A 72089-nucleotide genomic window follows, 5' to 3' on the forward strand; every position below is an offset into this window, starting at 1 on the left:
AAAAAAAAAGTAGTTATGTCTGATGTAAGTTTTGTTTATGACTAATGTAAATTTTGTTACGGCGATGAATTTTTTTTACACCTAATGTAAATTTTTGCATGCGACATTTTTTTTGTTAGAACAAGTGATTTTTTTTTTTAAGATTTTTGAGAATTTTTTTTTTCAAAAACATTTTGGAAGACCTAGTTCTAATGGTTCTCACAACTCAAATTTTACCCTTTCCCTATATATATAATTACTAGGTTATAGATCTATGTATTAAACGAGTTGAATAAAAATATTAAATAATTAGTAATAATATTTATAAATTATAATATGATGTTTTAAAATAAGATATAATTAAAATTATATATTATTTAGGTTAAATACGTGTGTATTGTAAAAATATTAAAAAACAAAATTATTAATGAACATGTATGTAAAATAATAAATAAACCACGTGAAAAAAAAAAGTAGTTTGCAATCAATTAACTAAACTAAATGATATAATATTAATTAAATTGCAGAATATGGCTTTTCATTCCCAATGCTATATTAGTTTATTATATTAATAATATAAGTTCATCTTCTTCTTCAAGAAGTGCCGCCTGCAACTCCAAGTCCTGCACCGGAAATTTTCGTTTCCGTCAAATCTAAAATTTCATTTCTTTCTATTTTCCATTTATACTTAGGGGTATCCTAACATTTGTCTAGAGGTATCCCAGATAAATAAAACGGATAATAAAAGAAAATTTGCACTTCGCAAAGAAAGTTGAGGGGTATCCCGGGCAACCCCTCATCACCCTATAGATCCGCCCCTGATCATGAGATGTATCACACGTAAATGGTGGGAAATACTACCACATTGGAATGTAACCGTTGCTTGAAAAAATGGGCATCTTGGTTGCTTCAGCCTGACCTGCTGCTCCATTTTTGCCTTTTTCGCCTTCAAAACAAGCTCATTTTCATGAAGCTCGTTCTTCTCTGCCTGTCAGTTTTGGCAAGTCATAAGAGAAGAGAAGCATTTGTAGGGATTTCTCTATAAGTTTATTAAAAAAAAAGAAAGAAAGCCATTAAGCAACTTCATTTATTATCAATTATGAGTATATATACCGTGATTCAGATTTGAGGATGCAGAAGCATCTCCAAGTATAGCCAATTAATCAGTGCTGGCATTTGCCCAAAGGGTGCCCTATAGACAGTCACTCCACCAGAATGTAGTATAAAAATATAGGGTAAATTACAATTTTCGTCCTTTATGTTTGTATCAGATTGCAATGGATAGCCTTTAACTTCAATAATTATAGTCACAGTCCTTTATTTGTAAAACTTATTACAATTTAAGTCCTTTAACCCTAACCAAGTTAATTTTTGTAGTTAGATCAAGTCACATGAATCGCACATGAGGGCAAATTAGTCCTTTCACCTTTTTAATAGAAAAATTAAAAAATAAAATAATATAACACCTAACTTCTCAGATCTGTACCCATCACCTTCACCCCCCTATCTCTTGACCTTTGACCTAACCACCACCACCAAGATCTGCTGCCATCAGCACCCCATCACCTTCACCTTCACCCTCTCCATCTCTTGACCCGTGCCTAACCACCACCACCACCGGATCTGCCGCCATCACCACCCCATCACATTCACCCTCTCTCTCTTGACCTGCGACCCAACCACTATCACCATAGTATTGTAATTTAATCCGTTGCTGCCTCGGTGTAATGTTGAGCACTTTTAAAGCTACGTATCTCTATAAAACAGGCCAACACAATTTACCCTAATAATGCTTGTTTCGTCCACCATAATCATATATCAAACTCATCAGATATACTAAAAAAGCTTAAAAACTATTATTTCTAAGTGTTTGATCTCATGTAGTTTAAATGTGATCACATTTCAAATGATTCAAGTTTAGAGGAAATTGTTTAACTGAACTATCAATTCGCCTGTATCTACACAATATCATAGATGTCCCCAACTCAAGAAACTTGATACCGGTGAGGATTCAGTGCTGGAAGCTAAGGGCTTGTTCTATGGAATCAGTCATACCCCAAACAACCAGTTGTTACAAGGTCAAATTGACCTTGATAGCGCCGGTTATATATTGGTTAAAGATGGAAATGCAGAGACTTCGTTAGAAGGTGTGTTTGCTGCTGGAGACTCCGATCTCCACCGTCACCGCCACCAGTTCTTCTATCGGAATCATTACACTCTTCCGCCATCGATAATTTGAAACTTCTGATGATTTGAAATTCAAATTCGATCGATCTGGGGAGTGGTGGTGGTAGAGGTTGGTTGGAAAGAGATGAAGATGAGAAATTCTAGGGTTAGAGTTGTGGAATTGGGGAAGATGTGTTTATTTATTAATGAATATTTTAAATAAAAACATGAATGACCATAATACCCTTAATAGGATAGATATAACTGAAAATTTTAACTTGGTTAGTGATAAAGGACAAAAGGTGTAACGCGATTTCCAAATAAAGGACTGTGACTGTAATTATTGAAGTTAAAGGTTATCCATTGCAACCCGCTACAAACATAAAGGACGAAAAGTGTAATTTATCCAAAAATATATCCATGACCTTATCTGAACTGGAGACAAAACAAACAGGTTAACGAACTCTACATCTGATATGGTTAGCAACCATCGATTTAGATCAATGTTTACCAGTGTCAAGTATCCCACCCAACCAGACCTAAGATGTGGTACCCACAGACAATATTAACAAAAAAAAAAAAAAAAAAGAAAATAGTTCTGTTGAGGAAATGTGGATACCGATTACTGTACCGTATTTATAGAATCAGTACCGGTACCATACCGGTATTTTGGTACTTTACCACATTGGTACCGCTTTGGTGTCATCCATTATTTTACCTAAAAATATCATGTGAAACTCATCAATCCATTATTAATTGAACTATAGTAATATATTGAGGAATGTATACAAATGTAAGTAAACATATTAAGTAGTCAAAAAAGTCAAAAGGTAAATAAAGGTTTTTTTTTTTTTTTTTTGTCGATTGAATCTTGCTAATTATATATATTATAGACAGCGTAAAACGTAACCACTCCCAGGAAGCATCATCACCGTTAGATCTTCTCAACTTTAAATCCTATCCATTTAAACTCCAAAAAATAACCGCAAATTGGGCGGTTTATGGTAGTTGAGACTCTCTTCTAAATTGCTAAAAACCAGTTTCAAATTGGGGGGTTTAGAGCATTCACATCCATGCCATCAAATTACGTGTGTAGAGTTTTTATAATATAAGGTCATCCGTAGTCATAAAGCCCCTTTGTGAGCGTTATATCACTAGAGCCCGTAGTCATAAAACCCCTAGCCATCATTACCTAATTATTAATTTTCATTTATATTAATTAATTAAAAAAACACTAACTAATTTATGATTGGTCATACTTTTTAAAAGCCCCTCCACATCACGCCGTGAAGGAGATGGCGCTCCCCCCCCCCCCCTTTTTGGCCTCATAACGCCCTTCATCGTGGTGTTCCAGGCGCCATTGGGGCTTTCTAGGCACACATGGCGCCCCACTACACACAACCTAAAGAGTATAAAAAGTGGTTGTGAGTAGAGCAGAGAGAAAATGTTACTCTTCCTCTGTATATTTGAGGGACACTGTTCATCCTCTATAATTTTTTAATATATTTTGAAAGTGGTTTTGAGAGGAGGAGAGAGAAAAAAGAATGATAAAGGTATAAAAAATATTATTTAATTGAAAAGGAGAGAGAAAATATAGTGTTTTTTAGTGTAATTTAGGGTGAAAATATAATGAAATGGATGTGAATGCTCTTAGACCATGGGGTGTGGGGTCCCCCCCCGATCTCCGGCTCGTCCCCCACGTCCCACACCGCCCCCTCTGGGGTCGTCGCGTCGCAAACGGCGGATGGAAGACGGAAGCGACGAGGTGTTTGGTTGGGGGATTGTATGAAAAGGTGGGCCCCTCAAGTTGTTCTCTCTCTCTATCCTTTATTATATACTAGTTTTTTTATTAAATTTGGGTAGTCCCTCACACCCTTGGATAGTCCCCAAAGGGATGGTCCTCCACCGAATGTGACGTGGCGGACAGGGGCGGACCCACATGGTGTGGGTCGGGGTCCCCGGACCATAATGTTTTTTAAAATTTTAATAGAACCGGTATGTTAAATTTTTTAAGGACCCCATAAAAATAATTAGTTAGATCCCATATTGTTAACTGTGGCTGGCGCAGTGGAAAATTCCTTATTTTCTAACAAGCAGGTCACGAGTTCGACTCCTTCTCACTTTATTTTGTATTTTTTTAACAATCCCAAGAGATTTAATGCTGCCATAATTGCTTATGGTATTGGGAACCCACATATATAGTAATACTATTTAATCCTTGTTTAAGACTGGAAGGTATGGTTTGGCTCATCCCCACGGGGATGAGCCTCCACGTAGGCGGCTAGCATGGGATGAGCCAATTTGAAGATGGAGGGGGATGGAGGATGGGGCCCCACCACATATTATTTTATTGCTTAATTCATTTTAATTGTTTAACTTTTATTTGTTTAAGTTTTATTGTTTATTTTTTATTTGTTTAACTTTATAAAAAGTATTCAACATTTAAATAAAAATACTACATAAAGGAAGATAATAAAATCCATTACATAACATAAATAAAAATTACATAACCTAAAAAATAAAAAATTACCCTACCTACAATTTGAAAAAAAAAAGACTAGATTTAAAAATTTAAAACAAACACACTACTCGTCTTCGTCTTCGGCTCCGTCACCGTCCACCATGTTAACGTTGTTCCAAATATGTTCTACCAAATCTTGTTGAAGGTTTGCATGCGTGAAGTCGTTTGTTAGCGAGAACGAGTTTAAATCCTGTTGTGGGGGATCAACCGGGACAGTGTTCCCCCAAGATGCATTCTCATCATACTCACAAATCGCCCGACCTTCGTCTTCAATAATCATGTTATGGAGCAAAATGCAAGCGTACATACAAAGACACAACCTTTTTGGTGTGAACGCACGTGCCGGTTGTGCAACGATGGCCCATTTTTTTTGTAAGACACCAAAAGCACGTTCGATGTCTTTTCTTGCAGCTTCTTGACGCTTGGCGAATTTTTTCCTTTTTTCGTCCTCGGGATACGGAATAGTCTTTACAATTGTAGACCAAGACGGATATATCCCGTCAGCAAGATAATACCCACGTCTATACTCAACCCCAGAAACTGTAAAACGTGTGTCCGGACCGGTTCCATTAACGACATCGGTAAAGATGGCCGATTGGTATAACACGTTGAGGTCGTTGAGTGAACCAGGGAGACCAAAGAAAGAATGCCATATCCACAAATCTTGTGATGCCACGGCTTCAAGTATCACGGTTGGATAGCCGTGATCACCTCGCGTATATTGGCCGCGCCACGCAGTCGGGCAATTATGCCACCCCCAATGCATACAATCAATGCTACCAAGCATTCCCGGAAACCCGTGCCTTGCTTCATGAGCTTGGTACAACTGTTGAACATCATACGCGTTTGGTTTCCGCAAATATTTTTTGCTATACAGTTTCACCACATTATGGCAAAACCGATACAAACATTCCCGCGTAGTTCTTGCCGACATCTGTAAGTACTCGTCCAAAGCGTCGGCCACTGTCCCGTACGCCAGTTGGCGAATGGCCGCAGTACACTTTTGTAACGTTGTAAACCCTTCATAATTTCTAGCATCAGGACGTTGCGTGAAAAACGGGTCTAGCCCCGCCAAATCATTGGCAATCCTTGTGAATAAGCGGCGACTCATTCGGAACCTGCGTCTAAAAATGTCGGCGTTGTAAAGTGGCTCATCCGAAAAATAATCGTTCACCAATTTCTCGTGCGCTCCTGTCGTATAAAATATATAAGTACGAGTTAAAAAAAATAAGGACAATGAAATTTTGTAATGAAAACCTTAGCGGTCTCTGTTAATCCGTATTCGTCTGGTGATAACATTTTCAGACGAGAAGTCTTCCTCTTCCTCTTCCTCTTCCTCTTCCTCTTCGATTAGAATCTGTCCCGCCCGTAGTACAGCGTTTGCGAAAAACATCTCCTCTTCGTCATCCGAAGACGAGGGCCACCAAGGATTAGAAGCCATTGTGGGTGAAAAGATATTTTTTTTATAAAAGTAGGGAGAAATTGGTATAAAAGTGAGAGGGTTTTGGGTTGAAAGTGGGGAAATAATGGTGAAAATAGGTGATTTTATAGAAAAGGGGAATTTTTTTTTATTAATTAATGCCGTTTGTAACGGCTATATTTCAAATCAATGGACCGGCTGACCCGGCTGTGGGTCGCCGGGTGTGATGGGTCGAGCCCCAGGGGGGCGGTGTGGGGGTCCGGCGCCGGGCCTAGCCGGGCATCAGCCGGCCCCCATACCTTCCAGTCTAACTTATACTTGTTATTTGTTAAAATTCATACCTTGGAAAATGGTAATTCTAATTTATTTACTTAGTTATAAGATGTGGTATCATTTTGTGATAAAAAAGATTGAAATTCTGGACATGAAATATGAATACCATAACTTAAATATAGAAGAAGAAAGAACTAATATTATATGCTGTCATTATTATGAGGTTAAAAATTTTAACACAATGTTAGATATACAACTTTGAATATTTGTAATCTTTTTCATTTGGTATGACATCACATTTTTATTGTGTGTTTTCTAATGAGTAATGATCATATAGTTTTATTTGATATTGTATTTTATTGTGTTTCTCGCCCGCCCCGCCCCGAATGACGACCGACCCAAAAATTAGTAAATGTGCTGATTAGGATAAGATCATGTAAACTGATAGAATTCTCAGGCAATTAAGGAGCTATTTCAGCCTTACGCTGGATAGAAAAGACTGAAGCAGTCTTAAAATTAGTAAATGTGCTGATTAGGATAAGATCATGTATGCTTCTAATCTTTTCAAATATGAAGAATTAGAATGGTGGAATACCATTCTACAATCAAGAGGAAGTGACATGGTCTATAACATGGAATGGCATAACTTTAAAGAAATAGTTGAAAGGAACACCACAGGCCTAGAAACACAACAAGGCTACCCTAAGTTTCATGGGCTGCGGTCGCAACACGCTACGGGGGAGGGGGTACGGGGCGCGACACGTGGGGCCAGTTCAGATAGGCTATAAGTAGCCTAGCTTGGGACTGAAGTTTTCTCACAGTTTCGCTCGAATTTTGACAAAAGCTCTGAATTTTGTCTCTGTTTCTTTCAAATATTACACCCCCTAATTCGCGAAGCTCTGCCGCGTTGTAAGTGTTTTAACCCTTAATCACTACCCGATACCCTACCGATCGATCCTAAACCCAGCAACGGATGTCAACGTGTTGCCTGAATAAGGCTACACTTTGATAACTACGTTGGGGTTTTGATCTCGTGATGTATCGATAATGTTGAATTGGGTTATTATACTAACATGTGTGCATTGTATATTTTATTAGGAACTCAGGAAAATTCACCAGGAAATATTATCAGGAAGCTTATAGTAAAACCCTAAGTTTGCAACATGAGTCGTTCTCTCTTTTTATCAAACTGTTTGCAAAACCCTAAATGTTATTCAGTTATAATTACAGTGATTGAGTATTTATATTTTACAATTACTGCCGGTGTGTGGGGTTTTGTATACACTACTATTCAATCGTTGCTATTGGACGAAAGTTAGCCAATAGTAATATGACCATCGTCATTGTAACTGCCAACGTGACAAATACTGAATAAGTTCTTGGTAGATATAAACATTGTAATCTCCATCTTGTTACTATACAGTTATAGCAATATGTCTTTTCATAAATTGGAATGAACTCGTTAGTATTTCTTGCTGATAAAATGTTTTCAAAACGCGTTTCAGGTAATCTGCTGTAAAGGTGATAAAACAGCTATGGAGCACTGAAGGCTTAAATAAAGTGAATATAGTTACCTGAATAAAAGAAAAAATATTTGTTTTCAACAATTCAGGGTTTATCCCTACAAATACATTTGAAATGGAATATGGGTTTTAGCCCATTTGTTTAATATAAAAAGTTTGGTGTTTTTACAAACTCTGAAATTATTTTCCAATTACGATCCTGATGATTTATTCCGCTGCAAATTTAATAAACACCGATACCACCAGTTAGGCTCACGGCACCCGCTCCCAGGCTGGGGTCGGGGGCCGCGAGACATGTTTTATAAACTAAGATAGCGTTCGTTTCATGGAATGGAATTAGGAAGTTTTTCTTTGTAAAATTGATCTTGGCTGGGGGAGGGAGGAATTTGAAATCCCATGAATTTCTTTAATCAATGAAATTTGTGACTATTTCAACATTCCTTAGAAATCCTTCACTCTAATGAAGGAATGGAATGAAATGTTGAAATAGTCACAAATTTCATTGATTAAAGAAATTCATGGGATTTTAAATTCCTCCCTCCCCCAACCAAGATCAATTTTACAAAGAAAAACTTCCTAATTCCATTCCATTCCATTCCATGAAACGAACGCTACCTAAGTATTTAAACAAACTTGTTTTTGTAACAACACCGAAAACTATGAGCTCGCCAACTTTATTTTGACACGCTACTGCAAGTTTTGCAGGTTGTTAGGTACAGCTATGGACGGGCGTTGCAATTGGTTGGAGTGTGTGTGGTTTGTAAGCTTCATGTTACATATATATAATGAACTTGTGGTTTTACGTTATAATGGATTTATCTTATATTTCCGCTGCTAACTTCAATTGTATTTTGGACTTTTAAACATTGATCACTAATCGTGTTGATTGTGATGATTTATAACTTACATAAATGGTTCAATGTGATTAGTGGATAGATCCTGGTCAGTCACACACCTCGCGATAAAACCTCGCATGTGGAATTTGAGATTGTTACATACACAACAATTTCAAGGTCAATCTTACTTTTTCTACTTTTGGTATTTTGTTTTCAAGTGAGGTTTCTTTGTTCATTTTTATAAAAAAAAAATATATTATAGTCTAATTTCGGATGTTAATTTTAATGTTAAGTTATTATGCATTGAGATGTGTAAAGTTTATGATATTGATAGATCACACTAATACTACTAACTCAAAATTTTTATGAATATTAACACATCGCAATTTGTCACGGTCGCAACATTATACGGGTTTCCTATTAGTTCTTATTAAGTGAAAAAATATATTATATTATTCAACTTGTATGTATGTTTTAATATTTAAACTTTTATTTTGAATACAATCATTTAATAGGGTGGAGATACAATAGAAAGTTCATTTGGCTAGGAAGGCTAGGAAGTGATCTTGACCATCCATTAACTTAATCAAGGGGCTAAGATTAAATCAGGGAAATTGAAAGGAAGAAAAGAGGCATGAGTTTGTTCAAGGGCATTCTCGTCAATCCAAGCCAATAGTTTCTCTCTCCTCCAATTCCTCCCATTTTTTAAACGTTAATAACTCTTTCATACGACATTATTTTTTTATAAAAATTGCACCAAAAAAATGAGCGTTTTTTTATCTTTAAAACGAGTATACTATTGCTATATTTAAAAAAAAAAATTTAAAACCCAGTTGCGTAAAAAGCAATTGAAAAACCACCAGTTACGTAAAACGCAATGAAAAAAAAACCTAAAAAATGACATTTTTCTAAAACGCAATGCACCCAAAACACAAAGAAATGACTTATTTGTAAAACGCAATGGCCAGAAAACACATAAAAATGTGTTTTACCTAAAACGCAATGCACCAAAAAACACAAAGAAATGTCTTATTTGTAAAACGCAATGGCCAGAAAACACTTAAAATGTTTGTTTTCTAAAACGCAATGGACTGAAAACACATAAAAAAGTGTTTTACCTAAAACGCAATGCACCAAAAACACGAAGAAATGTCTTATATGTAAAACGCAATGGCCAGAAAACACTTAAAAATGACTCATTCTAAAACGCAATAGCCAGAAACCACATAAAACTCTCTTATTTCTAAAACGCAATGGACACATAAAACTGTCTGTCACTGTGAACTGTCTGAATTGTCTACGAATTACTGTCTTCGAAATGAGCCAAGTTCTGGAAAATTAATTTTTCTGATGCGTTTTTAGTACAACAATTTAATCGAAAAAATTGTCTACGAATTACTGTCTTCGAAATGAGCCAAGTTCTGGAAAAATTTCTGATGCGTTTTTAGCTCAACCCCAGCCAGGGGCTCTGCCCCTTGGACCCCGCCAGGGGCTGCCGCCCCTGGGACCCTGCTACCAGGGGCTGCCGCCCCCGAACCCCCGCAAAGATCGTAAAACGCAATGACTGAATCAAAAACCCAGATCGTGAAAATGAAACTTAAGAATTTCTTACATGGATCGAAGCCGATTTCTTCATCAATTGACGAAATTTGAATGATAGAAACACTTATCAACGCTCGAACCGAACGAATCGAGTGATTATTTCCAAAATCACCGGAAAAAACGAGATTTTTTTATGAAATTAAACTGGGTTTTTTTCAAAAAAAAGCTGAAGAACACGTTGATCGGGTTTTGAATCATTGATTGGTGATGAAAATCGCACTATAATGTAGTGATTATTGAGATAGAAAGTGAAGAAATAGTTGAAGATGGTGGGTTTTGAAAATGGTGAGTTTTGAAGTTACTGAGTTTTGAAAAAGGAAGAAGAAGGAGTTGGATTGACTAAAATACCCTTTCTCTTTATTTTAAAGTTTGTCACATGTCATAATCCTCTGGCTTCCTATCATTCCTAGCGAAAATTAACTTCCTATTTTCCCTCATTTAATATGTATAAAACTCAACCATGAATTCTCAACCATTTTTCCACGTGATTTTATATTAAATGTAAAAATGCAATGTAACTTTCAATAGTTAATGTCAATGAGCTAGTGGTGGAGTGGTAAGGGAGAGACCTTGTGTTCCAAGTGACCCAAGTTCAATTCCTGCCCCTAGCATTTAGTTTCTGCGGCACCTGGTGATGATGGGAGACTAGGCGAGTAGGCGGCGATCGCTAGTTCGATCCTTGAACTGAGCGGGTTTTACCTCACCGCACTGTCGTGCCTTCGGGCGAGTGTTCACGGGCTTCGGCCCTAGGTGAGGGTTTTCCCCGGTTCGGAAGGCGAGTGTATCCCGATGTGGTGAATTTCGCCAGTAGCCCATTTGGAGGATTCGTTGGCCGTTAAAAAAAAAACTTTCAATAGTTAATGCTACATTAAATAAATTCAAACGTGCCAAAACTATTGAATAGTTAAAAAAATGGAAATTCCTATAATTTGTTTTTTCTTGAAAAATCAGCTTCAATAGAAATTCCTATATATAGGGGAGTGAATCCAATTGTATGATTGTACAGTACCCTTCAAAGTTGAAAGTAGTTGAGTTCTCGTATCATGGAGACCAGTTACAAAACACTACTTTCCTTTTTCTTCATGTTTATGCATCTGACATCTTTATCAAACTCCAAGTCTATCATCAAGAATCTCCCTGGTTTTCATGGTGATCTCCCATTCACTCTTGAAACTGGGTATGTATTTCTGTATTTGTATTTTCAAAACTTTATATAATGGAAACCTGTTTTTGTTTTGTGTTCATTTATTTACTTTTTCTTATTTGTTAAATTGATTGATGAAAGATATGTGGGAATTGGAGAAGACGATGCGGTTCAGGTCTTCTACTACTTTGTTGAATCACAAAGAGACCCATTGCACGACCCTCTTCTTCTTTATATTCCTGGTGGCCCTGGTGCTTCCGGACTATATCCTCTCCTCTATCAAATCGGTAAGTTTATTATATTTATGAATTATAATAGGTCCATGTGCTTTAAAAACTAAATATTAAAACCATCAAATTTAAGTGAATCAGCAACATCAATTAAGCAATTAAAGATACTCAAATGTACAATAATCAATACTCAATACGTAATTTTTTTTTTTTTTTTTTTTTTGAACCGCCAACTAAAACACTGGATAAGCATCCTGTGATGCCCTTAATCGAGCAAATGCATCCCCTCCTCCATAACGGTCAGAGTTGGATGCATACCGGAGCCACCAGTTCCGGGGAAAACCCGCCGCCCGAAGGCCCGCTGCGGTAAAATCTGGTTCGGTTCAGTTTCAAACTGGCGAAAATTCATTGCCACCAGGCTCACCACCAATGTCCTTCAAAGTGATGCTAGTGGAAGTTGAACTTGAGACCTCAAGGAGAGAAAACGAAGTGACTAACCACTAGACCAACTTGTCAGGACGAATACGTAGTTGTTATTAACACTTTGTCGATTTTGAACTTGTAAAGTCTGTATGAACGAAAAAGAGATTAAGAGAGTGCAAAAATTGATACCGAATCCACGGTAATACTAAAATGGCTCAAAGAACAACGGGTTGAAACAAAGGCTTGATTTGGAAGGTTCCAACCAGTTGGTTGTTATCACAGTCTCAACCACCTGATTTCAATAATCAACAAAAACTGAAAAACAATAAACTGTAGATGCTCTATTTATACTAAACAATTAAAAGATAAATATGGAAATTAGAATACAAATAACAAATAAAAGATTTCATCACGAATTCTTCCACATAAGTAGCCACTTTCCATTAGCTTCCATGCAGGTCACCAGTTGGGTTAGATCGGTGTATTGGATGGATGCTTCCGCATCAAAAATCTTTCATGGAAAAATATTTCGAACCCTTTGTTTGATTTTAAACCTGTGCAGATAAATATATAATAAGCAGCATTAAAATATTGCATTGTTAGAAATATATATTTTTTTTAGAAATGTATCTTGAGTTTACATGGTTTTTTTACAAAGGTTTTCTGAGTTTTCTCAACTCAAGTGGGTTTTCGATTTATCCTTCCCCTATATAATAAGGGGAAAGATAAATCGAAAACCCATGTGAGTTGAGAAAACCCAAATAAACCCTATGTGACATTTTTATTTTTTTTAAAAAAAAATAGGAAATGTAATATAAATGTACACGGACCTATTTATGAAAAAAAATGAAAAAAACGCTTACTATTTTTTTTTTTTAAATGTTGAAAATTCATATGTTACATTTTTTTTGGACATACACATTATGTAACCTGAAATTTTGTAACATTTTTTTAAAAAAAAACTACTTGGTGTTTTTTTGTGTTTCTTTTTTTAAAATGTTCAAATATATGTATATTACATTTCCTATTTTTTTTAGAAATGTATCTTGAGTTTACATGGTTTTTTTACAAAGGTTTTCTGAGTTTTCTCAACTCAAGTGGGTTTTCGATTTATCCTTCCCCTATATATATATATATATATATATATATATATATATATATATATATATATATATATATATATATATATATATATATATATATAGGGTCAGGATTTAGAGAAAACGGTGAAAAGTGTGAGAACGGTGAAAATGATTTTAGTGGTGACATGTGGCATTGATGCTAAATTATGCTAAGGGGTAATATTGTCAAAAAACCCACTCACGTGAACTGGGTGTTCAAATAAAACGCCATAAAAACACCCAATTCAGAAAAACGTCATAAAAAATACCCAATTAAAAACGCCATAAAACACCCGGTTCAGAAAAACGCCATGAAAAAACTCAGTTGAAAACGCCATAAAACACTCAGTTCAGAAAAACGCCATGAAAATACCTAGTTAAAACGCCATAAAAACACCTAGTTCAGATGCTCTAGTAGATGCTCTAGTACTAAATGCTCTAATCAGATACTCTACCTAGTTAAAAACGCCATAAAAACACCTAGTTCAGATGCTCTAGTAGATGCTCTAGTACTAGATGCTCTAATCAGATGCTCTAACAGATGCTCTAGTACTAGATGCTCTTAGATGCTCTAATCAGATGGGATGCGCTATTATGGAGCAAGTTCAGAAAAACGCCATGAAAATATCTAGTCTAAAATGCCATAAAACACTCAGTTCAGAAAAACGCCGTAAAACCCAATTAAGTTTTTTCGAAAAGTATATCAATAGTATACTCGTTGGAAAGATAAAAAACGCTGAGTTTTATGGTGTATTTTTTTTTCAAAAAATAATCACGTATAAAAAAGTTATTGTCGTTTAAATATGATGGGGGAAAATGACATGTGATTAGCATGCGCGCATTTGCTTAGATCTTCCTATTTTACCCCTGCTAGTAGTTCCAAGACCCCTATTATTTACAAAAATGTCACCCCATCAATCTAAGCCACAAACCACTAAGATCTTGTGGCTGAGAATCGTTCTCACCGTTCTCACACTTTGAGGCGTTCTCTCCTGATCCTGTTCTTATATATATACTTAGACCCCGGGGTGCGGGGGGTTTGGGTCGGTGACATTGCTCGACACGTAGTGAGTGTGGGCTCTACCAGACCACCCCCAAAAAAGTGGGTGTGGAAATGACGTGGCCAGGACGGGGTGACATGTAGATTTTTTTATAAATTTTTTTATATAGTTGACATTTACATAATAAAACAGAAACTTATATTAATTTTAAAATAATTACATAAAATCCTAAAAGTAAAAAAAACGTACTTATTAAATACTAAAAGATTAAAAAAAGTAGTTAATAAATTTAAAAAAAAAAAAGAAAAAAAATTATAAAGTTCGGTAAAAATTAAAGTGGGGAACCCACTTAAAATCCGAATTCCCATCGTGCCGATACTCGATCTTCGCGATCTCCACTCGATCGTCGTGGGTCAAGTCGCCCACAGGGATACGGTCGAAGCAAAATTTAAACTGATCCATGAGCTCACGCAACTTGTGTTGGCACGCGTTTAAATTGTGACGCGTGTTCCCAACTTGTTGTTGGTATTGCTGAAACGCTCGTCCCCAATACGTTGTTTGAGCGCGTTGTAGAGTACGTTGTGGATCGACAATCGATGTCACAAGTGCGATTTCCTCCTCCTCTGTCCAATGTACCATGTTCAGTTTTTTTGGTGTGGGTTTGGTGAAGATTTGTTATTTGGTGTGGGTTTGGTTGAAGAAGATTTGTTATTTGATGTGGAAAAAATGAAGTTTGGGGTAGGTATTTGAAGGGGTATGGTCCCAGATCTCGCGTCAGCATGACCGCGAGTGACCATTACCCTTATCAAAACCCCCACTAGCTAAAGACTTATCTGTGTCCGTGCGGGAAACGCACGAACACAGAGGTCAAATCCAATCTGCCCAATGATGGAGGAGGACTTACCTAGAATATGAGAACGGTACCACATCTAGTGTATGAAAACGGTAGACGCATAGCGATGCGGCCTAGCACCGCATCCTGTGAACACTTCTATCAATACAAGGGATCTGGACAACAGCAACAGTCACCACAAGTGGTGATGCGGCCTGGCACCGCATCTCGCAAATCTTAGCCAGAGTGAGAATGCGGAGACAACAGTAGTTATCGCAGGCAGCGATACGGCGCGGCACCGCATCCTGCCCACGAGGCAAGTGGGACTGACACCACAGAGCAAGTGGCATCAATGACAGTCGTCTGTCAGGCCATACGTAAGCGACAGACTGACACTGCAGTAAGACATGGCTTCACCTCCACAACCGACAAGCCTGACACACCTGCATAAGGGCAGCACGTCGTCAGTCTGTCCATTCAACTTCTCCTTCACTCCTCGGCTATAAATATCAACCCCAAACCAGGTTTGAGGTATCTTCTTCACAACCCTCTCGTTACTACTACTATCACACTTTGCTTCCCAAGTAAACAACTGATTCTCACGTCGGAGAGTGGTAACAAGGAGCACCCCCACCCCTTTCTCCTTGTTACGAGTCACGGTGTGTTTTCCTTATGCAGGAGACAGCCCAGCTGACGGTCAAGTCACCGATCCTCGGAAAGAAGGGATTAACCCTGCTTGACAAGACCAGTGAGTTAACCCTGCCCGGTTAACAATTGTTTCATCAGTATTTATAGGTAAAAAATTGTAAATTTTTTTTAAATTTGATTTTTACTTAGCAAAACCGCTATCCCCAACGGCTAGACCAAAAGGTCATCTCTCACCAGCCAATCCAAGCCAGCCACCTTACCTCTCCTCCCGCCCAATGCCAGGCTTCAAAGCCACGCCAGTAGAGCTACGTCGTGGCCAACACTAACCTGATGTGATTTAGCCAGTGTTGCCTGGTATCCCCACCTCAACCAACGCCCCACCCCCACTATTCTTAAATGCTATAAACTACCTCAAACATGTGCCACACGAATCGTTTTGTATTGGTCCATGTTGCAAAGTGGCACTTATCTATTGGTCCACGTTACTTGACCCCAAGACATCATATTTAAATCTTTTAAAAGCATTGAACCATTATTTGTCTATTAAATCACTTGTCTTACCTATTAATTATTTTATTTTTGATATTATACAAACTAGTGTTTAATGCACGCGTTGCGGGGCAGCTGGGTTGTAAAACTGCGCTAAATAGTAAGTAAACGACAACCAAAATCTGAAAAAAACGTAGAAAAAGCGCTAATTTATAATGCCCCATTAGGGATGAGCATCTAGTACTGGGTACCGGTATCGAACCGTACCGGGTATATTCGGTACCCGTTCCCATTGTCCCTGTTTTTAGGTACCGGTATTTACGGGTAAAATACCGGTATCAATTTTCCTCATTATTCGGTACCGGTACGGGTTCGGTGCCGAATGAGTACCGAGTTCATCGCTATCCCTCATAACATAAAACGTAATAAAAATGCATGTTATAGAACTTGTATATATAAATTAGAATTGATGGGGTGATGGTCCATTGGAAAAACGAAAGCTTTTTAGCACCTTAAGGCTAGAGGGTATGAGGTTCGTCCCCACCCCCGTCGAGCTCCAACCATCCTGCTCCCCTCCCGACCCGTCCTCACCGGCTTCATCTTGACGTTGGGGACGATCCATGTAAAGACAAAAAATGGTGGGCTCTCTTTCCTTTTATGACTGTTAAATATAAAATGGTGGGCTCTCTTTTCTTTTATGACTGTTAAATAAAAAAATAATAATATAAAAGTGGTGGAATAGAATTATCTAGAACCATCCTCCCATACCCTCTAGTTTTGTGGGATGGACCATCCTTGAGAGGACTATGATGTGATGCCTACGTGGCGGATCATCCTTCAAGGGAGAACTATCACCATACCCTCTAGCCTAATAGGAGAAAATCTTGGGTAATTCACCTTGTTGCTTACTAACCAACTTTTTAAGCTATTATGACACGTGTCGTTAGATTAGAAGCTCATATGGTGATTTCCCCCCTACCCGTAAACAATAAATGAAACAATTAAAACAAATTAAGATATGAATGTTGAATTTATTTTCCGGTCATAATTCACGATTTTCCTACTTAAATATAACCAGTTGTTTTAATTTAAGATGTCCTTTCCATATATTATAACCTTTCTTTAATTTTCCAAAATAAAGTTGACTAATAGTTATTAAAATTCATTCGTTTAAATACCAAAATTTAATGCCTATGGCTTTATAACCTAGTGACAACTTGAGGATAGGATAAGCCTTTGGGACCAATAGGTCCTGTGTTCGATTCCCACAAAAGGGGTTTTTCCATATTTATTGAGTTTACTCTTGAACTGGTGTATAGGCATTATGCCTAGTGGAGATGTATATGATCTGATGGTTCTGCTGGTGACACGGTGATACTTCAGTGGTCCGTCAGTGCAGGGGCGGCCCTGAGGATGGGCGGGGAGGACCACCGGCCAGGCCCGTGATTTCGAGGGGCACATTCACAAAAAAAAATCCGATGTGTGTGTGTGTATATATATTCAGGGGCGGAACTGTAGAGAGAAAGATTAAAGAAATGTAGATCTGATTTCGTTTTCCGACCTGGACTTGTTTCCGGCGAGGCTGATGAAAGGTTGCAGGTGTAAAGACGATATGGAGAAGACGACGGGAAAAGTATGCTGAAAGTTCTTTTAGTAATTATAGTTTAGGTTTAACGGGCCCAATTTAATCAAGCCCATCATAAAATTTCTTTTTTTCTTCCACAAGTTTCTTATAATTGTTTAATCAACTTTAACATAAAGTTTATTTTTTTCTTTTACAACTTTCTTATAATTGTTTATCGAAGGGCTAAACACTCTAAATGTAGGCAGCATTGCATTTCTTTTAAAACTTTAAATCATTGTTATTTCATAGTTTTTTTTTTTTTAATTTAACACACAATTCTTCTTTTAAAATTTTAAATCATTGTTACTTCTTAGTTTTTTTTTTATTTTAATTTAACATATGATTCTTTAATCTAAACTATTTTTATTTAAACTTTATCAGGTTACAACTTTATTTTACATCAATTGCTAACCAAAACTATAATACATTAATGAATTTAGAATATGAATTTATAGTGACCCTCCGGTTGAATACTTTTGGTTCCGCCACAATATATATTTTATAATTTTGTTAAGATAGTATACCCTTGCAAAAGGTAAGATAGGACTATTTACAAAACAATTTTTAAGTATTAGAAGTTAACTTATTAGATTTAGTTAGCCTAAGGGCTAAGGGCACATTTTTTTTAACTCGGACAGGGCACGTAAATTCTTAGGGCCGGCCTTGCGTCAGTGATCCAAAATTTGTCGTTCAAAAAAAAAAAAAAAAACCAAAATTTAATTTTATACCAATCCATATACCTATATCTATTCTATATCTATATCTATATCTTCTACACTTCTAAGAGGATTCACATTTTATGAATCAAAATTTCCTCATTCTTTAACATTGAAAAAAGAATATATTGAAAACTCACTGCTCTATCATTAAAATTGAAAAAAAATTATTGACAACTCACTACATCTCATCCACCATTTCTCTACATCACCCCTATATTTATAAAAATTGTTATAGTAATTTTTCATATATAGAAAAAGCTATTGTTCACCCCATCAAATTATTATAACTGCATGAAAACGAAATATAATAAAATAAATGTTTATTTTATGATAGAAAACAAAAATGGTGGATGGGACGGGAGAAATGAGAGATAAAATTTGAAAAGTACATATTTTTTAAATTATAGGGTTCAAAATAATGAAGGGATTGTGAATGCTCTAATAAAACAAAGAGTGAATTTCAAGGATTGTTCTTTATCTTTATACCCATTTTCAGGCGCTGTCCTTTATGTTCAAATTTGACAAGTTTTGTCCTTTATGTTTTCATATCATACACGTTTTGTCCTTTAGGCCTAACCCAGTTAGTTTTTTCAGTTAAATTTGGTCATGTGCTTTGCACATGAGGGCATTTTTGTCAATTCAAAGGTTGCAGAAGCTTTGAGCTGTAAATCTGTCGTTGAACTTACCTTTGAATTGACAAAAATGTCCTCATGTGTAAAGCATATGACCAAATTTAACTGAAAAGACTAACTGGGTTAGCCCTAAAGGACAAAACGTGTATGATATGAAAACATAAAGGACAAAACTCGTCAATTTTAAACATAAAGGACAGCGTCTGAAAATGGGTATATAAAGGACAATTCTTGAAATTCACTCTAAAACAAATCATGAGGGATACATGTTAATACGTCATTCATTAGATCTATCTATTTTTTGATACCTGTCTCTCTCTACTATTTAGTTATAAATACTTACTTTTCATCATTTTACATTGAAGATAGTTATTATAAAATTAACTAAATAAATATAATACAAAATTAATCGATAAGTTTTAAATAAACTTATACTTTTGTACTTAAAATCATCTTCAGTTTCAAAACTATATTGGTTATTCTTTTAGTATAATACATGAGTTTATTCAACCGTTCAATGCGTATGTTTTTTAAAACATAATTTTTTATATTAATTATATAACATTACATTTATCAACCCGTGTAATACAATAGACTATAACCTAGTATATATTTAAAATAAACTTGTTGTCTTGTTTTATTTAACAACTAGTGATATTCTCCCACGCTTTGCGTGCGGAAATTCGATCGACATCAATTTGGTTTGTTACAGTACCGATACTCACTATTATAATCGAAAGAGAAAAGTTTACCTCAAATGAAAACCACAAAAACGAATATTGATACCGATACTGATGTGTTCAGTTGATATTGGTTTCGTTGGTTTGTGTTCTATATTTCATTTTTTTCAGCGTTGAAAGTTATACTTCAATTTGCTCTGACATGTTGCTACATTTGTCACCATTAATTTTTTTGAAAGTTATACTTCAATTTGCCACCATTAATGCAAGCAACTCTGTGGCTCTTTCACATTTTCGCTGCATTAATCGAATCGTAACCGTAAAAACCAAAATGAAATAACCGAATGGTCGGTTATTAATCGATTGTTACGGTCCGGTTATGGTTATGATTATTCTTATTTTAATAACCGAACCAAACCGAATGTTTTAAATATGGACGAATCCATAGGGCCATAAGTTTTTACGTTAGTGCTTAATTGTTTAACCATGGCCAAATCCATTTGTTTTTTGATGAAATGTTTAAGCTTTTTAAGCATGGCTCAACCTCATTGAATTTAAAACTCTAGACACTTTGTGTTTGTATGCTTCGAAATAACACGTGTTACTTTTGCTTTTCGAATCTAGTATGCATGTAATAGTAAAATATAATTGATATTCTATGAACTTTACCTATGTATATTTATTGTTTGCGTATTTATTTTGTCTAACCCACACATTTAAAACCTAACTTTAGAAACAATGAAAAAACCGACTTTTAACCGAATCAAAATCGAACAGATATGATTTTTTAATACCGAAATGTGCAGTTATTGTTTCGATTTTAGGCAATAAATGAACCGCATCGCACCAAAGATATTATCACCACGTCGTTTTTATTTATTGTAGATGCAAAAAGTCAAAGACATTAATAACACGTCCTTTTCATTTCTTTTAATTATATAAGGCTAGAGGGTATGGTGCCCATCCTCCTTTGGAGGATGATCCGCCACGTAGGCGCCACATCATAGTCCTCCTAAGGATGATCCATCCCACAAAACTAGAGGGTATGGAAGGATGGTCCTAGATGACCCTACCCCACCATTTTTATATATATATATTTTTTTTTATCAAATGGTCACATTTTTATACATGACACACTTTTGACCCATTCACTTCTGAGTGAAACCATTCGGGTTATTGTTATCACATGGATGAAAAAAGAAACTTTAATGACAAAATGCAAAAGGCCAAAATCAATGACTCAAAAGAAACTTTAGCATCTGGGCACATTTTGTAAACCTTATCGTAACAAGCTCTATTATATCTAGATCTTCTGGTTCAAAATCAATGACTCAAAAGAACGAAATTATAAAAATAATATAAAATTTTGTAAATATAAAGAACTGAAAACAGGTTCCGGTCAAAAGAAACGATGGTGGTTGATCAAACTTGATCCACGAGGTTCAATTGCTCATCCCTGTTGCGTTCTTCACTGCCTCGGTTGCTACTTGTGCCTTTTCCTTAATCTGCTGGCCAGCCTGCAAATAAATTCAATCTCAATAAAGAAAAATATATAAAAATAATTATAATAATCAGTATAAAAATCATAAAACGATTCAAAAAAACGAACCTACTGCATCGACTCTTGGGTGGACTGTGCAGCATTGCTGGCTTGCTCATTCAGCTGATTGGTCTTTTCCTGACAGCAAAAGATGCTTAACATCAGTGACGGATTCATGAAATAATTCCACCATATGCGCAAAATAATTACCGTAATGTAAATTAAATTTAAAAAGGGTGTAAATTTATTCCAAGCAACTAGATTCGACTAGCCAAAGTAGATTGGCATCATAATTTCCAAGTGATAAGGATGGATGATCAAAATATGTACTTCTTCCAAGCAAAGGAGATACCTGCATCCTGTTGCATGATTTAAATAAATATGACCAACACCTCAAAAACTTCACACACCATTGCTTGCATATCACATTTTGAAGCACTGAATGCCTTCACCAACTACGATTCGCAGACAAGGATATTAACTGCACAAATTAGAAATGTAATCGTTAAGTTTAGTTTAAATTTGAAATGAAAAAAAAAAACTTCTATTGACAAGTTAGATGGAAATCACACCCGTTGGCAATCAGAGGACAAGACTTGAGGCCTGCTGAACGTATACGTCACGACCAAAGCGAGAAAGTTTGTGGCTTGATTGCACATACCCAACACTCTTTGGAAGTCTTTTAACAGTTTGATCTTTGGAAACATCAATTCCAGTAGAACACGCAACCTAAATTAAGCTTCATTTCCACTCGCATAAACAATCAAACAATGAAACACATCATAATCGCGTTCACAAACACAAATCTCGGTACAACACTGAACCTAAATCTCTGTTTTCGGATCAGAAACAAACAATTAAGCTTCATTACGCTCGATTCACCTTCAAAAACAGAAACTACAGCACAACATGTAACCCTAGCTTGTGTTTTCTAACCAGAAACAAACAATTGAGCTTCAATTACTGCTTTCATACTCGATTATTACAAAAGATAAAAATAAACAAACTACTCACATAAACAATCAAAACAAAGAATCATCACAAATTTACGTACAATTCACCTTCAAAAACAGAAATCCCAGTACAACACGTAAGCCTAACTTGTGTTTTCTAACCAAAAGCAAACAATTGAGCATCAACTAGTGCTTATCACACTCGATTATTACAAAAAAAGTAAACAAATCAAAGATTAACGGAGAAAAACCTGTCGACGAGAGGAGATAAGGACTGAAGCACCTTCTAAACCTAACCGGTGAGCGATACTGAAACCTATACCTTGAGTTGAAGCTGTAACGACCGCAATTTTGCCTTTGAATCGTCTTCCGATCTTCGATTTGTCCATTGATTGTTCTGATTCTAAATAAGATTTGGTCGTTGATCCATGTTTATTTGACACAAGCAAAGGGGGCCCACCAGATTTGCTTCATCGCCAACGTCCAGATGCTGCCGCTGAGGACGGGACGGGAGGGGGGCGGCGTGGTGTGCCGGCGTCGCCGGAGCTCGACGGGGTGGGGGACGTTCCCCATACCCTACAGCCTAAATACCAACTATAGTTGGTCTCACCTACCTAAAGTTAGTAATTGTACTAGATTTACAAGTGTATACGTTAAGTACGGGATATTAGATTTTAATAATCCTAGTTTCACCTGTTGGTCAATAATAATATCAACTTTAAAAATTCCCTTCAATAATCCTAACTTGTAAAAGTTTGGCCGCCATTGATCCCTTTCTAACACAGGTGCACTTAAATCAATTAAGGAGTCTATAGGTGTAATTAAATCTATTGAGGAGATCAAATTGTTATATGTTTGAAAATGATCAACGGCGGCCAAACTTTTACAAATTAGGATTATTGCAGGGAATTTTTAAAGTTGGGATTATTATCGGCCAACAAGTGAAACTTAGGATTATTAAAATCCAATAACCCCATTATGTACTCACCTATATAGTTAGTTTTTTTTTAAATTGACTTTCATTTAATCACCAAACCAAGGCCAACTATTTCCAAGACGGAAATAGCAAGCCGGAAACCACAAAAGAAATAACTACATCAGATCAAAAGAATACCACGATCTCAATCAACAACACCACCTTTAAACTTATATTTATACCACAAAAAAAAACCTAATGTCGTGATATCCGCGATCATCTCCACAACATTTGGATCCTTACTCGAAAAAGCTTTTTCATTCCTCGCCCTTCACAACCGCCAACAGGCAATAATAATAATTCCTTGAATCACCATCTTCTTATTCCCCGACATGGCACAGTGATCGTGCATTTCCACCAAGTCATTAACATGAAACACAAACATACCTGGAATCCTGCACCATCTAGATATCCCGTTCCCAATTCCCACTGATATACGACAACGTGTAAGAATATGCTTGACCGTTTCATCGTTGCTCTCGCACCACACACATAAATGGTTATCCACCATAATATTTCGTCTCATCAAGGCCATCTTAGTGGGAAGACGATCCAGAAAAGCACGCCACATGAAGATGTTACACTTCATAGGAACCCATTTACTCCAAGTAAAACCACTACGAACATCACCGATCTCCGATCTCCGCAACCATTTTTTGACCGATGCGACAGTGAAGCCATCTTCCTTACCATCGTTCCAAACCCAAGCATCTTGAGTAACTCCTAATCTTACCTGTTGTAATAATACCTCCAATTGGTGTTTATTGTTTACCTCATCGACAGTAGTAGGTGACCGACTCCAGTCCCATGAAAAAATCCGACTAGTCCCCTGTAAACTCATCCGACCAAAAACAAGAACCCGTTTATTCCTTTCTAGAGTGAATAAGTTCGGGTATTTATCCTTTAACGGCTCCTAGCACAACCACATATCTAACCAAAACCGAACATTATCTCTATTGCCAATTTTCCCCCGAATCATCCTATTAAAACCAACACCTTGCACCTTGTATTTGTTCCAAAATGTAACACAATTTTTCCATACTCCCGTGATAGAGTTATTAACCGGCGCGACACCCCAACTACGGCTAGAACCATGAATAGAGACAATCACTCTCATCCACAATGCCTGTTGTTCATTATAAAACCTCCAAATTCATTTACCAATCAGCGCTATATTATTCATCTCCAATCTAGCTATCCCCAAACCTCCATCCCGTATAGATTTTGTAACAACATCCCACGAAACCCAACTCATCTTCCTAACCTCATCCGAACCACCCCGTAGGAAACGTCTAATTAAACCTTCCAATGTGTTAATGATCTTTAAAGGTGCCTTGAAAAGAGAGAAGTAATATGTAGGCAAGCTATCAAGAACCGATTTGAATAGCGTCACCCGGCCACCCATAGACAATGTGTTAGCTTTCCATTTCGACAACCTCCTCTTGAAAGTGTTCACAACCGGATCCCAATTCGAAATCCTATTCATGTTCGCCCCGACCTTGATGCCCAGGTAGACAAATGGAATATCCCCGGCTTTATAACCCAACGAATCAGCTTCATTCTTCAATATCAACACCAACTCCGAACAATACTGATTTATGTAAATTAATTTTCAATCCGGAACATAAAAAAAATATCCGAAGTATCCTTTTCATGTTCACGAAATTGAAATTAGACAATTCCCCCATCAACATCGCATCATTCGCATATAACAAATGCGATAAAACCGGACCATCGTTAGGAAGCCGAACACCATCAAAAGCTCCTATGCCACACGCCTTATTCATCAAACCCGAAAACGCCTCCATCAAAATAATAAAAAGAAAAGGTGATATATGATCACTCTGACGAATACCTTTTTGGCAACCAAACTCAAAAGTTGGCGACCCATTCGCCAAGAACGAAGATCTTGTCGAAACCAAAATCCCGCGAATCCACTCACACCAAACTGAAGGGAAATCCATTTGATGCAGCACCGACAACAAAAACTCCCAATTCACGTTGTCATACACTTTGTCAAAATCGATTTTGAACAAAAACATTTCTTTCCTCCGTTTTTTAGCCCACCCCAGAACCTCATTTGCCATTAACGGCCCATCAAGAATGTACCTTCCTGTCAAAAACGCAGATTGATTTTCTGAAACAATTTTACTCATAATCATCTTTAACCGATTCGCCAACACCTTTGACACCACCTTGCTAATACACCCTGTAAGGTTAATCGATCTAAACTCCCCTAAATCAGACGGGTCTCCCACCTTCGGAATAAGAGTAATGAACGATGATCCAACCCCCATACTAAACCTCCTAAAGTTAGTTATTGTACTAGATTTACAAGTGTATGCATTATGTACAAGCATGTAATCAACAGAAACGACTGCATAACCGATTTATTGTACCGTTTGTACAACTGCTTCATGCTAAGATCGAATACAACAAGACCATTGCTCTTATTCATGTGGTGTTGATGGTAACTTTTTCTTGGTGATATATACGTATATGAGATTTTTTTATTTTTTTTTATTTTTTTATTTTGCTTTGGAGTCTGATTTCTGAAGGAGATAAAGTGGACAAGAAAGGGTTTATAAACTAAATTGCATGGCCACCTTTGAGGGTGGGCGGGGAGGACCACCGGCCAGGGCCCGATATTTCGAAGGGCATGTTATTTAAAAAAAATTTGATATGTATATGTAAATAAAATAAATTAATAGGGAATACCCATACAAACATCAACATAGGCCCACTTACAAAACTATTTTTAAGGTTTAGATTAGTTATTAGCCCATTGTCATTAGGTTTAGACCTCCCAACACCCAATTTCGTTAATACCTAAGGGCATGTTTTTTCGAGCTCGAACAGGGTATACGAATTCTCAGAACCGGCCCTGCTAAATCGAATTAAAATTTGGAATATACACACCCACACGAACACAACTTTTAAATTCGGGCCAACTATCAAATTTGGACCTGTGTTTCTAATTTACCAGTTTTTCAATTTCTGTTTCTATATTTTTACTATGATTTTATTCATGAAATATATCAAAACAATTATGATTAGTCTTGTTCACTTAGAAACCAAATTACTATTACTATTACTATATAATACAATTAGCAACACACGCCGGTTGACAACAAATACACATGCAAATACCGACCGTCACGTCGGTAAAAAAATCGATGTTTCGGTTCACGTCTTCAACCGTCTTCTCCAGAAAATTAACCACCACAATTTATCAACTCACGTCGATTAACCAACCAGATAAATGCTAAACAACGTGTCAATTTATAAAACACCATCGGGACCTTACAGTAGTAGTATATTTTCTGCTCTTCATTCGTTACCAACTCACTACTAAAGTTCATCTTATCCATAAACATCGTCGTAATCTTGTCTATGGTCTCGCCGTTGTGCCTCAGTTGCATGAATTCTTCCTTGATTCTATTAATGACCGCCTTGGGGCTATGATGTTTAAGAAACGGTGTCTTAAACTCCTCCCATGTCATGGTTTTCGCCACTTCGGCTCCTATTTCATTCTTTTTGTTGTCCCACCAATCTTTGGCTTGACCTCTCAACTGACCCATCCGTAAGCAACAAAGTCGCTTTCATCACAATGGGTCCTTTCAAACACCCCTTCAATGTCGCCCAACCATCTTTGGCAAATTATCGGGTCAACCTCCCCGTTGTAGATTGGCGGTTTACACGCCACGAATTCCTTGTACGAACACCCTTTGCGTTCTCCCAATTTTTCTTTCATTAGGTTGACATTATCTTCCAACCTTTTGACCCGTTCTTCAACTAATGATAACACCGTGTTTTGTATTTTGTCTATAAACCCGGATAGACTACTTTCAATTGCCTTCCCCACTTCTTCGACAATAATTTCTTTCATTTGTTCGGTGCTTGTCTGCACCGGATCATCATCATTTCTTTCCGACATATTGAAACTGAAATGTTTACATTAAACGTTAAACATTTCATTTGTAACATAACTTTATTTGTTTCGGTTTAGCCAAGTTCCTTACTTGCTTTAACCGTTCACTTTTAGTGCACTTTCCGGGTTTGAGTGAATTTACATACTCTTCCCATGCACATCAATTCACATCTCATTTCTTACACAAGGTATAATCTACTAACATAATAAGTTAATTCCTTACCGGACGATCAATCAAGCTTGAACCGAACACTTTGTTGACAACCTTAAGCTCTAATTACCAACTTGTAACACCCTTCTAATTGTTACTTGAGTTTACTAATAATTTGATCCATTTTATATAAAAGATGTCTGATTTATATCATAAGTTTCAAACATAAGGGTTAAAAGTAAAATTTAAAACATTAGTCAACTAAAGACTAATTTTTAAACATTCAGAAGTAGATTAGCAATAGGTTTACATCCCAAAACATTGTTAAAGTTAATTTAACGCGGAAGCTCAAAAGTGAGTGTTCGGTTCTTCAACATCTAGCTTGACCGCCATCCGTAAGATCCAGTTCATCACCTGGGGTCATATCCACTAAGAACATTAGTTTTGACCTTAATATAATACATAAAAACAAGTTCCGACATCAAAATGTGAAAAAGAATAAACATTCAAAGTTTTATGGGCTCTACCGTAACTTACGGTACCCACCGTAAGTTACGGTGGACTCTGAATGATTCTGTCTGTCGTAAGGCAGTATTGAATCAACGTAAGGTTTTGTTGTCCACCGTAAATTACGGTGGAGACCGTAATTTACGGTGGACTCTGTAACTTTGCCATTTGACAATTTTGTTGATTTCACCCTAATCCACATGTCGTTTTAGACGATTCTTTTTTTCTGTACGTTTGTAAATTCGTTACAGACATATCCCTTACGACTATCATACCAAATTTGGCTCACCGATCATTATGGCTAAAAGCCACTAAACTATCATTCGAACCATTCTAACTTTATCTATTTTTACTATATTTCACTAGTAAGCCTATGGCACCTTATACCCATCATCCGGGGCTTAGCATCACTTGCGCTTCATTACCAATTTCATGGTTTAACGCTTTTGTGATTGATATCGCCATTGCTAACTAATTGGAACACAAAGTCTACAATTTACGCAATTGTTCGACCCGTTGGCTCACCTTGTGGAAAACCTCCAATGTGATGACTACCAAGTGGTCCTTTATCCGTTCTAACTCTATTAATTCCAATAACGATTTATGATTACTAAAATCAACACAACTTCGAATCTACAACACAACTACACATAATTTGACAATAATTCGTTTAATGTAACGGATCAAGATACATATCTTCAAGGTAAGCCCTTCAAACGCAAATCGCCGCTTGTTTTTGTTTGCCCACTTGACGCTCCGGCGTCCTTTCCTATAGAGTTCAATCATAACGTGTTTAGAACTCTTTTAAACCATCTATCGCATAATACACCGAAACATCATAATTATGCGTTTAAACTTCAAATTTCAGTTTTAAGCCTTCTTTGAGGCATTTTCACAAACACTTTATGGGCAGATTTTTACACCCTTTATATGACAAGTTCTTAGCTTGTCGTATAGTCCAATTTTCCATTAAATCAAGTTTCTAACATAAGGTTTAGTCTCTAAAATTATGAAATTACTAACAAATCATAGATTTCACTAGAAAATCACTATAACCCTAGTGTTGATTTCACAAAAACCCACTTATCACCTACAATGGTGTTCATGAATTTCACTAAAATTTCCCATGGTTTCGACCTGTGTTTGTCTAGGGTTTGTCCCTAGACACTATAGTGTTCCTAATCTATCCAAATAACAAACATGCAATATCAAATTTCAGATTTCCCAATTTTGTGAGAATTTTGAGTAGAGAAATTTTACCAAATTTTACATACCTTGTAACCCTCTTGCAGTGAGGATCACTAATCTTAGCTCTAATTTCGATTTGGAACAGATCTTGACCTTCAATTTGTAAGATTTAAGAGAGTCTAGGGTTTGAAGGGGAGCTTGGGTTCGCCCCTGTCTCCTGGTCGATCTCAGCAACACAAAACAATTGTGTTGTGAGTTAAATTTTCTTGTTTTACTATTATTTTTTTTACATTTAAACACATTTGGCCCCTCAACTTTAGTTTTTACTTGTTTTAACTCTTACTACTCATAAGTAATCAACTAACTAGGTTAGTGTCATTCCTAGTTAGTTTGTTTTAACAAATTTATTTGCAATCAAATTTACAAATTTAAAAATTCCTATTTTTGGGATGTTACAAGTCCATCCCCGTTAAAAAGGGTTTCGTCCCTGAAACCAAAGTACGTACCAAATAATGTAGGGTAGAGACGTCGCATCTCCTCTTCGGACTCCCACGTAGTGTCCGAACCTTTCCTATGTTCCCACTTGATCTTGACTTGATCGATTTGTTTATTTCGCAAGTGCTTAACTTTTCGATCCAAAATCTCTAACGGCCTCACCGCATAATTCAGGCTATTATCCACCTCGATATCGTCGTAATGGACATAAGTTGTTTCCTCCGCTAGACATTTTCGTAATTGTGACACATGAAATGTGCCATGTATTCCGTTCAACTCTTATGGTAGTTCAAGGCGGTAAGCTACCTTGCCAACCCGTTCGATGATTTTAAATGGCCCAATAAACCTCGGGCTTAGTTTTCCCTTTTTTCTGAATCTGATAACGCCCTTCCATGGGGAAACTTTTAACATAACCATATCGCCTATCTGAAATTCAATCGGTCTTCGTCTTTTGTCAGCATAAGACTTCTGTTTATCTTGGGCTGCCTTCAAATGGGCTCGCACCACTTCAATTTTCTCATTAGTGGCTTGAATTATGTCTGTATATGCCAATTCACGTGGTCCTACTTCTCCCCAACACACCGGGGTTCTACATTTTCTACCATATAGCATCTCATAAGGTGCCATGCCGATACTCGAATAGTAACTATTGTTATATGAAAATTCGGCCAAAGGTAGATAGACATCCCAACTTCCACCGAAGTCGATGATGCAACATATCTTCTAGCTTCTATATTGTTCTTTCACTCTGCCCATCCGTCTGGGGAAGGTAGGCGGTGCTAATGAAAAGTTTTGTCCCCATTTGTTCTTGAAAATCTCGCCAAAAGTTTGAAGTAAACTGGGTATCTCTATCCGACACAATAGATACCGGTACTCCGTGACGTGCCACTATTTCGTTTGTATACACTTCGGACATCTTTTCCGAAGTATATGTTTCGCGTATAGGAATAAAGTGTGCACTCTTCGTCAATCTATCCACAATCACCCATATGGCGTCGAATCCCCGAATTGTTTTAGGTAGTTTGGTCAATAGGTCCATAGTGATATGTTCCCATTTCCAAACCGGGATCTCCAAAGGTTGCAGTTTCCCATAAGGTCTCTGGTGTTCCGCCTTGACTTGTAAACAAGTCAAGCACTTCTCTACATACTTCACCACACCCCTCTTCATTCCGGGCCACCAATAATTTTGTTTCAGATCATTATACATTTTGGTTGCACCCGGATGAATAGAATATCGGGATTTATGGGCCTCATTAAGTAGTAGCGCTTTCACTCCACAAGTATTTGGAACCCATATTCTTCCGGATCGAGTCTTCAACCCGTTCTTTCCATCTGACAAGTCTTTTAACTGGCCGGTTATTCTTTCTTTCTTCCAATTCTCCTCCTTAACCGCTTCTACTTGCGCCTCTCGGATACGTTCAAGTATACCCGAAGTCACCACAAGTTGCATTGACCTTACTCGTATTGGGACATAGTCGGCCTTTCTGCTCAGAGCATCCGCCACTACATTTGCTTTTCTGGGGTGGTAGTGTATTTCACAGTCGTAATCCTTCACCGTTTCCAACCATCGTCTCTGGCGCATACTTAACTCCTTCTGATAGAAGAAGTATTTCAAGCTTTTGTGATCGGTGAATATGGTGCACTTTACTCCGTATAAATAGTGCCTCCATATTTTTGATGCAAATACCACCGCAGCCAATTCAAGATCGTGCGTGGGATATTTCTTCTCATGTATCTTCAATTGCCTCGAAGCATAAGCTATGACTTTGCTCCGTTGCATCAAAACACATCCGAGCCCTGACAATGAAGCATATGAGTAAACCACTAAGTCTTCAACTCCGTCCGGCAAGGTTAATACCGGAGCTTGAGTTAACTTCTCTTTTAGCGTCTGAAACGCCCTTTCTTGTTCAACACCCCAAATGAATTTCTCCTCTTTCCAGGTTAATTTTGTTAGCGGCGACGCGATCTTGGAGAAATCTTGAATGAATCTCCTGTAGTACCCCGCAAGTCCTAGGAAACTTCTAATTTCCGAAGGGTTCTTCGGGGGATTCCATTTCGACACGGCCTCAATCTTTGACGGGTCTACCAACACTCCATCGGCACTTATGATGTGGCCGAGGAATTGCACCTCTCGTAACCAAAAGGCGCACTTAGAAAATTTTGCATACAATCTTTCTCGTCTAAGTGTTTCTAACACTTCTTGTAAGTGGTGCGCATGCTCAACTTCACTTTTCGAATATACCAAATATCATCGATGAACACGATGACCGATTTGTCTAGCATTGGCTTGCAAACCCGGTTCATGAGGTCCATGAAAGCCGCGGGTGCATTTGTCAGCCCAAATGACATCACGAGGAACTCGTAATGTCCGTATCGCGTGCGGAAAGCCGTCTTCGGCACAGCTTCCTCCTTGACCTTTAGTTGGTGATACCCCGATCTAAGGTCAATCTTTGAAAACCAGTTCGCACCTTGTAATTGGTCGAATAGATCATCTATCCTCGGAAGCGGGTACTTTAATGAATGGGACTGACTCGGCTAAGTAAAGTGTAGTATCGGCACTTACTCGTCTTTAAGGGTTCTTTACCGTGAGTTTGTTTAACTCCCGATAGTTGATACACATACGCATGCTTCCGTCCTTCTTTCTCACGAATAGTTCCGGTGCGCCCCAAGGAGACACACTCGGCCTTATGAATCCTTTGTCAAACAGGTCTTGAATTTGTGACATCAATTCTTGTAATCCCGATGGCGCGAGTCGGTATGGGGCTTTAGCTACGGGTTTCGCGCCTGGAATCAATTCGATTCCGAACTCCACCTCCCGCTCGGGCGGCATTCCCGGTAGATCATCCGGAAATACATCTTCAAAGTCACGCACTACGGGTACGTCTCCAATCTTCGGTAATTCTTTCTCGGGCTCGTTCGCGTATATCATAAATGCTTTACACCCATGTCTGATGAGCTTATGAGCCTTTATCATCGAGCATATTGTAGGGTTGCCTCCCTTTTCGCCATAGATTGTAACGTGTTTTCCGCTAGGAGATGTTAGCTTTATGTCCTTACGAAAACACACGATCTTTGTGTGGTGCTGAGATAGCCAATCCATCCCAACAACTATTTGAAATTCTCCCATTGACATCGGGATTAGGTCTATCAAATATTCTTGATCATCAATATTTAATTTACAGCCTCGACAAATATCACAAACTATAAAGCTTTTGTTGTCCCCTATTTCAACTTCTAAGGGCACAGATAATTTCTTCAATACAAATGAAGGATGTCGAATAAATCCATGCGAAATGAAGGATTTATTCGCACCCGTATCAAACAATACACATGCAGGAATTGAGTTAATCGTGAATATACCTGAGACCACATCGGGTTCTGTTTTTGCTTCAGCCGCAGTAAGTTGGAAAGATCTAGCCTTTGCCTTTGGAGCTTCCGTTGGAGACTCCTTTGTGTCTCTCTTCCCAACCAATTCCGGGCATTCAGACTTTTTGTGACCGGGCTGATAGCATTTGTAACAAACTGAAACTTTACCCGGGCATAGAGACGCCGTGTGCCCCGTTTTACTGCATATTGGGCACGGCTTGTCTTTGAACCGGCACTCTCCCTTGTGTCCTTTTCCACATACTTTGCAGCTTGGCGACCCGCCTTTAGAATCCACCTTCTTTCCCGACTCTCCAGTTCGGGCTTTCTTTGTAGGGCTTGGGTTCACATCTTGCGCCCTTCGCTCACCCCTTTCAACTTGTTTCTTCAACTCAATTTCTCGTTCCCGAGCGACGTTTATGATTTCGGTAAGGGTCTCGTATTTTAAAGGAGTCATAAACTCCCTATATTCAGCGCTCAACATGTTATAGTAGTAGTATATTTTCTGCTCTTCATTCGTTACCAACTCACTACTAAACTTCATCTTATCCATAAACATCACCGTAATCTTGTCTATGGTCTCGCCCTTGTGCCTTGGTTGCATGAATTCTTCCTTGATTCTATTAATGACCGCCTTGGGGCTATGATGTTTAAGAAACGGTGTCTTAAACTCCTCCCATGTCATGGTTTTCGCCGCTTCGGCTCCTATTTCATTCTTTTTGTTGTCCCACCAATCTTTGGCTTGACCTCTCAACTGACCCGTTCCGTAAGCAACAAAGTCGCTTTCATCACAATGGGTCCTTTCAAACACCCCTTCAATATCGCCCAACCATCTTTGGCAAATTATCGGGTCAACCTCCCCATTGTAGATTGGCGGTTTACACGCCATGAATTCCTTGTACGAACACCCTTTGCGTTCTCTCGATTTTTCTTTCATTAGGTTGACACTATCTTCCAACCTTTTGACCCGTTCTTCAACTAATGATAACACCGTGTTTTGTATTTTGTCTATAATCCCGGATAGACTACTTTCAATTGCCTTCCCCACTTCTTCGGCAATAATTTCTTTCATTTGTTCGGTGCTTGTCTGCACCGGATCATCATCATTTCTTTCCGACATCTTGAAACTGAAATGTTTGCATTAAACGTTAAACATTTCATTTGTAACATAACTTTATTTGTTTCGGTTTAGCCAAGTTCCTTACTTGCTTTAACCGTTCACTTTTAATGCACTTTCCGGGTTTGAGTGAATTTACATACTCTTCCCATGCATATCAATTCACATCTCATTTCTTACACAAGGTATAATCTACTAACATAATAAGTTAATTCCTTATCGGACGATCAATCAAGCTTGAACCGAACACTTTGTTGACAACCTTAAGCTCTGATTACCAACTTGTAACACCTTTCTAATTGTTACTTGAGTTTACTAATAATTTGATCCATTTTATATAAAAGATGTCTGATTTATATCATAAGTTTCAAACATAAGGGTTAAAAGTAAAATTTAAAACATTAGTCAACTAAAGACTAATTTTTAAACATTCGGAAGTAGATTAGCAATAGGTTTACATCCCAAAACATTGTTTATCAAAGTTAATTAAACACAGAAGCTCAAAAGTGAGTGTTCGGTTCTTCAACATCTAGCTTGACCGCCATCCGTAAGATCCAGTTCATCACCTGGGGTCATATCCACTAAGAACATTAGTTTTGACCTTAATATAATACATAAAAACAAGTTCCGACATCAAAATGTGAAAAAGAATAAACATTCAAAGTTTTACGGGCTCTACCGTAACTTATGGTACCCACCGTAAGTTACGGTGGACTCTGAATGATTCTGTCTGCCGTAAGGCAGTAGTGAATCACCGTAAGGTTTTGTTGTCCACCGTAAATTACGGTGGAGACCGTAATTTACGGTGGACTCTGTAACTTTGCCATTTGACAATTTTGTTGATTTCACCCTAATCCACATGTCGTTTTAGACGATTCTTTTTTTCTGTACGTTTGTAAATTCGTTATGGACATATCCCTTACAACTATCATACCAAATTTGGCTCACCGATCATTACGGCTAAAAGCCACTAAACTATCATTCGAACCATTCTAACTTTATCTATTTTTACTATATTTCACTAATAAGCCTATGACACCTTATACCCATCATCCGGGGCTTAGCATCACTTACGCTTCATTACCAATTTCATGGTTTAACGCTTTTGTGATTGATATCGCCATTGCTAACTAATTGGAACACAAAGTCTACAATTTACACAATTGTTCGACCCGTTGGCTCACCTTGTGGAAAACCTCCAATGTGATGACTACCAAGTGGTCCTTTATCCGTTCTAACTCTATTAATTCCAATAACGATTTATGATTACTAAAATCAACACAACTTCGAATCTACAACACAACTACACATAATTTGACAATAATTCGTTTAATGTAACGGATCAAGTTACATACCTTCAAGGTAAGCCCTTCAAACGCAAATCGCCGCTTGTTTTTGTTTGCCCACTTGACGCTCCGGCGTCCTTTCCTATAGAGTTCAATCATAACGTGTTTAGAACTCTTTTTAAACCATCTATCGCATAATACACTGAAACATCATAATTATGCGTTTAAACTTCAAATTTCAGTTTTAAGCCTTCTTTGAGGCATTTTCACAAACACTTTATGGGCAGATTTTTACACCCTTTATATGACAAGTTCTTAGCTTGTCATATAGTCCAATTTTCCATTAAATCAAGTTTCTAACATAAGGTGTAGTCTCTAAAATTCTGAAATTACTAACAAATCATAGATTTCACTAGAAAATCACTATAACCCTAGTGTTTATCAAATTTCACAAAAACCCACTTATCACCTACAATGGTGTTCATGAATTTCACTAAAATTTCCCATGGTTTCGACTTGTGTTTGTCTAGGGTTTGTCCCTACCAACAGGCGTCTATTATTGAATTCACCCGACCTGACAGTACCCGTTTGGGGAACGTCCATTGCCAAAGTCACTGAATGGGTAAGTCGCCAATCCCTAAAACGGACTATGTAATGCTATGTAATGTACAGCCCAGGCACAACGACGCAATTATCAGGGGCGCGCTCTACCACTGAGCTAATAGCCCGTCGTGCGAGCCCCCCACCGGGGGCCCACTATGCCAAAAGCGAGAGAAACCCCATCCCTACTATAGTGTTCCTAATCTATCCAAATAACAAACATGCAATAGCAAATTTCAGATTTCCCAATTTCGTGAGAATTTCGAGTAGAGAAATTTTACCAAATTTTACATACCTTGTAACCTTCTTGCAGTGAGGATCACTAATCTTAGCTCTAATTTTGATTTGGAACAGATCTTGACCTTCAATTTGTAAGATTTAAGAGAGTCTAGGGTTTGAAGGGGAGCTTGGTTTCGCCCTTGTCTCCTGGTCGATCTCAGCAACACAAAACAATTGTGTTGTGAGTTAAATTTTGTTGTTTTACTATTATTAGTTTACATTTAAACACATTTGGCCCCTCAACTTTAGTTTTTACTTGTTTTAACTCTTACTACTCATAACTAATCAACTAACTAGGTTAGTGTCATTCCTAGTATGTTTGTTTTAACAAATTTATTTGCAATCAAATTTGCAAATTTAAAAATTCCTATTTTCGGGATGTTACAAACTGCCGCACCTTTCCGGTAAAAAGAAAAAAACAAACCGTCGCGTCTCCGCCGACCACAGTTTCCCCTCCGCGTCTCCTCCGACCACCGTTTCCCCTTCGTTTGACACCATTTCACAACCTATATAACCCCCACCGCCAAAAGAAATCTCCAGCAACGTTATCACCCATCTGAATTCCTTCAAAATGGCGCTAACTCGCCAAGGATGATCTATGATGGATAGCGAACAGTTTGTTTGAAGCCTCCTCTCGCCGGAACGGTGCCGCTACCATCACTGCTTGGTGCTACCCCCCTTAATCGACCAAAGCAAATCACATTTAACAAAGTTTGTAGTCTAGATAGCACCCTAAAACATGTATAATTCTGAATGGTGTGATTTATCGGTGAGAGTAGAAGAACTAGGATATTTAAGATATTTAGGAGGTTTTTCACTGTGAGAAGGGGATTTGGGAAAATCTAGAAGATGGGTTTTCTATAAAAAAAAAGATAAGGATTAGGTGTCGCGGGGGGGGGGGGATATTCCACGGTCCTCCCAACCGCCGAGGGGATCCCACCTCGCAGACCGCCACCCAGCAAGTCTGAGTCTGGGGGTAAATCCACTACCGTAGGGGCATTGGGAACGAGCAAGACTCGAACCCGCCACCTCCGGGTTAGAATGTGGGCTGGTGGCCATTGGGCTGACACCCAATGGCCATAGGCTAATACTTAAAGCACCATTAATCTTGTTTAAGACCACGGAACAAAGGGGGTAGATCTATCGGGTACAGGGCGAGCCCCACTCACGAGTCCTTCTGTGACCACATGGAGTTTCCTTTGTTACCCTCGCCGGGTGGACCGGTACTAGGTGTCGGGGGGAGAAGACTGTTTCTTACCCTTTTTTAGTCTTTTTTAGAGTGCGATTATATGCTATTACCGGAATATTATGTGCTGGAAGATGGTAAGAAATGTTGAAAGTATTTTGCCGGTTGTAATTTGCGAGAAAAAACAAAAATCTTGAAAGTATAAATGCCCAAACTTTTCACTTATTCGGGTTTGGACTTTGGTGTACGTTTCTTTAATTTATTTTGTTGTTAACTAGGTTATAACCCCGTGTATTACACGGGGCTGAATAAATAAATTTTATATACTAAATAATAAAACAATATATCTTTAAAATCTCATTTATTGTACGGGTTGAATAAATATAATTTTATATATTAAATAAAAAAGTTATATCTATAAGAACCATATTATATGGGTTGAATAAATGTAATTTTGTATACCAAATAAAAAAAGTTATATCTTTAAAACCACGTGTATTACACGGGTTGAATAAATGTAATATTGTTTACCAAATAATAAAATAATACGTCTTTAAAAAACCTCATTTATTACATGGGTTGAATAAATGTAATTTTATATAGCAAACAATAAAAAAATTACATCTATAAAAATATGACCATTACATGGTGTGGATAAATGTAATTTTTTGTACTAAATAATAAAAAGTTTATATCCTTAAAAAACCCAGTGTATTGTATAATTTTATATATGAAATAATAAAAAGTTATATCTTAAAAAACCTCATATTTTACATGTGTCGAGTAAATATAATTTTGTATAGTGAAAATAAAAATATTTAATATATTAATACAAAGTTTGGTTTTCCTGATAAAAATAGATTATTCTGTTAATTCAAAATTTGTTAACGAAGTCTCAATAAATTTAATCATTTATTTAAAAGTCCGTAAATGTATAAATGATAAATACTATTAGTTAATTTTATTTTAAGTTTCGTAAAATTTTTTTGATACCAAACTAAACAAAACGTTCAAATATAATTAATTCGAATAAATAATATTATAAATGAGAAGAAGGTTAAACTAAATAATAATTATCCATAAGATATTAAACTAATAATATTTAGTAGGAGAGTTATCTATAATATAAGATATTAAATTAAATAATATTTAATAGGACGATTATCTATAATTAATTAGAAGAGGTTAAATTAAAATAACAATTATCTATCAGAGAGAGAGATGACCTAATATGATGACAAGTATCCCTAAAGTGGTTTCTTTTATTATATAGATATATTTGTTATTCTGTTTTTTATTTATGTGATAATAATGAATTTGAAACAATTGTAATGTTTTTAAATTATCGGTTGTTAATTTGTTTTTTTTTGTTTATTTATTAGTTTAAACTAGGTTTGAACCCTGTGTATTACACGAGCTGTGTAAATGTAATTTTATATAATAAATAATAAAAAAACGATATATCTTAAAAAAACTCGTGTATCGCACGTGTTGAATAAAATATAATGTCATATGTTAACACTTAGAGTCGTCAAGATTTATCTTTTAAAAATGAACTTTGGTGTATTAGTCACTTGTTATAACATTTCAGTTTCAAATGAGAACCTTTGATTCCTAATTTACCATAATTCCAATCACCGAACTCCAAAGTATATTGTGGACTCGGGTTACTCTCGGAGTACTCCGTTTGGTCCAGTAGGTGCCTCGAGAGTACTCGGGATTGATTCTGTTAGCCGTTTAAAAAAAAATACTCGGGATATAACTTTATAATTATATAAAAAGTAAATGTTTATTCTTATCTAATTATTTGTTTAAAATTATTTATAGAAAAATAAATATTTTTTCTTATCTAATTTCGTTTAAAATTATTATTGTTGTTGTTGTTCAATGTAAGAGATAAATAAGAAAACAAGATGACAAAGCAACAGAAAGTGTCACGTGTTCAGAAAAAAATTTTAATTACTAGTATAGGAAGTTTTATTTCTTTCATTCGATCAATTTAGATTTTTTTTTCATTTATTACTTTTTATATACTGAGTTAATTAATCATTTGTCTACAAAAATATTTCAAATTTGTGATCACATATCGGTTCAATAGTATTTTCAAATAGTAAAATATTTATGTTTAAAATTATTATTATTATTATTTAATATAAGAGATATTAGTATTTAATATAAGAGATAAATATGAAAATAAGATGAGAAAGCATCAGAAAGTGACATGTGTCCATAAAAGATTTTCATTTATTAGTATAGTAAGATTTCAATAATTGTTTTTATAGTTTCAACTTTGGTATTTGTTTTGCTATTCACTAAATATTTTTAGATAAATAAAATGTTGACTGATTATTAAAAACAGTACCATCAATCTGATTGGACCAGTAAAGCCTCCGAATACAGTTGGTTTTACATTATATATATTGTTACATAAAGTTCTTGGGGGCAACATTGTTTTTTTTTTTTTTTTTTTGTGTTTTCAAAATTGCAAGTTTTGACAATTATACATAACTATTTTCACCCCTAAATTTGAATGTATTAGGTTATTATACTCTTATATCGAGTGATTATAATGCGCATACCATGATAAAGCAAACCTCCGTTCTCAAAGTGACATTACACTTTTGACATAATATTTTATCTTAAAATGTTTCTTTATTTCTCTAATAATATTTTTTGCTTTTCTTAATAAGTTTACTTTTTATATTAAATTTAATATTTGTCAATTGGTGGACTTACTTAAAAGTTTTATTTTTTATTTCATGCTCAATGTTTAAAGGTTTTGCTTTTACTTTTTTATAAAGTTTTGAGTAATATATTTGTTTTTTTCCTCTTTAATACGCGAGTAATATAACTATATCCATTCAAAAATGAATAATCCCCCTCCCTCTATACATAAACAACCAATTCCTAATAGATTAACATACAATCAAAAATGAGTAAAAGGTAAATGATTAAAAGTTTAAAGTGTGTAAAAGTTAATTTTAAAAATCAAAAAACATGGCAAAAGTGCAGTTTTGAGTAATAAATAATTTTTTTAACATCTCATTCACTATACATGCTTTGTAGAAGCGTGCTTATAGGTTGATCAAATTAAGTGATTAATATATTTTGAATAAGCTTAACAAATTTCGCATTTCATACGATAATATGAAAGACATTAATAATAAACATCCCGCCGCAACGCGTGGGTTAATGTTAACTCGTTCAATTACAATTCTCAAATAACAACAGACACTAATTTCATTAATGAGAAAGAACATAGAGTTGACTAACAAAATCTCTTTTACACTACGGTTTATTTTAGAACGACTATACATTTTCTTGAGTCTATTGATGATTTATTTATATCCTCTGCAACCGAGTTTTTTTCCATATTAGTGTTGATGGATAAAATATTTACCAAAATAGTGTTGTTGCAAAACTATTTACCAAAATAGTGTTCTTGAAGATTTATTTGTTTATCACACCTAACCTCATTGGATAATTCAAATTCTTTGAATAACTCATGATATTATATCTCTCACCTAACTTATTTTCTTTAAAAATCTTAAAAAAGCCTAGTTTTTTTTATATATCAAGTTAGTCACTCATTTTGTTAACTTTTTTTATAAATCAAGTTTCAAGGTCTGAGTTACACGATATATATTCCCTCTGTTAAAATAAGATAAATAAAATTTACCATTTAAGGTAAATAAAAATGCTTTTCTTTATTTTTATTTTTTTTACAATGTAATAGTTAATTAATATTTTTTTATCAAGTCGGTGTGTTAACTATCCCACTAATATGGATGTGGATACCTGTAATGTCGTAACTTGACAAAAAATAATGCAACAAAATTAATAGGCTGTATAGAAGAAAAAAAAACACGAATAATATTCTGAAAATCAATTTTTGAATTGTTTTTATACTATACAAGTCATATCAACTAGAGTTCTTATATAATATTTAGTTTTTTTTATTAATTATATAATTATGAGGGTATAAGTGTGTATAAATAAAGTTCTTGGATCACACGTAGGTTTTTTTTATATAATTAGGTTTGATAAAAAGTAAATTTTTTTAAGATTAAAAAAATAAGTTAAGCGAGAGACACATTACCATGATTAAATTAATAGGTATTCAAATTAAAAGAATTATCCAATGAGATTAGGAATAAGAAACAAAAGAATATGTTAAAAATACTATTTTGGTAAATACTTTTCCACCAACACCATTTTGGTTAATGCTTTTCCCACAAACACCATAATGGGAGAAAAACCCGACATAATGTAAACTAATTCGCATGTAACATAATGAAAGATACCCTATAATTACAAAATACGTAAATTAGTTTCGTGTGTCAACATAATATTAACTATAAATATAAAAGTTTTGACCGCAAGATCATAATACTTTATGCTCAAAAATAATAAATAAAAGGATATACTTTGTATCGAACTAGTATCAAGGCCCTTGCGTTGCGGTGGGGGCGTAAAACCGTGATAAATAGCACTAATGTCATACCATGGCCAGCAACCACCACCATTAAAGTTGGGGTGTGTTAATGCGAAGAAATTCTACCGAAACGTAAAATATAAAAAATAATAACTAAGTCCATTTAGGACCTATGTATTGTGGCGAACCTGTCTAGTGGGAAAAAATAAACGACGTGAAAATGTTGAACGACACACGCACGTTTCGCCATGTTAATTCGCAAAATTTAGAACGAAGTGTAAAACGTAACGTAAAAACGTTGAACCACGCCCACATGTTGCGTCATGTTAACTCGCAAAATCTAGAACGAAGCGTAAAATGAAACGTAAAAACGTTGAACCACACACGCACGTTGCACCGTGTTAACTCGCAAAATCTTGAACGAAACGTAAAACGGAAAATTTGCCACATATGAAAAGTGTAGGGGACTAAAGTTGAAAGTAAAATGTTGTGAGGTTAAATTGAAAAGATGTAAACTTTTGGACTAAAAGTAAAAATTCTTATAGTTGTGGATTAAAAATGTAATATCAACTTTTTTTTTTGAAAAGCCCCCTAAACATGAGGTACAACACCTCTATACACCAACATGTTACTTATTTATATGATGTAAATGTAAATATTATTAATGGTTACGTATGTTATCAATATTTTCTTTATATAATGTAAATGTAAATATTATTAATGGTTACGTATGTTATCAATATTTTCTTGGTTTTAACTTTTACCCGCCCCTACACTTTCCCTCCGTCACAACGCAGGGTCCTAATACTAGTTCTATTGAAATTTTATATGATTGTTAATAATATACATATTAATTTGTATAAATAATTCATCACCATATGCAATTAATTTTTTTTTTATTATATAATGAAAATGATGTCATATAAAATTTATATCTTATATATAACCTAGTATGATATCGTGCACTGCAACGCAGACATTATGCTAACGACAAACAACAAAATAATTTTATACCTACTAAATATCGCTTGATTGTATTAGACCATTATAATACAAAATTTACAATAAAATAAAATTACAATTTAGAGTTAATCTAGTTTTTCCATAACCTTTCCGCTTCATAGCGCATCAATTGATGCATGTAGTTCCAACTGGGCTGCACGAATAGTCGCTACCCTCCAAGGGCGGTAGTGTTTTTTTCCGGTTTTATGTAAAGGATAGCTGTAAAAAGTATACGAGGATACTCCTAACAAGAAAATAGGATTCTTTATATTACTAAAATCCTAATTTTTTTATAAGCTCAAACATTTTACAACCTGAAAACTTATAGAATAATTAAGACAAAATGATAAAATAACAAATAAGCCCAAATTTTAGCAATAATAGAATTGAAAGAAGACCCTAAATATAATTGATAAAATTAGCCCAAGACCCAAACAACTATGAAGTATTTGTTTTATTTTATTTATTATCGTTTTTTATTATGTTTTGATTGCACGGTAAAAAGAAAGCAGAATACCCCTAACCAGAAAATAGGATACTTTATATTACTAAAATCCCAATTTTTTTATAAGCTCAAACATTTTACAACCTGAAAACTTGTAGAATAATTAAGACAAAATGATAAAATAAGCCCAAATTTTAGCAATAATAGAATTGAAAGAAGGCACTAAATATAATTGATAAAATTAACCCAATACCCAAACAACTATGAAGTATTTATTTTATTTTATTTATTATCGTTTTTTTATTATTTTTTGATTGCACGATAAAAAGAAATCAGAATATCCCTAAATTAATGAGTAGTACCCTCTGTGTAAGTTCAGTTAATTTCCCTATTATGCGCTATATGCAATCACATCGTTAATCAAATGTTGTAAACGTGCTAAAAGTAGGTCTCTCATTTGTTGTTGGCATACTGCAATTTCCATAAAATAAATTAGCGACACATTGTTGCATTGTGCTGTTGTACCTCAAGCATAGGAAGTTTTTCAAAAAAAAAAAAACAAAAAAAAAATGATTTTTCACTTTTAACCCAAAAGTTTTCATCTTTCGTAATTTAATACTTTTAATTTGTTTACTTTTAACCTAAAGCTTTTCATATTTTGTAATTTAACCAAAACCTTTTTATTTACAACTTCGGTCCCCCATACTTTTTATCTTTCGCAAGCTTTTCGTTTTACGTTTCGTTCTTTATTTTGCGAGTTAATACGTCGCAACGTACGTGTGTGGTTCAACGTTTTTTCGTCTATTTTTTCACATTTGACAGGTATGTCGCAACGTGTCTATTTCCCTCTTTGACAAGTTTGCCGCAATAGGCGAATCCCACATTGACTTAGTTATTCTTTTCTATGTTATTCTGCGAGTAAACACGACGCAACGTGCGTGTGTGGTTCAACATTTTTACGTCTATTTTTTCAATTTAACAAGTTCACCGCAACGCGTGTGTCCTAAATCAACATAGTCATTTTTTATGTTAAATGTTTCAACTTGAGTGTTGGTGGTCGCTACCAGCGGTATGACATTGATGTTATTTAGCATAGTTTTAGGCCCCCGCTGCAACGCGGGGGTCCTTAATTTTAGTTAGATTTAATTACTAATTTTATATGTATTTATAAATTTATAATTCCAACTAGATTTAATATAACTTTACTATATTTAAAGGGTATTTAAAAGAATATATACACTTTAATTGAATTGCCATTTATCATTTAAATAAAAAAATTTATTGCCTGGTTGAAAAAATTGTTTTAAAATGAACTTGACACAATTTATAACTATCACGTAAAAGTATATTTATAAAGACATATCTTGACAACCATATGTTTTAATATATTACATTATATTTTATTCTACTTGTGTTTTCAACTATTACAATTAGGGGTGTTCTTCGAGTTTTTTTCTCGGGTTTCGGGTTTTCAGGTTTTTGGCTACGAAAAAATGACCTGATAACCGACCTATTTAACGTGTTCTGGTTGTTCAGATTTGGATTATTGGGTTCTGGGTTTAGGTTGTTCGGTTTTCAAGTTTAGATGTAAAATGAAAAAAAATGTTTTTTATACAAAATATCATCAAATATGACATATTTTTAAAAAATATCATCACAATTCAAACATTGGGATGGTAATGTTCAAAAGTCCCAAAAGTTAATCCTTTAAATACAAAACACTTCAAATCAAATCACATTTATAAAAAACGACAACAAATTTCAGGGTTTTATTTGGGTTTTGAGTTTTGAGTTTTTCAGGTCGGGTTGTTTGGGTTGTTAGTTGGGGAAATGTGACCCAATAACTGACCTATTTAAGGTTCGGGTTGGTTGGGTTTGGGTTATCCGTGTTCAGGTTTTTCAGGTATTCCCTAATTCGGGTTCGGGTTGCTTGAAATTTGGGTCGGGTTTCGGAGTTTAGATAAAAAAAAGGACAACCCTAATTTCAATACACAGGGGTTACAGAAGATATTACTTTTTATTACTAAGTATATAACATTACATCTATTCAATCCACGTAAATTCAGGGGATTCTAACCTTTTATATATATATAAATACTTTATATTATTCTAAATATACCATAGTGACGTGCTTAGTTTTTATCTACGTTTGGATAAAAGTTTGGTTCAAAATCGAAGAGTTCAATAATGATTATTATTTTTCTTTTCGGTGATCAACCAAACCGAAACCGATACGGTCCGAACAAATTAGGTAGCGATACAAGTATACCCTTTTATGGTTTTTGTTATATATATTGTTGAAAATGAAGTTGTATTCGAAATAGATTATCATGTTTGTATTATAAGTTATACTGAGTGTCAGTACTGTATCACTACCTTGACAAACCAAATTGATACCTTCCCAACAATATAGGTACTGCATCGATTCCAAACAAACAACCTCCCAACTGTTACTATCGCAACTGTTACTATCGCAACTATTACTATTATTCATTTATGTAGTTTTCGATCGATGTAGAACATGTGTTATACTCTATGGTATCACAACTTTACTTTTAGGGTTTTATCTTTCAGTTGTTATTCCAAGTGTCGATAACGTAATGAACCGAACATATACTGACTGAATTGCAGCTACAACGCACGAAGAGATTTCACGAGTTGATAATAAATTACGTGGATATAATAACCTATATTAGTATAATGGGCGGGTCAAAAAAATTTTAAAAGTTTTTTGTTTAAACAGTATATAAATACAATTATTTCTTTTAAATAATTTTCTTTTAACTAGTAAGTTTCCCTCATGTAATGTCACGACGAATATGCGGTTTTGATAATACAGACACAGATGTTTTTCGGTCGGTAACAGTTTAGTTCGTTGTGCTACAAGTTAAAATGATATGAACTAGATTCCTAGGTGTCTGGACTGGATCGAAACAAGATCAAAGTGTACGTGAATGTGTGGAGAATCCATAAACACAACGACTGCGAGAATCAGCATCATGTAAATGTATTAACACTAGGACAAGTAAATATAAATGCTTTACAATTTAAGCAAACGTAGCTTTCTCTCCACTTAAGTTAAAACACAATAGTTTCTTTTGCAACGCTTTGTGATATGATTAGTGTACGATTAAAAATCAACTAACTAGTGGTTCCCACTAACATGAATCCATTTTTGTATCAAGGTATGCGCAAGCTTTCCTTATACAGGTAAGTATACCATATGCATGTTTCAAGTAAGTACCATCGTATAGTCAAAGAAGTCAAAGCCTGACTTTGGGGATATCACAAAGGTATTTTAAGCATTAATTTTTATCTTGAAGACATTTGACGCATCCTCTAACACTTTATTGAAGAATTTCCAGCAGTCATGTCCATCACATAAGTGTCATTCTTCCTTGGCGCTTTCATGATAATCCATTCATCTAGAACCATGAATCCCGGCTTGAGAACCGAACTTTCTTTATGTGTGGCGTGTATCGAATACTCCTGATTGCAAACCTAGGAAACATTCATCAAATTGTGTTTTACTTGTTTGACAAAGTTGACTTTTTCTATACTAATCATCCCATTAGTCATAGTTTCTTCACTTGTGATAAAACCTCTTTATCACAAGCAAAGTTCACATATATCCTCCTTTTTTTAGTTGTTTTAAATCGTACAAAAACTCCACATTCCCATCATAAGCCATGAGTTGCCACTGTAAATACACCAAAGGTTGCTAATAGTCATCCTTGACTGACCCTACACATCCGACAAACACATTAGTTGGAGAAAAGAAACCAAGCCAAAATGGTCTTGGGTCTACCAGAATCATCAACATACATAAAATGATATAAATATGGATCACCCTTTGCATTTACACTTGACAAATCCATTGTTGGAATAACAGAAACACATCTAGAAAGCTTTGGTTTCCAAATATTTTGAGATTTGTTAGATGTGTTCTGAGTTGAACTTTTAACCTTTTCATTGACAACCCTAATCTTGTTTTATGTGTTCTCGAGCTACCCCTCTTTCTTGATGAAGTACAAAGTTAGTGTAAATTTTTTTCCATCTTCATTTTTTGTATTGTATACCACCCCCTCACCCCTGAGCAAATATTAAAATACCCCTAAGTCCAAAATGTTTTTTTGAGATACCCTAGATTTTTTTTTCTAGATTCGCCTGTATGAACAAATAGTATTTGTTGAACGTAATAAACATGACAACCCAAAAGAGAGCATATTTATCAAACAAATTATACATACAACCCACAACATGATTATTTACAAGAATTCAACCAAATAGTTATTCACAATTTTAAAGTTCTTTCAAAACAAAATAGCCAACAAGAGCTAATAAACCAAACTAGTAATATCATCTTATACAAAGGGTTTGTTCTGTGCACTTTTGTGTTATGTGCTAATTCTTTTCATCACCACAATGCCATGTTGCTATATTTTCTTTGTTTTTTTGTAACTTCTAAGTAATGGATAGTTGTTTGAGTAGTGGGTTTAGTTATTTTAGTAATAGCTATAAATATTACTTGTATGCTTTTGTTTAAATTATTAATAAATGATATGAATTAGTCTCTTCCAAAAATACCAAATTCTCTCAAACTTCTATCTTTTATTCTTGGATCATTTGAGAAACGATTAAGTTCGTATTAATTGGTATCAGAGCGGTGGTGATCTACATCAATGCATTACTCTAATAATATAGATTTCATATATTATATTTTTTTTCCCACAAAATGGGTGTTACACTTTACTCTATTATGAACTTGATGATGTTAGATTTAGAGTAAATCACAAATTTTGTCTTTTAACTGTAGCCAAAATTATGAAAGCATCCTTTAAAAAACCACTACACTAAATTCCATTTTTTTTTTAAAAGTTCTTTCATGTTTGGTCGTTTTTAACTAATTGATGTTAAGTTTATTTCCCGGTTATGTTAACTCATGTACACTACACATAAGGGCATAAATATCTTTTTACCCATTCATTTCATTGGTTTAAAAACTAAATGAGACCCACCACCACACCATCTTAATCTCTCTACTCCCTCTCTTTCTCCAATCTATATTATAATGTGTGTATATATGTATATCGTTTTCTTTTATCTTCATTTCATTGCATCACCACACCATGGGATCAATCAACAAACTTTTTCTAGCAACCCACAAAATCACCACTGACCACCTGAATCCCCTTCGATCTAGGGGTTTTACAATCTATTCATCTCCCATGGCAAACAGACAAGTGGCATTGTGGATCCGATCCTACGTTGTACAACCGTGTTTTGGTGTGGTTGTGGTGGTGAGTTAATGTGGTTTAGATGGGGTCACAAAATTTATAATTTACTTTAATGTTTGATATGCCTGTACAAAACAATAGGTTTACTTTTATGGCTTAAGTCATTGATGATTGAATTTTAAGAAAATCATTTATTTACTAACCAACTCTGATCCATCTATCTTCTACAGGTCCACTAAATATCAATTTTGAAAGCTCAACATGGACTAACATTACATTGGAGTTAAACCAAAATTCATGGGCAAAGGTTAATTTTAACTCGACATTTATCACATGTTTTATACAAAGAAATATAAAATAAAAAAAGGATTTCTTTATCATATGGATGTGTGTGAGTTTATGGCATGTATGGTGCAATGACAATAATTGTATAATTTTGTAGGTAGCCAATATGATATTTGTAGATCTACCCGCTGGTGTAGGGTTTTCATATGCTAAAACATGGGAAGCATCAAGGAGTAGTGATTCGATTTTAGCTTTACAATGTTATGAGTTTATACAAAAGGTTAGATAAGTTTAGTGCAACATCAATATTATCATTTTCAAATGAGGAATATATTTATCTCTTTCATTGACTTAAACTTAAGACTTCTATATATTTGGTTTCTTGGACCAACATCCTTTTTTTTTGTTAATCCTAGAATTATTGGCGGCCACAGGATCATAACTCATCCTATGAGCATATTTTATGTGTTTTCTTACAGTGGCTTGTGGAGCACCCAAGGTTTCTTAATAATCCATTCTACATGTCTGGGATTTCATACTATGGCCTTGTTATACCAGCTGTTACTTTAGAGACATACAAAGGTAACATTTTTTGTAGGCATGTACTATATCATATCATTTATATCCTAATTACAATATTTACTCTTGTTTTATGTAGGCAATCAACTTGGAAATCAACCACAAGTGAATATTAAAGTAAATATCGAATTCGTAACATTATTGAAAATTATATTTCTTTACTTACTAATTGGTATATATATATATATATATATATATATATATATATATATATATATATATATATATATATATATATATATATATATATATATATATATAAATATGTGTGTGTGTGTGTACGCGCGAATGTCTATGTGTGAGTATTATTAATATTTTCCCATTATACAGGGATGCATATGTGTAAGCCCTTTAACCGATAAATTCAATGATTTTAATTCAAGATTAGAGTTTGCCCACCAGTTTGCACTTATTTCCGATGATATATACGAGGTAAACAAAAAGTTTATATCAACTTCATGACATAGTTACTTCACAATTTGCGAGCTATGATCTAACATCTTCATGATTCTTGATATATTTCAGTCTACAAAAGAAACTTGTAATGGAAACTACATAAATTCTGATCCGGATAACATAGCATGTTTATACAATCTTCAACGGATAGAGGAGGTACAAATGGAAAATATTTAATTAGATATGTGTAATTTTAATCACAATCTCTAATAATTTTTTTTTTAATTCCAGTGCACAAGCGGACTTAACATAGGCAATATATTGGATCCAGTTTGTGATGCTGCAAATCCAGCGCCAACTTGTTTTGTAACTTTTCTTTCTCATATTAAACAATATGCCCCTCAGAAGCATATATATATGTGTGTGTGTATGCATGTATGTACGTAGAAGGTTTCCGTACACAATACTCTTAACCTAAAAATAGTGAGAAATAATCATTTTTATAAAATTAACCTTTCATAGTTAACAAAACTAAGAGAACATGATCAATTTACCAATTATTTTATATTTACAGGAAGCTGCTGATGAATATTTAGGATCTTGGGCAAACAATAATGTTGTTCAGAAAGCACTTCATGTTCGCGAGGTATGTTTTTACAATGACTTAACAAACTAATGACACTATTTACTCAATGATAAATGGTGGGTGCTCTCAAAGGTAGTATTATTGTCACAATAATATACCAAAGTATTAATGATAGTACCTACTGAATTCATTTATTTAGAAAAATTTGTATTAAGGCAAAATGTTATATATAGTTTCGTCATATTAACACATAGAATCTACTGGGGCCTTTAAACATCTTTCATAAAATCCCATTATGTATACAAATTCCACAAATGAACAAATTGTTTGGTCTTTTGTAGTCATCTCCAAAACAAAACTCCATTTTCTTTTGAATTGATTTTACGTCATTTTTTTGTAGGGAACGATTGAAACTTGGCACAAAACCAATTATTCTCTACAATACGATATGAACAAAGAAGACACGATTTATTACTCATATGACATCTTTAGTGGCGTCGACTACCATAGACAACTTGTTGCAAGAAACTCTCATGTTTTGATCATTAAGTATTGCATACACTCTTAAAAATAATATTTATAGTGTAGGCATATATGGTAATTACTTCTATTTTGATATCTTAATTATGTAATTATCTATTTGTAGTGGTGATCATGATATGAATTTCCCATACATCGGCACTTTGAAATGGATTAAGTCTCTAGATCTTCCAACTAAAAGCCCATGGAAGCCATGGTTTGTTAGTAACCAAGTTGCTGGGTGAGCTCACATTTCTTACATAAGCATTTTCTTAGTTATTAGACATGTAAACTGACCATTCTTTGCTTTTGTAGATACCAGATGACGTATGCTAAAAACGGATACACGTTAACGTATGCAACCATTAAGGTAAGAAACATGCAATTTAAACGGCATATTTAGTCAAACTTTAACCAATCACTATTCGCTCAGAAGGATGGCTTAAATATGTCCAAAGAACTCTTGAACTGTAAAACTGGTTATAGTTGAATTTTGCTTGAAACATAACTAAACAAAATGAATCTAGAACAAAAAAGTGATTTATTTGCATTATGTAGGGTGCTGGTCATGTAGTGGCATTAAACAAGCCCGAAGAAGCTTTTTTGATGGTGGATGACTGGCTATCTACTAGTTATTTAAGCGATATCTAAGAACATAAAATATATCACTATTATTAATTTACTTGTCAATTCTAAGTCATGACAAATTATGTCGCATATCAAGTTAATGTTCTTATGTTTTATTCTTATGTAAAATCGAAGTCTAATTATTTTATATTATGTTTATTTTAATATGATGTATAACTAGCAGACATCCTCGCGCTCCGTTGCGAGCTTTCGGTCGTTATCGGTTCGTTACACTTTTGATACGTTTCCGTTACTTGGTATAGCTTTGGCTATAGTTTACACTACCAAAAAAAGATTCTACTTTGATACCTCGAGAAAACCATAAAAACAAATATTCTCGGTTGTGGCATGCATGTGTCAGTAGGGCTGTAAACGAACCGAACGAACACGAACAAGGCCATGTTCGTGTTCGTTCGTTATGGAAATTAACATGTTCGTGAACTGTTCACGAACGCATACTTCATGTTCGTTCATTAAGAAAATTCAGTTGTTCACGAATAGTTCGTAAACACTGGTCTCGAACACAAACGAACGCAAACAAATAAAAAAGAACGCAAACGAACATTTAACTTGAAAGAATAAAACAAAACTATTGTTATCCTTAAATTTTGGATATAAGTAGTTTAATACAAGTATACAACCATCAAATCATAAATCAAAACACAAGAAATCTAATACACCACCAAACGATGAATCAACTTTAACTAACTTAGACATAATTATCCCCAAAAATGTCTTAGCATGTCCAAATTTTAGCTAACTTAGAAATAAATAGGATTTCAAGTTTTCAATATGTTTAGATAAAATGTTTATTATTTATTATTTTTTAATATAATCAAACTAACACAGACGAACGTAATCGAACATATTACCGAACGTTCACGAACGCAGTCGAACGAATGAGACCTATGTTCGTGTTCGTGCGCTAAGCTAATCGAACGAAATTTTTTGTTCGTGTTCGAGCTAATCGAACGAACATAAACAAACTTCCCGCCGAACGGTCCACGAATTGTTCGCTGAATGTTCGATTCATTTATAGCCCTATGTGTCAGTGGTTAAACCGTTCTTATGGACCATCAATTTTACTAATATATATGATAATGATACATTTTTTATTAACCGAGAAAAGTTGTAAGTAATTCATGAGAAAATAAATACTTTTATCTAACACGTATATAATAAAAATAAAAATTAAATATGCTTACTTTTAAAAAATTACTAAAAAAACAAAATAAAAAGCCTAATGGATTATATGTAGACACCACCTAAAGTTTACCATTCCTTACTACGCTCGAGCTTCAATTGTTGACAAACTTTAGAGGGTAAAAATAGCAACATAAGAAACCTAATGGACCATGTGTGTAGAAGTCATCTAAGGTTTACTGTTTCTTCGTATGTTATGAATATGAATTAATTAATTAATACTATTATATAGGATTATAAATGATTATTTAAATATAATTTTAAATTTTGAGTAAATTACAAAACTCGTCCTTTATGTATGTATGTTATTGCAAATCATGTCATTTGTCTTCAATAATTACATTAGTTATACCTAATGTTTGCAAATCCTAACATGTTATATCATTTACCCCAAACCCAGTTAATTTTCTTAGTTACTTGTAGTCATGTAGAGCCCACATGAGGGCATTAATGTCTTTTAACATACCCATTTGGTTCCCCCCATTTAAAAGAGAAAATTACCAAATTAGCCAAGAAAAACTTTAACTTACCAAATTAGCCATTTAATGCCTCCTTGGAGCAGGGCATCACATTTTTCGAGAGTTGTTATGCGTCTGCAGGTCTTAAGGATGCGTGAGGGAATAGTCAAGCGACACATGTGTCAATGATTGGGTCTGAAAAATTCGACTGCTTCGAAGGCGTCTACCAGACGCATCCACTTTAGCTTGCGTCTGGCTTAGTGTGATGCGTCTGGCTGGGTACAAGTTTTTATGCGTCTATCAGAGACACTTCCAAGGCGTCTAGAAGACGCTTCCATTTGTCAGCTTTTGGATGCCCCTCACAGCTGCTTCGTATGCGTCTATGGACGCTTCCATTTGTCAGCTTTTGGATGCCCCTCACAGCTGCTTCGTATGCGTCTAAGGACGCTTCCATTTGTCGGCTTTTGGATGCCCCTCTGCACAGCTGCTTCGTATGCGTTTATGGACGCTTCCTTTGTCAGCTTTTTCATAGCTGCTTCGTATGCGTCTACAGACGCTTCGGTTGTCAGCTTTCGGATGCGTCTTAACACGTTTATTTATGCGTCTATAGACGCCTCTACTTATGTGGCTGAGACGCAACACGTGTCAAACGGAAGACCTGTTTAGACGCATGTAATGCGTCGGTTATCAGAAAAGTACACCTTTGACTCTTTAGTACTGACAGACGCATTGGAGGAGTCTCGAGACGCTTTAGACAAAAAAAATTAGTTTTCGTTTTTATTTATTTGATGTATTACACGTTTCTATTTTTAGATTAGATTCTAGGTACCAGTACCATTACTCTAAACATTTTACAAAATTTCATCTCCAAATTTTTACAAAAAATATCTATCTTGATATTTTTTTTCTCTATTGATATGGCAGTCAGATTTGTTGTTTACTGTGGTGGCAAGTGGGAAGTCGTTGATGGGAGGCTTGAGTACGTGGTCCAACCAGATTCTGTTAGACGTGGTTTTGAAACTTCTACTACAATTTCTTATAACACATTTTTAAAAAATCTTAGTGAGTCAACAGGTCTTCAAAACATCACACGTGTATCTTACAAAATGTCAAGTTTTAGCGATCCCATTGATATAATTGATGATTCCAATCTTACCTTTTTTTTTCAATATTGTGGAAAGAAACCCTCATGAGTTATTTAAATTATATGTGGTGCAAGAACTTGGTGTTGGTTCATCTGCGGGTTCTTCCAATTATTTTAAATGTCCCGTTCTTAACGTAAATGTTTTTCCTGAAGATGAATGTAACGCATCATATAAATCTGGAGTTACTGATAATGTTAATTGTCCTCTTGAAAATAAAAGCAAGTTTTACATAGGTTATATTTTCCATAACAAGCAGGAAATGAAAATAGAATTAGGAAAAATGTGTCTTTCCAAAAGTTTTTCGTATAAAGTAGACAGATCTACCAAAACTCGTTACGAAGTATCTTGTATTGATGAGAATTGCCAGTGGAATTTCAAGGCAGCGAGTCGGGAATCTTGTGATGTTTTTTACGTTAAACATTTTAACAACAAACATACATGTTCTAAAACGCAAACATATCCACATATGCGACAAGCAAACCCAATGGTGGTGGGTAGCTTATTAAAAGAACAATTCAAAGATTGTGGACGGATATACCGTTCGACCGAAACTGTAAAGGATTTTAGGATTAAAGAAAAAGTCAATTTATCATACATGCAAGCATCGCGTGGGAAATGTAACGCATTAGAACTTTTGCAAGGTAGTTCGTCAAGTTCTTTTGCCGAACTTCCCGTCTATTGTTATAACTTGGAGAAGGCTAATCCAGGAACAGTGACACACATACACACTGATTCTGAAAGTCGTTTTGAAATGTTATTTGTGGCCATAGGTACGGTGGTAAGTCAAAGACTATATTAAATGTTACAGTAAAATATAAATAAATAAATCAATAAATAAATTTTTCCACAAAAATCTAACATTATCGTATTGCTTTCAGATTCGGAGCTTTGTCCGAAATTTAAGACCGCTTATCCTCATAGATGCGGCCCACTTGAAGGGTGAATTTAAAGGAACAATGTTTTTGGCTGTTGGCATGGACGGAAACAATCAGATTTTGCCTATTGGTTATGGCATTGGTAAATCTGAAGACGGTGAGTCGTGGACGTGGTTCCTTTCAAAACTAAAAGAATGCATCGGCGAGCATCCAGATTTGGCAATCATTTCTGACCGGGCAGCTTCTATACAATTAGCCGTACGGGTTGTGTTTCCAAGAAGCTTTCACGGGTTATGTTGTCGTCATTTGATGGTCAACCTTCGTTTACCGTAAAAAAAGGAATATGAGAGTCTTTGGTGGAAGACTTGCAAATCTTACCGGATATCCGATTTTCAAGAATCATTCGACGCGCTATGTGCCGCTGTTCCAAGATTACGGAACATTCTTATAGAAATTGGGTTTGACAAATGGTCAAGAGCACATTGTCCAGCCAGAAGATATCATTACATGACATCTAATAGCGCTGAATCTATGAATGCTTTATCAAAACATGCCCGAAAAATTCCAATAACCCAACTGATAGAATTTTTCAGACAGTCTGTCCAAAAATGATTCTATGATCGCCGGAATGAGGGAATTCAAGGGGAACACTTGCTTACAACGTGGGCTCAAAAAAAAAATTCAAGGCAAAGTTGAAGGTTCTCATTCGTGGGTGGTTGCTGGAATTGCTCAGGACAGTTTTGACGTTGATGACGGTGGAAAGAGAGGCTTAGTTGACTTCTCTAATGGAACATGCAGTTGTCGGGTTTGGCAAGTATCTGGGTTACCTTGCGGGCACGTTATTGCGGTATCTAGATTTTTAGGTGAACCAGATTGTGCTCATTATGCGATGTCATGTTACACTAATGAAGTTTATAAATCCACATATGAGGAGCATATAAATCCAGTCCCTGATAAATCAGAGTGGGAAGTACCCGATGGACTGGTGAATCTGCAACCACCGCTTATTACAAAACGACAAGCCGGACGTCCGAAAGAAAACAAACGAATCCTATCGCTAGGAGAGGACCCCACTCTCATATACTGCGGTAAGTGCAAAACGTACGGGCATTCTCGTGCGAGCTGTTTAGCACCGCCCAAAACAAAAACTTCTTCTCGCCGCGTCTCTAAGCCACAACCCACACCCGTCCAAGTTGAAGCCGGAGAATTTCAGGATTATGTACTTCAAAATACATACCCCTCGTACAATTTGAGTAATGATTAAATAAGTTTTTGTATAAATTTATGCCAAATGTATATCCTATTTAAGATATATTACAATCCTTATTTTATTTATATTAATTTTCTGTTTTAACTATTATGTTCTCAAAAAAAGTCTTTTATAATTTAAAAAATAGAACATAATTTCACTAAATAAACAATTAACAAAAATTTCGATTCAATTAATTTATTTCACAATAATTAAATTAAATTATTTATTAGTCATTATTTATTAATTAAATTAACAAAAATTTCGATTCAATTAACTAAATAAACAATAATTTCACTAGGCATTATTTATTAATTAGATTATTAATGGGGTGTGAAACGTGCAGAATAGAGTTGATCTACCATAAATCTTCTATATCTCATACAGGCATATTGCATGTTTCGTTCCTGCCAGTTTGGAAGTACACTGTTTTGCACAAGATTTTGCAGTAACATAGACAATATCACACCCGAATTCTGACCAACCCGATGTTCGGATGTAGGCCAGACAACATCCCCGGTGTACTCCAACGCATCAGCCTCACTTAGTCCAGCATTTTCCCAATATTGTATACGACCGAGGAACCATAAGAAGAGACTTACGAATTCTACTAGAGTGTGGTGTATCCTTCTGTGAACGCAGAATCATTCCCCGCAATTAAGTGCATCACATTTATTGGTAAAATAAACGGTAATATTTAGTGAGTGCATATCTATCTTTAAGATTATCCAGCCTTCTTTGTCTTGCGATACTGGTATGTAAACCTGAAAAAGAGATACGGTAAATATTTAGTGAGTGCATATCTATGTTGCTCATTCTTACAATGTAATTTTTTTTACCGTATCCACTTCCCAAAAGGCAGGGTATAGTTCTACATCTCCAGTAGCGTATCCGTAAGCATCTTGATCCTGTTCCGCCAGAAGGTTTATAAAATTTGGGGGTAGAATGGTCCAACGAACAGTATCTGATGAAGATGTCCCTCGACGATTTTCTGTTTCTCTGTCTTGTATTAGCTTGTTACACCATACACGGACATGCTATAATTTTTTTTAAATGTTCATATTTAGAAATTATAAATAATATAAATAATAAAACTATGTAAAATAATCTAATTACCGTTTCTTGCATAAATCCATCTCCACAATACCCTAGTACTCCACCCCACCACTCTCTGTCTAATGGCGTTTGCCCCATATAAGTTGAATAGCAAAATTGGCTATCACCGTCGTAGTAGAAGCCAAGAACATTTTGTGACCAATAAACAGATTGGTCATCCCGATTAAGCCAAACAGTGTTCTCTACACAATCTGGAATGCTTGATTGACGACTTCCTTTTGACGACATTATTGTGCAAATTTGTTATGGTATGAAGAAATTCCCACCAATAGTCCATATTTATAGACCAATAATAACTTCCACCTACCTCCTCTTTTTTATAACTAATACTATTATTATATATTTTTTTAAACCATTTCTTAAAAATAGGTAAAGGAAATATTACTAAAATAATTTAATAACTTTTTATAAAGTCTTAGAATCTGTTTTTTTATTTAAAGGTATTTTTTTAACTTATACAAAATCAGCATTTAATTATTGTGAATTCCAAAAGATGGAATCGCAATTTAGTTCTTTTATTAAACTTTAAGTTACAATTAAGATTGTTTAATTGTTTCACACTAAATTTGCATTTAATTACTTCTACTCCATGCCTATATATATAGCCAACTATATCTCCCATTTTTTCATCCTTCCACTTTATTAGCTCTACACAAAACCTTAAAGAATATGGATGATTCATGGACCGAGGTTGAAGACATTGCTGTTGCAATGTCCTACGTTGAAACGAGACACCTATGCCGGCATGCGACTATGGATGCCGCCTTTTGGGTCAGTGTGTTCCACATGTTTTGTAGACATGTTGGTGAAACGGAACGAGATGTGAAGGAGGTGGAGACCCGTTCGGCCTACCTAAGGTGCATGTGTTCCAGGTTCAATGGAAGGGTAAAGGCAGTGTCCAAGGCGGAGAAGAAGGTAACTGAACAAGAAGTGATCGAGGAAGCACAACTAGACTACCTCTTGACGTACAAATGAAGACTTCGATCGGGTCTCTGTTTGGGAGATTATGAAGATTTACTTGTAAATCTTCATATAGTTCGTCAATTATGTCTAAGATCACCCGTTTGTTAACCGATTTTGGTTTTATGTACTAGTTTGGTTAACAGTTTTTTTTTAAATATTTAAGATATGTATGAAACGCACCCTTTTGGTTATATTAATATCTATTATGTTATTTACATAATTCTGATAATTTTTAAGCACGAGAATAGTGCATTAAAATGACCCGAAAAAGCTGTTGCTGCACCCCCTTCTCATGCCAATGGGCCGGCCCAATGGCGTTTTTAAAATGGGTACGTGTGCCTACTAATGGGCCAGACGCCCAACACTTGTTGATATTCAAAATCTGAATCAGAATTGGGCCGAATCAGAATTGGGCCAAATCAAAATTGGGGAGAATCAGAATTGGACCGGCCCAACCCGCAATACAAAAAAATAATTAAAGTTAAGAAAAATATGAAAATGTATTTAATTTAAAAAGTAAGAAAACAATTATTGTTATAATAGTAAAATAATAAATTATTTAAAAAACTATATTGAAGCATAGTAATATAGGTAGAGGATCCTGTACAAAGTGGAACTTTTGTGAGAAGTGTGAGAAATAATTTGGGAATGACAAGTGTCCTTTATCCTAATTAATTCAAAAGGGTATATTATTAATTAGACATTCTTATCATTTAATTGATTTCCAAGATAACTGCCAAAAAAAAAAAAAAAACCTCGCGATGAGTTTTTATAGGGATTGATTCGAATTTTGAATTTTTTTTTTTGCAAGATCCAATAAGATTATCATCTACGCATCATTCTTCATCAATTATAAATACATGAAATCGCCAGATACCTTCCCCAGATACAATACAGTTGTTTACTTTCTGCGCCCTTCTTCGATATTGGTGTTTTATAGCATTTACAGATGTATAGTGTTTTATCCCCAATCAATAGTGTTATATTCTGTACAGACATCTTAATTTCCTTTCATAGTTTTTTTATCCCCAATCAATAGTGTTATATTCTGTACAGACATCTTAATTTTCTGGTTCATAGTGTTTTATTCCCAATCAATAGTGTTATATTCTGTACAGACATCTTAATTTTCTGGTTTATAGTGTTTTATCTCCAATCAATAGTGTTATATTCTGTACAGACATCTTGATTTTCTGGTTCATAGTGTTTTATCCCCAATCAATAGTGTTATATTCTGTACAGACATCTTGATTTTCCTGGTTCATAGTGTTATATCTTCATATAGTGTTTTATCAAGGGTTCATAGTGTTATATCTTCATATAGTGTAGGATACGGTTACCATTTTTGATTGGGGAAAGTCGCTGATTTTTAGGAGAATAATGGGGGTTTTGGTTGTATAGGATACTGTTACCATATTTGAAACATTTGAAAAGACACTATTGCCCTTCAATTTTACATAAGGCCCTTCTAATTAAAACACAATTTACATTTTTATACCCTATTGATCTCAACCATTAGATCAAATATCCAATGGTTTAAAACACTTCTTACCCTTCTCACATTTTAAACACTTTTTACCATATCCCTACCCTAGTAATATATGTATAATACTTAAATACTATTCATTAAGTTTTGTTTTTAATATATGTATATTTTTTTACCTGCACCCCCTTCTTGACTGGGTTTGCCCACTATTAATGGGTCAGCTGCATGGGCTAGACCAAAATATTGTAATGTAAAATGGGCCATAAACAATAAACAAACCATTAAAAACACACTGTTTCAATAGTTAAATATAACCAGATTGGGCCGGCCCAATGACATTTTTTGAAATCGAACAATTTTAATTCAGTGGAAATACTATGGGCCGAATCAGAATTGGGCCATTGAATTGGGCCCCAAATCTGAATCAGAATTGGGCCGAATCAGAAATGGGGCGAATCAGAAATGGGCTGGCCCACTGCAAATGTTCAATGTCATAATACCTTATTTACGGATCTACAACTTTTTCATCAACTTGTTCATCCACATCATTTTCAAATGACTGGCAACTACTGACGAGATCAAAGTTTTCCGGTAACAGACTATCGTAGAACATGATAGCCAACCTTTGTCTCATTTGGTAAGCTGCCTTAGCGGTGTTTTCTTCTCGATATACGGGTTCCTTGTTGATCAACCTTTCCATGAAAATGCAAACCCATACACCACAATCTCCTAAACTCCCTGATTGTTGAGGTACTTGCCTGGGGTAAACAACTTTGAACGACAACGACATCTTTAATGGCTCATCGGCTGAATAGTGTCCGTTGATGCGTAGCCATATGTCGAAGGCAAAATTGATGTGGTAAATGACTTCCGTTCTGTCTTTCACCATGGTTTCACTTTCCAATAAACTACACACGTAGGCATATGTAAATTGTAAGAAATTGATTCAATACACTACATTGGTATATATACGATATAACGAACCTGTCGTAAATTGTAAGAGTCCGATTGCGAAGGTGGAACACCGCCAAAAGCCAATGCACGTTTTTTATATTCAACGGAACATAAACCTATCCATGCATAAAAAAGTTGCTAGTAATTTTTTATTTTTAAATGAAATATATATAAACATTTCGGCATTCAAACATAATTTACCTCTTTAACTTCGAAAATTGGTGGAACAGGAACCAAGGACCCATTGAAATAGCCCTCCAATCTCCGGTGTGCATCACACTCGATTATGGTTAATTGAAAATAGGGTGGTAGAATGCTCCAACGATCGGTTTTGTTCCTCTGCTCGTACATCTTAATCATCCAACCGTATAAATGCTGTTTTGAAAATTTTTTAAAATTAACAGTTTTGAAAATATAAATAATTTGAAAGCATGAATATTGATAATTTTCTTACATCATCACTTAACCAACTGGCCCGTCGTTACCTAGCAACGACGACCAAAATTGTGGACCAACTTCACCGGCCATCGTTTTTCCAAGCTTCCGGGTCCTTGAATCTATCTTGGTTACCAGTGAACGTTCGATGATATACCAATCTCGGATCTTTTGAATCTGTTTATCCGTACACGTACTATCTTCTTTGTTCTTGTTTCTCTTTGACACATTCTTGAACAAAACAAAAAGGTTATAGCATAGACGGACCCGGCTTTACTAACCTCTCTGATCGCCGCAATGCGGCTGTCGGGGCATCATCGACTAACTGTTTTGTATTATTACATACAAGATCGTCACACGGTTGCAACTTGACTGTTGCCACTTGATAATCACCAACATCATTGAAGTTGACAAACGAGTCTACTTCCGGCTACATACATAAGTTTAAGTGATAACGAACATTAGTATATATTATTTTTGATGTAATTGAATTGATTAAATCCTCGCAATACAACATTACCTTTCCGACTGAATGAACGCTACCATGATCAAGACTTAGACTCATTAGCTGCATAAGAAATAGACATATTAAATTATAGCATCACTATTACATAAAACACATTTATTTAATTTCACCCTCACCTTTGCCTCAATTAGCAAAGTTAGCTTCTCATTGTTCTCGTCCAATATTGATTTAAATTTTTCAACAAGAGACGATTCTAATTCATCCGTATTTGAAACATTTCCTCCGTCATGAATTGCAGACCTTCTTTTTCTTGCTGGTTGGGTGGCCATGGGGGACAACGCTGCATAACCTTCAAACCCGTCAGCAACCCCATCATTTGGAATCTCACCACTATTGTGCATCGTATCATCATTGGGCTGTGTCACGGCCCCCGACCCGGTTTTACCCGTTTCCGGAGCCGCGGGACAGAAATCCTGCGGTATTTAAATTTTAGGTGACAGCGGAAGTCTTGTAAAACAGGATCTTTCAATAATTTAAACTGCTCGCTTTATAACTTTAGGGATAAACTCCCGAAATTTACAACAATGTGATTTCCCAGGGAAATATTTATTTTTCAAAACATGTTTCTTTTATTTATTTACACTGAGCCACTTTTCTAAGCTGGGAGTGCTTCACGACACTTCTCTTTCTTTGCTCACAACATATCACCTGAAACATGTTTGAAAAAGGTTTTGTCAGCGGGGAAATACTGAGTGAATCATTCAGTTTACTAAAACGACTCGTTTGTTATAATTCACAGTATTAAGAGCGATTACAATGTTTCTGATATCAAACCAACTACCCACGGTACTTTATCACTCGACCCACTGGCCCACCTGTCCAGTGGTGTCTGTGATTATGGTCATATCACCCATTGGCTGCCCCAATGTTGAAGATTATCAAGTAATGTATACAAAACCCCACATACCGGCTGTAATATGGTGATTACAAAGACTTAATCCCTGTAATTATAACTTTGAAAATAATTTGGAGTTTTGTAAAACAGTTGATAAAAAGAGAATGACTCACTTTGCAGATTTTACGAGCAGAGTTTAAGCCTTACTGATTTGCCTAAGATTAACCTAATTTAATTAACAATGTACACACAAACAGGTTAGTAACTAATTCAGCAGTTATGTCAATTCACGAGATTAAACCCTCACAACAATTAACAAGTGCAATACTTAATAATTATGGATTCACAACGAATGACAGAGCATAGTCCGAATTCGAACAACACTCAAACATTCAAGTCGAAATCACAATGAATAACAAAGTATCAGCTCAATTTGAGCAGCACTCAGACAATCGTTGGATAGTTATAATCGATCGGACGTTGAATCGTAATAGCGATCGAGTTATTACCCTGATTGCGGCAGCACCTCGTGATCGTGTGTGTGTTTATTGTAGTATTACAGCCTTAACTCGACGTACAGACAGCAACTTTACGTCGTTTTCATTTCTTATTTCAAGTCCCAAGGTCGGCTATTTATAGCAATTTTTGAGACTCGCTTACGGACCGTAAACCCTTTCCCTTGCGGTCCGTAAGCTAAGCAGTCTAATTCTTAGGCTGCCTAGGCTCGGGACTAGCTTTGGTGATTCAATAATTGGGCCAATCAGAACAGAGCAACATTTAATTTAGATAATTATTCAACTAGGGTTTGCCCCCCTTGAGTTTTAGGGGCCCTGATCCTGTTTCCGATTGTTCTGAAAATTTTAGGGCCAATGCAGAATTACTTGGGTGTCTCAATTAGGGTTTTCTTATTGACTAATTATCGTCCTAATTATTGATTTTAGTGACAGTTGTTACATCCTCCCCACCTTGAGAAAAATCTCGTCCTCGAGATTTACTGAAATATATGAGGGTACTTTCGCTTCATTTCTGATTCCAGTTCCCAAGTGTATTCTGGTCCTCTCCTGGATTCCCATTTGACTTTCACTAGCACTAGTCGTTTGTGTTTGAGAAACTTAATCTTCCGGTCTTCTATTTGTAGGGGTTTCTCTACGAATTTCAGTTTTTCATTTACCTCTATGTCTTGAAGAGGTACTACCAGGGATTCGTCTGATAGATATTTCTTGAGATTGGATACATGAAACACATCATGTATTCCAGCTAATTCTTCTGGTAGTTGTAAACGATAAGCTACTGGTCCTATTCGTTGGATCACTGGGAATGGTCCAACATATCTTGGACTCAGTTTTCCTTTCTTACCAAATCGTACCACTCCTTTCCAAGGAGAAACTTTCAAGAGTACTTTGTCTCCTACCTGAAATTCTAGTGGCTTGCGGCGATTGTCTGCATAGCTCTTCTGACGATCTCTAGCAGTTTTCAGTCTTTCCTTGATTTGTGTTATTTTGTCAGTGGTTTCTTGCACAATCTCTGGGCCTGATAATTGACTTTCTCCTATCTCTGCCCAACAAACGGGAGTTCTGCACTTGCGTCCATACAGTGCTTCGAATGGAGCAGCTTCGATGCTTGAATGATAACTATTGTTATAGGAGAATTCAATTAATGGTAAATGGTTATCCCAGTTACCACCAAAGTCAATTACACATGCTCGGAGCATGTCTTCCATTGTTTGTATCGTCCTTTCACTTTGTCCGTCCGTTTGAGGATGATATGCAGTACTTAAATTGAGTCGAGTTCCCATTGCCTCCTGGAAACTTGTCCAGAAACGGGAAGTGAAACGACTATCTCTATCCGATACAATGGAGAGTGGGACTCCATGTAAGGATACTACTTCATCTACATACAACTTGGCTAACCTTTCCATGCTAAAGGTTTCCTTCATTGGTAGAAAATGAGCTGATTTGGTTAATCGATCCACAATTACCCAAATAGCATCATTACCTTTTCTGGTTTTGGGTAACTTAGTAACAAAGTCCATTGTTATGAGTTCCCATTTCTATACAGGCATTTCTAACTGTTGTAGTAGTCCTGAAGGTTTCTGGTGTTCGGCCTTAACTTGCGAACAAGTAAGACACTTGGTTACATATTTAGCTATGTCCTTTTTCATTCCTATCCACCAGAAATTATTTCTTAAATCTTGGTACATCTTATTGTTTCCTGGATGTACGGTATACCTAGATTTATGAGCTTCTTCTAGAATTTTATTTCTTAATTCTCCCTGCTTAGGTACCCAAATTCGTTTCTTATGGAATCTCCAAATTCCATCCTTTCCTTGTTCTAGTTCCTTTAAGTAACCTTTCATTCCTTCGGCATCGTCCTTGATTGCCGTTCCCTGAACTTTCTTCAATTGTTCCATTAAATCTAATTATAGATTTAACCTAAGAGCACGGACTCGTTTTTGCTTTTCATGATACTTACGACTTAAGGCATCTGCGACTACGTTTGCCCTTCCTTCGTGATATTGAATATTACAGTCGTAATCACTTAGGATTTCCATCCACCTTCTTTGCCTCATGTTTAGCTCTTTTTGCCCAAATATATACCTTAAACTTTTATGATCTGTATAGATAGTAAACTTACTTCCGTACAGATAATGTCTCTAAATCTTAAGGGCAAAAATTATGGCTCCTAGCTCTAGGTCATGAGTTGTATAATTTTCCTCGTGCTTTTTCAACTGTCTAGAGGCATACGCAATTACCTTTTTGCGTTGCATCAACACACATCCATATCCTAATTTTGAAGCATCACAGTATACTTCAAAATCTTCGGTTCCTTCGGGTAAAGCTAAGATTGGAGCGTTCGTCAATTTGTGCTTTAGAATCCTAAAAGCTTCCTCTTGTCTAGGTCCCCATTCAAACTTAACTGCTTTACAGGTTAGCTTAGTCAAAGGTACAACTATCTTAGAGAAGTCTTTAATAAATCGTCTATAGTATCCAGCTAATCCTAGAAAACTTCTAACTTCGATAGCCGTTCGTGGAACCTTCCAGTTAGTAATTGCTTCTATTTTAGCAGGATCTACGTGAATTCCTTCGTGATTTACCATATGTCCTAAAAATTGTACTTCCTGCAGCCAGAATTCACACTTCGAGAATTTGGCATAAAGCTTTTCTTTTCTTAACAAGGTTAAGAGTGCATGCAGGTGCTTACAATGTTCTTCCTGATTTTTGGAATAAATGAGTATATCGTCAATGAACACGATTACAAATTTATCCAAATATGGTTTACAGATTCTATTCATCATGTCTATAAATGCGGCTGGAGCATTTGTTAATCCGAAGGGCATGACTGTAAACTCATAATGACCATACCTAGTTCTGAAAGCAGTTTTAGGTATGTCATCCTCTTGTACTTTCAACTGGTGGTATCCGGATCTTAAATCTATTTTAGAGAAATACCTAGCTCCTTGTAATTGATCAAAAAGATCATCAATCCTAGGTAGTGGGTATCGATTCTTGATTGTAACCTTATTCAATTCCCTATAATCGATACACATTCTCATCGACCCATCTTTCTTTTTCACAAACAACACTGGTGCACCCCAAGGGGATGAACTAGGTTGTATAAATCCTTTGCTTAGTAATTCATCTAACTGCTTTTTCAATTCTAGCATTTCAGTAGGTGCTAATCGATAAGGTGCCTTAGCTATTGGTGTAGTTCCTGGAATTAGATGAATTCTAAACTCTACTTCCCTATCCGGTGGTAACCCAGGTAATTCTTCTGGAAAGACATTTGGGTATTCTGAAACTATAGGAATGTCCTGGAGTTCCTTACTTTTAGTGTTAATGATTACAGAAATCATATACACCATTTCTTGTTTCCTTGAATAACTAGCCAATTTCATTACTGAAATGAATTTTAATGGCTTCCGAGGTCTATCTCCTGTAATTAAGATTACTTCTCCTGTGGGGGTACGGATTTCTACGGAATTCTTATCACACAGGATTCGAGCATGATTGGTGACTAACCAATCCATTCCTAATACTACATCGAATCCGGCTAAATTCATAGGTAACAGGTTTGCAGAAAACTTATGGCCTAACAGTTCTATCTTTCCTTCTTGCAATACTTTGTCTATGTTGACAGAATTTCCATCTGCCGTTTCGACTGTAAAAATCTGCCTAAGGGTAGTTAAAGGTAGGTTAAGAGCTTGGCAGAATGAAGTATTAATGAAACTTTGGTTTGCACCAGAGTCAAATAATACTTTTGCATAGACGTTATGTACTAAGAACGTACCCGCTATCACATCTGGAATGAGTTCGGCTTCTTGAGTGGTCAGTTGGAATGCGCGAACATTCTTCTTAGTTGCCCCTTCAGTTTGCTTGCCTTTATTATCTGCGGCTTTAACCAATTTAGGGCATTCTGTTTTGTAATGTCCGGTTTCTCCATAGTGATAGCAGACTATGGCTTTCTTTTTGCAGTTATCTTCACTATGTCCTACTGATTTGCAAAAATTGCAGGTTATATTGCATCTTCCAAAATGCTTTCTTTTGCAATTTCTGCAGAATGGCGGGGTTGAGGATTGTCCTGTTCCTCTTCTTTTAAAGCGGTTATTATTACCCGTACGAAATCCCTGGGTAACTTCTGAGCCAATTCTTTCTTTCGATCTTCTTCTCTTCTGTGCACCAGTTCATCGGTTAAGGTGTTGGCTAACTCTACAGCATCGTCAATAGTGCGTGGTCTTGCAGCTTTAACGATGTTACGGATTTCTCTGATTAATCCCCAAATATAACGGGAAATGAGTACCGGTTCTGGCGAAGCCAGGTTAGGTACCACTCTCGCATATTCGAAGAATGTCGAAGTATATCCTCGACAATCTACGCCTATCATACGATGACTCAGGAACTTGTTTGCCATTTGTTCCTTTTCGTATTCGGGGCAGAATTTTCTTTCGACAAGACTCTTAAATTCTTCCCAATTTATTGCATAGGCCACCCTTCTTCCTTTTGCTTGTAGCACTGTGTTCCACCATTCTAGCGCCCCTTCTTTGAACAGGTTTGATGCATACATAACTTGATCTTCTTCCGCACATTTACTTATTGCAATTACTGCTTCGGTTTTCTCTAACCAACGCAGTACTGCAGTTGCTCCTTCGTTACCTGCAAATTCTGCGGGTTTGCAAGCAAGAAATTCCTTGTAAGTGCAACCAGGTGTTGCAGCTTTCATTTTCTTAGGGAGTGGAGCCTGTTGCGGATTGTTATCATGATTATCATGATTGCCGCCTCCATTTACACTATGGCTAAAATTATCTTCCTGAGTACGTTTACGAGGAATGATTTGTTGTGATTCAACAGGTTTCCTAGCAGCAGCCATGATTTCTGGAATAGCATTGGCTATCCCTTGAGTGATGATATTTTCAATATCTTGTCTAGTCATGTATTGGTTTTCCTGATTTTGCTCAGATTGATTCTCTTCATTAACTGGTTCATTACTAGCGTTTTCCATCTGCTAATTTATATTGATAGGAATTATTAGTATCTAATTATTGGTAATAGAATCAACACAGATAAACACATAGATTATTAAAACATACAAATATAACCAAAATTGTCGATGCCTCCACTTCTGTTTTGTTTTATATATTATATCTGCTTCAATACACACCTTTTATCTTACATTGTTTTATTGCCCATTTTACAGAGTTAGTTTTACTGTATTAGTTATAATACAAACAAACTTTTCCAACCCTCCCCACTATTCTTGGATCAACTGACAGTTCAGTAGTGACGTTCCCTTTCGTCATACTTCCAGGAAATCTGCTCCCCAATTTCCCTGATTCTATTCCCAGTGCCTATCAGTTCTTCACCAAACTGATGAAGCTCGGCCAGGTTTTCATAGCTCATTGGCGGATTGGGGACAGGTTCTGGATCAAACTGTGGGAGAAAACTATAGGGACTATTAACTATATTCTGGAATTGCCAGTCATTGGTCCACCATTCTTCCATTTGGCCTAATGGTCGTGTGTGGACTAGTGGGTCTGGAATCACGGGTTCTAGGTTTATTGGGAATTGGGCTGTGGCAGGGTAAGAGAAGAGATTATTGTTGATCGGTTCTATGACATCACAATTGGCCAGTAGACGGTCTATTTCGACCTGGAATGTGATCTCCTCAGGCTGTTTAGAGCTTTCTCCGATCTCTATTCCCTTTTGCTTTAGGTCTATCCCTATTTCTGTCGCTACTGGTTTGGAACTTTCTCCGGTTTCTATTTCCTTTCCCTTGCTCATACTTACAGGATTTTCTATTTTAGGGAGTCTCCTAGTTGCAGGTTTCCTTCTGCGCACTTTTCTCCACCCTACATATCTTCTCCTCTTTTTAGGTTTTGCTTTTTCCAGCGGTGGAGCTTTGAATTCCAGAGGTTCCTCTATGTCGGCAATGTAACCAGTGAAGTTGTGGGAGACTTCAATTGGCACAGGATAGAGGTTGAGGTTCTGAAACGCCTCGGATAGCTCACTCATGCTGTGTAGCATATATGCAAAATGCACAAAAATGCTAAGTTAAAACTTTGGAACAAAGCTTAACAAATAAACACTTTTATTGCACACTAATTTGTACAACATAACAGCAAACAGAACACACTCAGATTTATTTATTTATTTACTGGGAAGTACTTATTTCTAGATTTAAAGTTTAAAGATTTGCATTTTCTACTATGGTAGCGAGCAGATACAAATTTGCCCATTTTTCATCTAGGTTATTTTCCCCTGGTGGATTATTGCTAATTTCCTGAATCTCCGGGTTAAACCTCACTCTCTTGGTTTGGGGTTTCTTTCTCTCTTGACCCTTCCTAATAATCAAATTCCTTTTCTCCGGGGTAAGTGGGTTTTCATAATTTGCCTTACGGACAAAGATTCCTTCCTCTAACTTGGTGGGAGATTTGGAGGAAGAGGTTCCCTGTTCTTTAGGTGTATTATCTAATTTGCGGTAGATAGCAGAAATCTTTTGTTTACCCATACTGTAATTTCAACAATTAATATGTTAATGCACATATAGTCACAGAATGACAAATAAAATTTTCCTAATTGTTTTTTTTTCAATAGGCTTAAATCAATTAGAACAGTGAGCTTAATCAGTAAGCTTAAAATAGTGGCTCTGATACCACCTTATTTCTGTCACGGCCCCCGACCCGGTTTTACCCGTTTCCGGAGCCGCGGGACAGAAATCCTGCGGTATTTAAATTTTAGGTGACAGTGGAAGTCTTGTAAAACAGGATCTTTCAATAATTTAAACTGCTCGCTTTATAACTTTAGGGATAAACTCCCGAAATTTACAACAATGTGATTTCCCAGGGAAATCTTTATTTTTCAAAACATGTTTCTTTTATTTATTTACACTGAGCCACTTTTCTAAGCTGGGAGTGCTTCACGGCACTTCTCTTTCTTTGCTCACAACATATCACCTGAAACATGTTTGAAAAAGGTTTTGTCAGCGGGCAAATACTGAGTGAATCATTCAGTTTACTAAAACGACTCGTTTGTTATAATTCACAGTATTAAGAGCGATTACAATGTTTCTAATATCAAACCAACTACCCACGGTACTTTATCACTCGACCCACTGGCCCACCTGTCTAGTGGTGTCTGTGATTATGGTCATATCACCCATTAGCTGCCCCAATGTTGAAGATTATCAAGTAATGTATACAAAACCCCACATACCGGCTGTAATATGGTGATTACAAAGTCTTAATCCCTGTAATTATAACTTTGAAAATAATTTGGAGTTTTGTAAAACAGTTGATAAAAAGAGAATGACTCACTTTGCAGATTTTACGAGCAGAGTTTAAGCCTTACTGATTTGCCTGTGATTAACCTAATTTAATTAACAATGTACACACAAACGGGTTAGTAACTAATTCAGCAGTTACGTCAATTCACGAGATTAAACCCTCACAACAATTAATAAGTGCAATATTTAATAATTCAATGGATTCACAACGAATGACAGAGCATAGTCCGAATTCGAACAGCACTCAAACATTCAAGTCGAAATCACAATGAATAACAAAGTATCAGCTCAATTTGAGCAGCACTCAGACAATCGTTGGATAGTTATAATCGATCGGACGTTGAATCGTAATAGCGATCGAGTTATTACCCTGATTGCGGCAGCACCTCGTGATCGTGTGTGTGTTTATTGTAGTATTACAGCCTTAACTCGACGTACAGACAACAACTTTACGTCCCAAGGTCGGCTATTTATAGCAATTTTTGAGACTCGCTTACGGACCGTAAACCCTTTCCCTTGCGGTCCGTAAGCTAAGCAGTCTAATTCATAGGCTGCCTAGGCTCGGGACTAGCTTTGGTGATTCAATAATTGGGCCAATCAGAACATAGCAACATTTAATTTAGATAATTATTCAACTAGGGTTTGCCCCCCTTGAGTTTTAGGGGCCCTGATCCTGTTTCCGATTGTTCTGAAAATTTTAGGGCCAATGCAGAATTACTTGGGTGTCTCAATTAGGGTTTTCTTATTGACTAATTATCGTCCTAATTATTGATTTTAGTGACAGTTGTTATAGGCTGCATGTTACGGGGTACCTCGCTTGCTATACGAATACTTTCTAAAAATTGAACACTCGATATGTACCACTCAGTCTGCATCTCCTGACTAGTGGGCAATATGGTTTGAATCGGACGGTAATGTTCATTCTAAGAATTGAATAATGAAAAGTTTTATCAATCAATTTATTTATTTGAATCTTACTATATAACTGAGAATAAAATAACAAACTGCAGCAATTACCTTTTGTGCAGATTCAAAAATGCGTTCAACGGTGGCAGTTGTAACCCTTTTTCCAGGCCCCCAACCCAAAAATCTTGGAATTGCTTCGGTTTTAAAAAATGAAACCATCTCTTTAAATTCTGGAAAGACTTCATAAATCCACATCTACACATATACATAAATTAAATTTATTTTATTTTAAGTAAGGGGTTGCAATGTATTGCATCAGATTAAATCAAAATTTGTACCTTGAACGGCCAAACGCAACCAGGCAACGAGAACCCGGCGTTACACTCTTGGTGTCGACGACTCAAATCATAAACATGCACATACGTGCTCTGCCAAAGATAGCTACCCCACGGAAAGTTGTTCCATGCTTCTAAATCATCAACCAAATTCAGAACCATTTTGTTAATGGATTCGAACCTTTGGGTACCTTTAAAACCTAACTTTAGTAACATCAACAGACAGATACGAAGACAATCGTCTTCACTGAGTTGTGACCAGCCCGAATCAAATGCATCTT

At 35.8% G+C, this 72089-nt stretch overlaps 4 protein-coding genes across 4 annotated transcripts; 3 read left to right on the forward strand and 1 right to left on the reverse strand.

Moving 5' to 3' along the window:
• Positions 1-4730: 4730 nt before the first annotated feature.
• Positions 4731-5777, reverse strand: LOC110902176 (putative nuclease HARBI1). Its single transcript, XM_022148894.1, has one exon. The coding sequence runs from the start codon at positions 5775-5777 to the stop codon at positions 4731-4733; it is 1047 nt and encodes a 348-aa protein (XP_022004586.1).
• Positions 5778-11204: 5427 nt separating this feature from the next.
• LOC110900065 (serine carboxypeptidase-like 7) lies at positions 11205-51726 on the forward strand. Its single transcript, XM_022146966.2, has 14 exons — positions 11205-11497; positions 11606-11751; positions 48785-48861; positions 48997-49119; positions 49319-49421; positions 49498-49535; positions 49749-49850; positions 49944-50030; positions 50106-50180; positions 50389-50460; positions 50801-50949; positions 51047-51160; positions 51235-51289; positions 51478-51726. Exons 1-14 carry the CDS (start codon positions 11364-11366, stop codon positions 51568-51570), a joined length of 1368 nt encoding a protein of 455 aa, XP_022002658.1. The 5' UTR covers positions 11205-11363; the 3' UTR covers positions 51571-51726.
• Positions 51727-54836: 3110 nt separating this feature from the next.
• Positions 54837-55560, forward strand: LOC110902175 (protein FAR1-RELATED SEQUENCE 6-like). The gene is made up of 2 exons (XM_022148893.1): positions 54837-55130; positions 55231-55560. The coding sequence occupies exons 1-2, from the start codon at positions 54837-54839 to the stop codon at positions 55558-55560; spliced, it is 624 nt and encodes a 207-aa protein (XP_022004585.1).
• A 295-nt stretch (positions 55561-55855) lies between these two features.
• On the forward strand, positions 55856-56928 carry LOC110902173. Its single transcript, XM_022148892.1, has 2 exons — positions 55856-56315; positions 56864-56928. Exons 1-2 carry the CDS (start codon positions 55856-55858, stop codon positions 56926-56928), a joined length of 525 nt encoding a protein of 174 aa, XP_022004584.1.
• Positions 56929-72089: the final 15161 nt, after the last annotated feature.

The sequence above is a fragment of the Helianthus annuus genome, chromosome 13, assembly GCF_002127325.2.
Source record: "Helianthus annuus cultivar XRQ/B chromosome 13, HanXRQr2.0-SUNRISE, whole genome shotgun sequence".
Lineage (NCBI taxonomy): Eukaryota > Viridiplantae > Streptophyta > Magnoliopsida > Asterales > Asteraceae > Helianthus > Helianthus annuus.

What these genes read in the sequence shown, in the direction of transcription:
- LOC110902176 (XM_022148894.1), bottom strand. Translation starts at nt 5,777, where the DNA reads ATGAGTCGCCGCTTATTCACAAGGATTGCCAATGATTTGGCGGGGCTA.
- LOC110900065 (XM_022146966.2), top strand. Translation starts at nt 11,364, where the DNA reads ATGGAGACCAGTTACAAAACACTACTTTCCTTTTTCTTCATGTTTATG. An exon ending in TCCTCTCCTCTATCAAATCG is followed by an intron (nt 11,752 to 48,784) that starts GTAAGTTTATTA and finishes TATCTTCTACAG; the next exon opens with GTCCACTAAATATCAATTTT. An exon ending in TAACGTATGCAACCATTAAG is followed by an intron (nt 51,290 to 51,477) that starts GTAAGAAACATG and finishes TGCATTATGTAG; the next exon opens with GGTGCTGGTCATGTAGTGGC.
- LOC110902175 (XM_022148893.1), top strand. Translation starts at nt 54,837, where the DNA reads ATGGTGGTGGGTAGCTTATTAAAAGAACAATTCAAAGATTGTGGACGG. An exon ending in TTGTGGCCATAGGTACGGTG is followed by an intron (nt 55,131 to 55,230) that starts GTAAGTCAAAGA and finishes TATTGCTTTCAG; the next exon opens with ATTCGGAGCTTTGTCCGAAA.
- LOC110902173 (XM_022148892.1), top strand. Translation starts at nt 55,856, where the DNA reads ATGAGGGAATTCAAGGGGAACACTTGCTTACAACGTGGGCTCAAAAAA. An exon ending in CCCCACTCTCATATACTGCG is followed by an intron (nt 56,316 to 56,863) that starts GTAAGTGCAAAA and finishes TATCTCATACAG; the next exon opens with GCATATTGCATGTTTCGTTC.